Below are 72,089 nucleotides of genomic sequence, written 5' to 3'. Positions count from 1 at the left end.
TAGGAATGACCACAAAAATAATATTAGTCATGTGGCCTCCAGGATGATGAAATATTTCACTGGTAAGGAGGGAGGAGAAATAATATGGAGGAAAGAAAATCAGAGGAGAAGCTCCTTCTATCATCATAACCCAACACTACGAGGTCAGAGAAGAACCCATCATCTACACAATCTATCTATCTATCTGCTATTCAGATCATGTCTGTGGAATACGAGGATTTACAAACTCTTCAGGAGGACACAAAACAATCTAATGGAGCTGGAGTAACTAACCAGATACGTCAAGGTATGAAAATCTTATAACGAGAATTACACCCAGCACACAAGACAAGAGAAGTAGTACTGTGCAGAGTCCATACATACAGAATAAGAACAGATATCGAGAATTACACCCGACATACAGGACAAGAGAAGTAGTACTGTGCAGAGTCCTTACATACAGAATAAGAACAGATACTGAGAATTACACCCAACATACAGGACAAGAGAAGTAGTACTGTGCAGAGTCCTTACATACAGAATAAGAACAGATATCGAGAATTACACCTGACATACAGGACAGGAGAAGTGGTTGGTTACTTTGTGATTGATTAGTAGTTCTGGTTTGTCCTATGATTGGTTGTACAGATTTAGCATTGAACGGTCATCATTTTGTTCTGTTATCAGCAATCATGATGAAGAGATGGGTCCCGGAACCTTCCTCCACCCTCATCTGCTCCCTGTCAGCAGTCTGCACTGGACTCATCTTCATCATCATCATCCTCATCGTCACCATCACACGTGAGTTCCCACCATCTTCCCACCACATTGTCACAGTTCAGGAACATTACTGAGTGTTCAAAAAATATTACTATTGTAGATAAAATTATTATTTAAAGAACACAAATTGTTCCGTTTAAAATAGACACTTAAACTATGATTCCCATGCAAAGAATTGCAAGGATATATACACATTGAATCAAGAGTTTGTTTTATTTATATTTTAAGACCCCTTTCACACCGAGGGCGTTTTGCAGGCAGCGTTAAAAATAGCGCCTGCAATCCGCCCTCAAACAGCTGCAGAATTGTCTGCAGTGTGAAAGCCCTCTCCTGTCTATATCTCCAGTCTGATCACCACGTCCATTCCACTACAGCATCTGCGCTCCTATAAATCCCACTCCCGTCTTACCACCCTCACCCTCCTATTACTCCTAATGTCTGGGGACATCGCACCAAACCCCGGCCCTCCCACACCCAATTTCCAACACCAAGATCGGCCATCTACCTCCTCCAACAGTAGTCGCAACTTCAACCTTCTCATCCCAATTCCCCTGATTCCACAAGTCAGCCCCCCTCTTTCATGTGCCCTCTGGAATGCCCGCTCAGTCTTGAACAAACTAGTTTCTGTCAATGACCTTTTCCTCTCCAAATCCCTCGATCTATTTGCTATAACTGAAACCTGGCTCCAGGAATTTGATACTACCTCTCCAGCTGTACTGTCCCACAGTGGCCTTCTCTGGACTCACTCCACCAGACCCAGTGGACGAAAAGGAGGTGGTGTCGGACTTCTCCTCTCCCCACAATGCACCTTCCAGGTTCTGCCCACACCTCCCTCTCTTTCCACCTGCTCTTTCGAAATGCACTGCATTCGTCTTTTCTCTCCAGCTTGTCTGAGGGTCGCAGTCATTTATCGGCCTCCTGGACCAGTGTCACGCTTTCTGGATGACTTCTCTGCATGGCTACCCTATTTTCTCTCATCCGAAGTGCCTGCCATCATCCTAGGTGACTTTAACATTCCAATCAATGTTAATAATGCTACCACTTCTAAACTACTCAACTTAACCTCCTCTTTTAACCTAACACAATGGACACAAACCACCACTCACTCCAACGGCAACACTCTTGACCTTGTATTCTCCCATCGCTGCACTCCCTGCAATCTCTCCAACGCACCCTTTCCTCTCTCTGATCACAACCTTATCCGTTTCACACTCTCCTTGTCTCCTATATCCCATGCTGCCAACCCACAAACCACTACCCGCAGGAACCTTCGCAACTTCAAACCTTCCCTTCTTCACTCTGCTACTGATGGCCTTTATGACAAAATCGCACCCCTGTCCTGCCCAGACCTAACCACTTCCATCTACAACACCACGTTGTCATTCTCCCTAGACGTACTTGCTCCTCTTTCTACACGCAGAACCAGGCCCCATCTGCCACAACCCTGGCAAACAGACGACACCAGAAGTCTCAAGAGACGCAGCCGTGCTCTTGAGCGAGCATGGCGTAAATCTAAATCCCTGCAAGACTTTACCCTCTACAAATCTGTCCTTCTCAAATACAACTCCTGCCTCCACACTGCTAAACAAACCTATTACAACACTCTCATCAAAACCCTCTCATCCAAACCTCGTCAACTCTTTTCTACCCTTAATTCCTTACTTCACCCCCCACCGCCCCCTCCCACCAACTTGCTTACCGCTCAACATATTGCCAACCACTTCAATAGCAAAATCAACACAATTCGCAAGGAGATATCCAGCATTAAAATTCCTCCCCTACCCAACATATCAGGTCCAACACCACACTCAATACTCTCCTCCTTTTGCCCAGTTACCACAGAAGAAGTTGATAAACTCCTCTCCATGGCCCACCTCACTACATGTCCCCTGGACCCTGTCCCCTCTCAATTACTGCGACCACCTTCCCACTCTATCCTCAACTCCCTAACCCACATCTTCAACCTCTCCCTCTCGTCCGGCACCTTTCCTTCCCCGCTCAAACATGCACTGGTTACCCCCATACTCAAAAAACCCTCACTAGACCCCACCTGTTTGAATAACTTAAGACCTATCTCCCTTCTCCCGTTTGCCTCCAAGCTCATCGAACGCCTTGTTCATGACCAAATGAGTCGCTACCTCACGGACAACAACCTTCTCGACCCCCTACAGTCTGGCTTCCGCCTACAACATTCGACTGAAACTGCCCTACTAAAAATCACCAATGACCTAATAACTGCCAAAACCAATGGCCACTACTCCATACTCATACTTTTAGACCTCTCTGCTGCCTTTGACACAGTTGACCACCTGCTGCTCCTCAGCAAATTACACTCCCTTGGCCTCCGTGATTCTGCATTATCCTGGTTCTCCTCCTACCTATCTCAGCGCACTTTCAGCGTCACTTACAACTCCATCTCCTCCGCTCCCCTTCCTCTTTCTGTTGGGGTACCCCAAGGCTCTGTCCTTGGGCCTCTCCTTTTCTCACTCTATACCTCTTCCCTGGGCCAGTTGATCACCTCCCATGGCTTCCAATACCATCTCTATGCCGATGACACACAGATCTATCTCTCCACTCCCCAACTCACCCCCACTATCTCCTCACGGATCTCAAACTTGCTGAATGACATATCGGTATGGATGTCACACCACTTCCTCAAACTTAATCTTTCTAAAACTGAGCTTGTTATATTTCCTCCTTCACGGTCCCCCTCCTGTGACTTCACCATTAATATCAACAACACAACCATTGGTCCCTCCACACATGCCAGGGTCCTGGGTGTAATCCTTGACTCTGACCTCTCCTTCAGCCCCCATATCCAATCACTGGCTAAATCCTGCCGCCTTAACCTCCGCAACATCTCCAAAATTCGACCCTTCCTGACTAATGACACTACAAAACAACTTATTCACTCCTTGATTATTTCCCGCCTCGACTATTGCAACTCTCTGCTTAATGGCCTACCCTTAAGCAGGCTATCCCCCTTCAGTCTATTATGAATGCTGCTGCTAGACTAATACACCTCACTAATCGATCCGTGACTGCTGCTCCTCTCTGCCAATCCCTTCACTGGCTTCCCCTACCCCACCGTGTAAAATTCAAAATGCTAACCACAACATACAAGGCCATTCACAACATCGCCCCCATCTACATCACCAACCTCATCTGCAGATAACGCCCAAATCGCCCCCTCCGCTCCTCCCAGGACCTCCTGCTCTCTAGCTCCCTTGTTACCTCCTCCCATGCTCGCCTTCAGGACTTCTCCAGAGCCTCTCCCATCCTCTGGAATTCCCTGCCCCAGTATGTCCGATCAGCCCCTACCCTGTCCACCTTTAGGAGATCCTTGAAAACTCATTTATTCAGGGAAGCCTATCCCACACCCACATAACTGTCCCTGAGCCACCCCCATCAAATCATTCTTTGCAGCTATTACCTTTTGTACCACCACCCCCTCCCTTTAGAATGTAAGCTCTACGAGCCGGTCCCTCCTGTACCTTTTGTATTGAACTGTACTGTAATTGTGTTGTCCCCCTTATACATTGTAAAGCGCTGAGTAAACTGTTGGCGCTATATAAATCTCGTATAATAATAATAATAATAATAATAATAATAATCTTTATAAACAATGTTACTTTGTATCTCTCTTTCTCCTATCAGATCAATGTTTATAAACAATGTTACTTTGTACTGTATCCATCTCCAGTGTTACTTTATATATCTCTATCTCCAATCTGATCAATATTTATAAACAATGTTACTTTGTATCTCTCTATCTCCCGTCTGATCAATGTTTATAAACAATGTTACTTTGTATCTCTCTATCTCCCATCTGATCAATGTTTATAAACAATGTTACTTTGTATCTCTCTATCTCCCATCTGATCAATGTTTATAAACAATGTTACTTTGTATCTCTCTATCTCCCATCTGATCAATGTTTATAAACAATGTTACTTTGTATCTCTCTATCTCCCATCTGATCAATGTTTATAAACAATGTTACTTTGTATCTCTCTATCTCCTGTCTGATCAATGTTTATAAACAACGCTACTTTGTATGTCTCTATCTCCTGTCTGATCAATCTTTATAAACAATGTTACTTTGTATCTCTCCATCTTCCATCTGATCAATATTTATAAACAATGTTACTTTGTATCTCTCTATCTACTGTCTGATCAATGTTTATAAACAACGCTACTTTGTATCTCTATCTCCTGCCTGATCAATGTTTATAAACAATGTTACTTTGTATCTCTCTATCTCCCATCTGATCAATGTTTATAAACAATGTTACTTTGTATCTCTCTATCTCCCGTCTTATCAATGTTTATAAACAATGTTACTTTGTATCTCTCCATCTCCCATCTGATCAATATTTATAAACAATGTTACTTTGTATCTCTCTATCTACTGTCTGATCAATGTTTATAAACAATGTTACTTTGTATCTCTCTATCTCCCGTCTTATCAATGTTTATAAACAACGCTACTTTGTATCTCTATCTCCTGTCTGATCAATGTTTATAAACAATGTTACTTTGTATCTCTCTATCTCCTGTTTGATCAATCTTTATAAACAATGTTACTTTGTATCTCTCCCTCTCCCGTCTGATCAATGTTTATAAACAATGTTACTTTGTATCTCTCCATCTCCCATCTGATCAATATTTATAAACAATGTTACTTTGTTTCTCTCTATCTCCCGTCTGATCAATGTTTATAAACAATGTTACTTTGTTTCTCTCTATCTCCCGTCTGATCAATGTTTATAAACAACGCTACTTTGTATCTCTCTATCTCCTGCCTGATCAATGTTTATATACTGTAAATGGAGTTGGGCTGAACACCCCCCCCCCCCGTTAGGTTCTCACCTCAGAACTCCTGTAAAGAGAAAAAGTTTGGACCCGAACGGCGAACCCTTTTAAAGTCTCTGGTACCCGAACTTGAAAAATCAAATATCCTCATTTTGAAGGCTTATATGCAAGTAATTGGCCATAAAAAAGCGTATGGGGTTCGGGTACTGCCCTGGGAGACATGTATTAATGCAAACATTTTTTTCAAAAAAGATTGTTTTTTCAAGAGCAGTGATTTTAATGATGCTTACAACAAAACAAATGAAAAAATTCTTTAAATATAGTGCCGGGGGGGGGGGGTCCCCTTAGTCTGCCTGTAAAGTGGCGCATCTGTACTGTGTATAGAACCTGCTGCAGCAAAACTACATTTATAAAGAAAAAAATTAAATTTAAATTGCCGGCAATACAATACCATTTCTGGCAATAGAAAAATAAAATAAAAAACATCTTGGGGGTCCTCCCAATCCTTACCAGGCCAATGTTACTTTGTATCTCTCTATCTCCCGTCTGATCAATGTTTATAAACAATGTTACTTTGTATCTCTCTATCTCCTGTCTGATCAATGTTTATAAACAATGTTACTTTGTATCTCTTTATCTCCCGTCTGATCAATGTTTATAAACAATGTTACTTTGTATCTCTCTATCTCCTGTCTGATCAATGTTTATAAACAATGTTACTTTGTATCTCTCTATCTCCTGTCTGATCAATGTTTATAAACAATGTTACTTTGTATCTCTCTATCTCCTGTCTGATCAATGTTTATAAACAATGTTACTTTGTATCTCTTCTGTCTGATTAGGTCAGGTTCTCATAGCTGCAGCTTATACATTTGTAGTATTTGCACAGCATCTCCTGTTTATCATTTTTCAAAAGGGAATTGATAACAAATACAAGGGGAAAGTGGCAGCAGGACACAAGGGCAGGCCTAATACACTTTTTTGGATGCCTGTAGTATTTCCATTGTCTTAAGCTGGTTAAAACAATCCCTAGTGATCCTGCCACAAAGGTTCTTGTTCAAACATTTCCTGTTATAGGGTGACAATGCCCTGCTCTCTCTTTGTTTTTATGTGGCAGGTCAGGGGGTGGGTGAGACAGAGCAGAGCCTGGAGGTGAAGCTGAGGAACATGAGTATTGAGGTGCACTCCAGAGTGGACCAATTATATGTGGAAAGTAAGTGGGGACTTTGGGTTCTATGGGGGGGGGGGTTTACAGTGGGATAATGTGGGGGTACTAGTCTTTTCAACCTGTTATTGTTTCCCTTTTCCAGATTCAGGGATGGCGGAGAAACTGACTGACTTTGAAAGCTTCATGAAGGACTTCAGTAGTAGGTTTTGGGGGTTTGACGGTCGGCAGAGCATAAGCTGCATCCTGTTATCTATGTGGGTAGTGATAAGTTCCATGTAATCAATGGGCAGTTGAGCCAAAAAAAAAAGTTCTCTCTGTTGATGAGATCCTCAGGTCATGGAGGAGATGTGAAGACCAACAGGGCCTCATATACTGAACATGAGCATTCTCTGTGGCCTCTTTATCTTCTCCTGGGCACCAAATAAACCAGTTACAGATCTGCAATTTAAGTATTCCCTTTGTCATTTTTTTTGGAGGCTGAGTGATCCATTGTCTATACCAGACAATCTCATCCAGGGTTCAGTGGAACCCTATGGTTTCTCCAGGGGTGGATAAGTGTTCCTCCCACAATGTCATTTGGCATGTGTGAGTGATGGGGCAGGTCATGTTAGCAAGATTTTTGTCTTTCAGTGGATTGGTGGGCATCATACATTGTGCTTGAAGTACACCTTTATTGCTGGGTGACATGATTGATGAGGGGTGTACATCGTAGGACATTTTTTAATTTTTTTTTTGTAGGTCTAGTTAAACTTGTTTCCTTATTTTGTGAATGAGTAGGGGTACGGTATCCGGTGGTCCACCTATTGTTAAAGGGATCTTCTAGATTCCAATAAGCCCCCCACCCACCCCCCAGCCCCTACAAACACCGGGCCAGGGTTGTTGGGAAGAGGCCCTTCTCCCAGTAGCGGCCTGTCCATAAGGGCCGCAGGGGCGCGCCCCCCTAATCCATGCACCCGGCCCCCTAAACTGCATGCAGGGCACCGGACTCATGGGTTCCAATCTTTATTTTATTTTTTTCAGAAGCATGTGATTAGAGCCTGAGGCTCTATCTAATTGGCTTCAAAAAATGGTGAGGCACTGCGCCCCGAGCCCACCCAGTTGTGTGACGATAGCAAATGAATATTTGCTATTGTCTTCCTAAATCTTGGGAAGTGGGTCCTGAGACCCATTACCTGATTGGCTGAGAGGAGAAGTGATCCTATTGGACTGACCAACCAGGGGGCTGTCGGCGGGTGTATTGTTTGCTGCCCCACCCAAAAAATATACCACCAGCCACCACTGCCTTCTCCTATCCACATGGGGATGAGGTGCACTGCAAGGTACCTCCCAAGTTGAGGGTATGTGGACTAATATTGTTCAGGATTGGGGGGGGGGCACACACTTACTGTATCTACCCCCCATTCTGGCCCTGATAAAAGTGTGGCATGGATTGTGCTTTTTGTTCTTGTCTGTTGTATGAGGTTTCCACTTAGAATTCATATCAAACCCTGAAACTAGGATAACGGTCTGGTATAGATAAATAGAATTTCAGAATTTTTTATCTATGTGCAAATGTGTCAGTGTTGCTGTGATAGGTTCTATACATCGTACAGATGGGTCACTTCACAGGCTGGGTCTGGCCATCCCCAGGCATGTTATTTAGGGGAATTTTGCAATTGCAATACTTGACTCTTACGTATTGATAAAATTGCTGATCTCCGTTAAATGGAATTTAGTAAACACTTTTTGTTTTGGTCCATTATCCCCAGGGCAGTGCACCCCTCCATGCCATTTGCCAATAATCTTAGAAAATGACCAATACCGGTTTTAAGCTTTTGACTCCTATTGACTTCAATGGGGTTTCGGATTCACTATTGTTCGCCGAACCCTGCTTGAACTAGATACATTCAGCTCATCCCTACTCGCGATAACAGAAATGTGCATATAAGCAAAAAAAGAAGATCCTGCACTATGAACTCCAAGTGATCTTTGAGAGCAGCAACTCTGATGTGAGATATACACAGTCAATAATAAATGGTTACAAATAGAGCTGCACTGAAATACCAATAAAATGATAATATATGAATCAAGAAATAGTCCAAATAATGAAAAAAAAGTCCAGTGCAAATAGTGAAAAATAAGTCCAAGTTATGATGAGAGGAGTCCTTCCAATGATATTGACACCATCAAACACCCAAATTGAAATGTGAACTCCACCGTATAAAGTGTTCAATTACCAGCTTATATGGACCTCCTATAATGGGAGGTCAGAAACACTATACCCAACCAGGGCCTTTATCCATCCAGGAGGGGTATGAAGATGGCAACTCCCTCCATATGAGGATTCCCAAGGCAAAAGGGTCAGAAACTATCTCAGCTCAATCTTAACTGAAACCCTCCACAGAGCCCATACGACATGGATCCACCCTCAGGATATCACACCCCATTGGACTCCATGTCGTAAAGGCTCTGTGGAGGATTCCGGACAAGATTGAGCTGAGATCATTTCTGACCGTTTTGCCTTGGGAATCCACATATGGTGGGAGTTGCCATCTTCATACTCCTCCTGGATGGATAAAGGCCCTGGCTGGGTATAAGCCACAAGTGTTTCTGGCCTCCAGTTATAGGAGGTCCATATAAGCCGGTAAGCGAGCACTTTATATGGTGGAGGTCACACTTCAATTTGGGTGTTTGATGGTGTCAATATCATTGGAAGGACTCCTCTCATCATAACTTGGACTTCAACCCTTTTATTATTTTTCACTATTTGCACTGGTGATTTAGCAACTAATGATTGCTGCTTCAGGGCTGGTCAGGACTTTTGTTTCAATTATTTGGACTATTTCTTGATTCATATATTATAATTTGTATTGGTATTTCAGTGCAGCTCTATTAGTAACCAGAAATGTTCATATAACTAGCATAGAAGCCAATTGTGCACGTTCTGGAGATCACTGAGGTCAACGTTCAGTTAAAGTATATGTCTTGGTATGATTTAACCTGCTGGTCTCCTTAAAATCCAGGGAGCTCCTAACTATAGTAAGCACAGTGACTCTACTGCCCTGAACCCCCAAGCAAAGTTGTTGTCATCCCAGAGGGGAAGAATCTGTATATGGTTCAGCTCTCCTCTTTAATGGTTTTTGTGGGCAGCAGAAACATCTGAGAAGATGAACATGTGTACAGTTTAGAGGAATAAAGACTGATTTCCTGTCTCCTCAGAACAAGCCGTGGCAACCAAAGTGACGAATATCAAGTCGCTGGTGAACCTTTTTCTGTCTGACGAAATCACAGGTAACTGTGCCCTGTAAGAATAATGAGTTGTGTTGACATCTGGGCCTGCCTGGACATTTGTAGCATGTATTGTATTCATTAGGATCAATCTGATTGGAGGCTGGACATTTTCAGGTGTTAGAGATAACTGTATAGCAACAAAAGTATGGAATTATTCTTATTAAAGGCCAACATGTTTCATTCATTCATAACGTCTCAACTAACCCCCATCCCATTGTTTTGTGTTTTTCACCCAGGACCTAGGAAAAGGGTCTGTTTATGAGGGTGGTCTTTGCCCTCTCTGACCTAGCAATTCTCAGTCCCTTGGTGCCCAGGTCTACTTTGTAGAACTGAAACTAATTTCAGGTTTCGATTATCCTCAATCATACTGAGCGTTCATCTCCACATGAGCTTCTCTCTTTTCAGACATAAGATACAGGGATCCCAGCCGATGAACACTTTATTTCATTCCAGTGGTCATGGCCAATGCTTGCACCAAGATTCTTGGGTATCCGTCCTCGGGCCCTTCTTAGACGCTAAAATAAGCTCTAGGAAAGCCAACTCCTGGGGGAATGGAGATCACTGAGGTCAATGTTCAGTTGTATAACCCAGGGTTTCTCAACCACTATTCAATGGAACCCTAGGGTTTATCCAGAGTCAGTAACCACTGACACCAATTGTCTTTTTAGCTATCTGTAAGGGAGGATTCTTTCCAGTGACCACAAGTGTAAGGAGCATGGACGTACCTACAGGGGTCACAATCGCGACTTGGGCCCATGCTGCAAGGGGACCTGCACGGCCCCCTTGTAGGCCTGTACAAGAGGAGCCGCGGGGCGGCTGCCTATAGAGGAGATGATCTCTCCATTTTTCTCCTTCATCTGCTGATCACCCACAATAGGAAGAGGAGAAGTGGCATTCAGCGGATGTAGGAGGAAAATGGAGAGATCAAGTCCACTATATATAGCTGCCCCGCTCCTCCTATCCAGCTTCCTGCTGCCCCCCCATGTACTCTTCCTGGCCCCCTCATTGTCCCCCTGCAGCTCTGCCAGGTACTCCCCTCCCCTCTTCTGCCGGCTGCTGCGGGGGATCTGTCAGGATGGAGAGTGGGGAAGGGGCCGGTAAATGTGTCATATACCGGCCCCTTCCTTTTCTGAATGGAGAATCAGTGAGCTGTACCGATCACTGAATCTGTCCATTCATAACTGAAACATAGTAAACTGTGTTACTATGCTTCAGTTTGTGAATGAACGGGAAGCCTCTGTACAGAGCTATTCCTGTCCATTCATTCTGTGCAACTGAGGCTGCAGAGGAGATTGATCGCCGTGTCCTCAATCTACTTTCTCTGTCTCAAAAGTCTGTTTAGACCCCTGATATCTCACCAAAGCCCCCTAATGGGGCTACTAAACATTTTTTAAATATAATTTAAAAGATAATCTTGTAAAAAAAATAATAAAAAAATAAAATAAACTACTGACACCAGTGGCAGAACTACCAGGGTCACAAAGGTTGTACATGTGTTCCACCAAAGGGCTTGGAGGGAAGGGCCCGATGGGAGTCAGGGGGGCCCTTTATGGTTTCTTGCACTGGGGCCCTGTAGGCATAGTTACATCACTGGTAAGGAGCATTCTTCCCACTGACCATCACATTAATGTACCACAAGCTGTTCATTTTATAATATTTTTTTATCAGGGGTTCCCTGGAGACAAAAAGTTATTGCAAGGGTTCCTTCATGTTGAAAAGGTTGACAGAGGCTGGTATAACCGATCAGCACACAAACAAAACATTTGTGAACAGCATATAAAAGTGGGAATATATGGATATATGACCAAAATTGTAAACACCTGACCATCCCAAACCATAGGCATGAATGTGGAGTTGCCCCCACTTTGTGGTCATAACATACACCATTCATCAGGGAATGCTTTCTACAAGATATTGGAACATTTCATGAAAACTGGAGAATTAAATGTTCATCAATATAATGCAATCTACCTTGGAAGCCTGACTTCTACCAAAACTTTCCGATTTTTTGGGCGGAGTGAGGCAGGATTAGGTCCCCCGTACATTTTTTATTCCAGTGACCCCCTCGTGGGGAGAGCTATTCGAGGAAACAAGTTGTATTTTTTTTCAACAGGAAGGCAAACAGCAATAAGAGAAAAACAGGAAGGGGCAGAACCTGGTGGATTACATCAATATGTGTCCCTGTTGGAGACATCTCTCCCCACTTTGTCATCACCAATGATGACGAACAAATTGGTCATAAAAATCAGATGAATCTGAAAATGTTTTGATCCTCCTGATTATGAGATTATGGTGATATGAGCTTACAGAAAATCATACAATTCATAAATAACCATTTACAGATCAAACCCATCTACTGTGTGCAGATGTTGAGGGGAATGGAAACTTTTCTACTGAGTCCATTGTCCCAGGCTGAGAATCTAAACTTTTCCCAACTAGAGCTGGTTTTTTAATGTTGGAGATAAAGGTCCCTCACAAGAAGCCCAGAGACTGGGAGATACATCTGGTGTTCCTCTCTTATTTCTTCCCTGCTAATGAAGACACAGACATATTGATATTTGCATTGTTCCTATTGCAGGTTCTCTTTCAAGTGACAATCAGAGGATTTTGGCCGCAGTGGGGAAACTAACAGATGGACTCCGCAACAGCAATGGTACGTTTATTCTATTTCGGCAATCACTTATCCTCCTCCACACCTTCATTTTAACTAACTTTCTAAGGCACGATTTTTCACTATTATCATTTGATCCCTGGCTTCCTGTACAAAATGCAGGAGGTAACCCCACCCCCTAGTCTCCAACCTAATGAGACCTTTTCAGATTTTCTGTTAATTAAAAAAGGCTGCTGAGACAAATTAATATAAGTCTACCTCCTCCTTCTCTGTCACTTCTCTTTCTCCTCTTCTTTCTCTCTCTCCCTCCCTCCTTCCCCTTCTTTTCTTTCAACTTATATCTCCCCCCTTCCTCTCTCCTCCCTTCTGTCTCTATTTTTCTCCTCCACTCTTCCTCTCTCCTCTTCCTCTCTCCTTCTTTCTTTCTCTATTTTTCTCCTCCACTCTTTCTCTCTCCTCTTCCTCTCCCTTCCATTCTTTCTCTATTTTTCTCCTCCACGCTTTATTTTTCCCCGTACCTCTCTCCTCCCTTTCTTTCTCTATTTTTTTCCTCCACTCTTTCTCTCTCCTCTTCCTCTCTCCTCCCTTTTCTTTCCTTTCTCTATTTTTCTCCTCCACTCTTTCTCTTCTCCCTTCCTCTCTTCTCCGTTCTTTCTCTACTTTTCTCCTCCACTTGTTCTCTCTCCTCTATTCTTTCTCTACTTTTCTCCTCCACTTGTTCTCTCTCCTCTTCCTCTCTCCTCCCTCTATTTCTCTATTTTTCTCCCCCACTCTTTCTCTCTCCTCTTCCTCTCTCCTCCCTTTCTTTCTATACTTTTCTCCTCCACACTTTCTCTCTCCCCTTCCTCTCTCCTCTATTCTTTCTCTGCTTTTTTCCTCCACTCTTCCTCTCTCCTCCCTTTTCTTTCCTTTCTCTATTTTTCTCCTCCACTCTTTCTCTTCTCCCTTCCTCTCTTCTCCATTCTTTCTCTACTTTTCTCCTCCACTCGTTCTCTCTACTCTTCCTCTCTCCTCTATTCTTTCTCTACTTTTCGCCTTCACTCTTTCTCTCTCCTCTTCCTCTCCCTTCCATTCTTTCTCTATTAATCCTCCACGCTTTATTTTTCCCCGTACCTCTCTCTTCCCTTTCTTTCTCTATTTTTCTCCTCCACACTTTCTTACTCGTCTTCCTCTCTCCTCTATTCTTTCTCTACTTTTCGCCTTCACTCTTTCTCTCTCCTCTTCCTCTCCCTTCCATTCTTTCTCTATTTTTATCCTCCACGCTTTATTTTTCCCCGTACCTCTCTCCTCCCTTTCTCTATTTTTTTCCTCCATTCTTTCTCTCTCCTCTTCCTCTCTCCCCCCTTTTCTTTCCTTTCTCTATTTTATCCTCCACTCTTTCTCTTCTCCCTTCCTCTCTTCTCTGTTCTTTCTCTACTTTTCTCCTCCACTCATTCTCTCTCCTCTTCCCCTCTCCTCTATTATTTCTCTACTTTTCTCCTCCACTCTTTCTCTCTCCTCTTCCACTCTCCTCCCTTTCTTTCTATACTTTTCTCCTCCACTCTTTCTCTCTCCTCTTCCACTCTCCTCCCTTTCTTTCTATACTTTTCTCCTCCACTCTTTCTCTCTCCTCTTCCTCTCTCCTCCCTTTCTTTCTATACTTTTCTCCTCCACACTTTCTCTCTCCTCTTCCTCTCTCCTCCCTTTCTTTCTCTATTTTCTCCTCCACTCTTTCTCTCTCCTCTTTCTCTCTACTTCCTTTCTTTCTCTATTTTTCTCCTCCACACTTTCTTTCTCCTTTTCCTTTCTCCTCTATTCTTTCTCTACTTTTCTCCTTCACTCTTCCTCTCTCCTCCCTTTTTTTCTCCATTTTTCTCCTCCACTCTTTCTCTCTCCTCTTCCTCTCTCCTTCCTTTCTTTTGCTAATTTTCTCCTCCACTCTTTCTTTTTCCTCCTTCCAGGCACTGTTGATCCATTATGCGGTTCGGATTGGACACACTTTGGCCTAAACTGCTACTACCTGTCCCGGAACGCACGGCCATGGGATTATGCCAAGAAACACTGTGAGGATAAGAAGGGTCAACTTGTGGTCATCAAAGGTCTGGATGAGATGGTGAGGATAACAAGGTGTAAATAGGGCTGTCACACAGGGGCTGTTATTACTGACATCCCTCTGTAGATGTTGGCCACCGACACAATTGTTTGGCTACATTGTGAGTTTCTGACCCAAAACAAGTACACACATGATGAAACTGAGAAACATAGATGTCCAGATGACATTTGCCCTGGAATTATTAGGGTTGGTTTACTAAAGAGAAATAGACTGTTGACTTTGCAAGGGAAGTTGAACTTTGCAAGGGAATGTCCCCACCCCCCCCCCCCAGAACTTAGAGTATGAGGTCAAGCTCTGCTGACTATCATAAATCTAATCACGTCTTTGTTTTCATTTCCCCTGCCTGTGATTGGGTATTCTGGGCAAATTGAAACTTCACCACATTCAACAAGCTCTGGAGAATTTTCCCTTGCAAAGTGCAACTTCTCTTGCAAAATGAATGACCTGTTTGCGTTCAGTAAATCAAACCCAGTGATTCACAAACCCATATAAACCCAACAAAATTTCACATATTGCAGCTTACACCTTATAGATAATTATGGTGTGTCTTCATAAACCAGTCTATTGAGGAGAGTGCTCATGGCAGAGGGAGGTCCACAATCAGAAGCAGTCTGGTTGGTTGCTGCGGATTACCTCATTTGGCTCTCTGATCTTTTTACTGTTTCATTAGAGAAGCTAAATGTTAATGCTTGGAATAAGTGAAGCAGATTTGGGAACTATGATGTGTAACAAGGTGCTGATGGCCGGTGACCATTGAAGGACACATGAAAATAATTACATGCATGGTGCTAACAGAGTTACTGCACACCCCAGGCAGGATAACGCAATGTCCACTCTTCACAGAAAACCACAAATCTCATACATTGGCCTCTACCAGTTCTCTCACATGAGTCAATATAGAGAAGTTACAGCACATAGGTAGACAATCCTGACTCATCCTTCAGCAGGCCTGGGGCGACCTAACCCCAGTACCCCAAAAGTCCTTCCCAGAAGGTGACAGAGCAGTTCCCATCAGCAGGTGTTTCAGAGAGTCCTCAAACATCATATACCCCTTCTAGAATCACAGAGGGACTCCATAGAACTAGGTGAGCACCAAATGTCCTCATTGACACATAGAAACTTCCCGACACTATGAGCTGTGCCCCAGGCTGGATTTATACCATTTTACCCTTGAACTAGTATTTTGTACTGCATCCTCCAGACCCCAGCTAACCTACTCCAACATCACACTAACAAGACTAGACAACATAGCCAAAGAAGGAACACCAAAGGTGGGTCAGAAACACAAAGAGAGATATTCTGCCCACTATCCATCAATATACAACAAAACTTGGACAAACATGGAACCCCAAGGCTGAGGTAGAATGACTAAGAGAAACATCCTGTCCTCTCTCCGTAAATAGACAACAAGAATGAACAGCATAGTCACAATCTTAATTCCTCAGTCTGATGGTTCCTTTTGTGGCTATGTTGTGAATGGATGGAGAGTGGGAAGAATGCCAATGCCCACTCTCTGTAAATACACAAGACTGGACAGTGTAGACACAGGAGGAACTCTAGGCTGGGGCAGAAAAACTGAGACATACAATTTGCACAGTCTCCATCAATACACAACAAGACTAGACAACAAAATCACAGAAGGAACACCAAGGCTGTGGTAGAAAGACTGCGAGAGAGAAGACAACAAGATAAAACAACAAAACTCCAGAAGGAATGCCGAGCCTGGGGTAGAACGACTGAGACAGCCTTGGTGTTCCTTCTGTGGCCATGTTGCCTTGTTTTGTTGTGTATTGATGTGCAAAATGTATCTCTTAGTCTTTCTGCCCCGGCCTAGAGTTCCTCCTGTGACTAAACTGTCCAGTCTTGTGTATTTACAGAGAGTGGGCATTGGCATTCTTCCCACTCTCCATCCATTCACAACATAGCCAAAAAAGGAACCATCAGACTGAGGAATTAAGACTGGCACCATTTTGCCCACTCTCCATCGATACATAACAGGTCCAGAACACACTGAAGGAACACCAAAACTTGGGCATAAAGGCAAAGAGAGACATTCTGCCTACTCCCCATTAATACAGGACATGATTAAACAATATGGTCACAGATAGAACCCTAAAGCCTGGTACACACTATTCGTTTTTTTTTTTTCCTCCAACCCATGGAAAAAAAAACTGTCAGCTCCGGTCGGAGACACTGTACTAATCATATGAGGTTAATTCAGCGATCTTACCCACTGAGCTGTTGTGTTCTGACAAGGGGATCCCCCCCACAAGAACATGCCATTGGCTGAGAGTGCTGATCGGGAGTTGGTCAGATGGTGGTTTTCCAGCATGCACATCCAATAGAAGCTGGCTAAACAACCGGCTTCTGTCGGACAGACCGAAATTACACACGGGCAGAATGTCAGTCAGCTTTTTTTGAACAGGCCGTTGTCTCCCGACATTCGGCCCAAGTGTAAGCGGCTTAAGACTGGACCAGAAAGACTTGGAGAGAGACATTCTTCCCACTCTCCATCAATACACAACAAGACAAGACCACATAACCACAAAAGGAACCTCGAGACGGGGGAAGAAAGACTTGGAGCTCCATTTAGCTCACTCTCCATCAATCCATAACAGGTCTAGAAATCATAGCCAGAGAAGGAATACCAAAACTCGGGAATAAAGGCTAAGAGAGGCATTCTGCCCAATTCCCATCAATAAATGACAAGGTTAAACAGTGTAGCCAGAGATAGAACCCCAAGACTGGGGTAGAAAAACCGAGAGGGACAATCTTTCCACTCTCCATCAATATGAAACAAGACTAGACAACATGGCCACAGATGGAACAAGAAGATTAGGCAGAAAGACTTAAAAAAGACCTTCTGCCCACTCTCTATAAATGCCCCTAGAATGATGCCGGGAAGAGTAGAGCCAGCTGCACATCACCCCCACCTAATGGAAGTTAAATTGCAGATGTACAGACCCCGAATGGGTGATCCTTTATTTGGCGGCACACTACTTTCCACTAGCATAAGCCCACACAACTGTGTATAATAAAATAAATTATTTTATTATACACAGTTGTATGAGACTTTGTAATATATGTGGGGACTGTACTCCATCTCTGGCAGTCCTGTCCAAACACCATGGTCTATGTTGGCTTTGCAAAAATCTGTTCCTTCCTGTAACCCATGGGTAGGTACCAAGGGAAAGATGAAAGATGCCATCATGTCCCCTGATATAAACTCAAAGCCGAGAGCACTCTGAGATTGAAGAATTGCATATACGGGATTATATTCTATTCCCATGTAAAAGGACTATCCTTCTCTGAACTGGGCAGCTTGCTTTGCACCTTTATAAGGAATCCCTTGTGGATCTAAATTACTGATGGGCTTTTATACAGGAAAGGACTCAATGTAATCCTCAATTCTTGCTGGCTGGTGACTTTGCTCATACAGACACAATATCTGTCCTCCCTTTTGACCATTGACATTCTCTTTTAGCCCAAGGCTTCACCCAAGGAACCTGCTACATCCTTAACTTGGCATGGATTCCTTCAGAGAGAAGAACACCCATCCACACACATAAAAGGCATATGAAGAGCACCTGTCACCTCTTTATAAATGTGTCTCTACTCTTTTTAGATTCATTACAGTAAATAATATATCTGCTGTGTTTGACTGTGGCGGAGTGTGAGCTCCTCTGGTACAGAGACCGATGTGACTGGCTCAGTGTTCTCTGTACAGCACTGCGATATATGTCATAGCTATATAAATGTAAAATAATAATAGTGTATGACTGTGGGGGAGGGGACATTAGAGTGTAAGCTCCTCTGGTACAGACTGATGTGACTGTGAGGAAAGGGACATTAGAGTGTAAGCTCCTCTGTACAGAGACTGATGTGACTGTGAGGGAGGGGACATTAGAGTGTAAGCTCCTCTGTACAGAGACTGATGTGACTGTGAGGGAGGGGACATTAGAGTGTAAGCTCCTCTGGTACAGAGACTGATGTGACTGGCTCAGTGTTCTCTGTACAGCACTACGGTATATGTCAGAGCTATTTAAATGTATAATAATAATAGTGGGTGACTGTGGTCAGGACATTAGAGTGTAAGCTCCTCTGGTGATTATATAAAATAATATGTAGTGACTGTTTTTGTTTTTCTACAGAATTTTCTACGTAACATTTCACAGTCACAGAGTTTGTGGATCGGTCTTTCATATGAGAAAGAAATCTGGAATTGGGTGGACGGCACATCCTATGAGAGATCTCCAATGTATGAAACCGATCTTTTCCTTCTTACATTACCTGCAATAGAAAAAAAAATGTTTAAATATCCTTTTTATGTGCAAATGTTGGACCTCTTAGCTAAAATACTTTCAGGCTTTAGGAGCTGCCTGCTCCTGCATTGGCCATCTAGGCTTTGCCATCTGTTCTGGTTAATATCAGTGCTGGCCCGGTCACTAATGTTTTTTTTTTATTTTTTTACCCCTCAGGTTCTGGAAAGATGGTCAGCCTTCAATCAGGTTTAAGAGTGTTAGATACTGTGCTCATTTGGAAAATGGAGAGAATTGGCGCACTTCTTCTTGCACTTATAGTTACCGATACGTCTGTGAGAAGAAGACATTGTGACCTGCAATGATGACCATCAGACATCTCCTGATATGTCCATCTCCTCTTCTCTCCTTCGCCATACTACAGTGAGGGGGAATCTACTAACAGAAGAAAATGTATCCTGCTGGACATTCTGGGACTTGGAGTGCCTTGTAATGAGGGTTCCTCAAAATGTCTACAACCCATCTCCAGCCTTAAAGTCATGAATCAACTAAACCCCACTTAATTAAAAGTGAGGATGGGGAGACACTGTCAAAACTGCCACCCACTGCTCTTCAGTGACCGCCCATAGTCATAACATTAATCAAACCTTTGGAGACTTCCCAGCTTCTCATTTTATCAAGGGCCGCATCAGTATTATGGTTGCCTTCAAAAGGGCCGGTTGTATCTTTGAGACCAAGATCTAAATGTATCTACTCTTTATCACAATAAAAATTGCTCTGCATTCGATTATTACTGGTTTTAGTAATAACTTAAGACTTAAGCTGTGAAGGGCAGGTTGCTGACCAGCATGGATCCCACTCACACTCCTGTAGCAGATGATGCAAGTCTGAAAAGGAGGGTCGCACACCACTTGTATCTTCCAGAAGAAAATTTGTTGAAGACTGCTTAGACAGAACATGGTTGTGCCATGGTAAAGTTTCTTGTGGATGATACCTGCAGTGTGCGACCCTCATTTTTAACTGGCATTGAATTGTATTATTCTCATAATAATTATAATCAGATGCCCACCTCCCCTTAGATCAGATGTCAAAGGCTGCCCCACCATCAGAAGTCAAGAGTTCTTCACCCACCCTTACATAACAGTGCATCCTCATTGTTCTGCTGCTAGGAAGAAGCTGTGGGCGGAGCTGAGAAGCAGAAAGTGCAGGGTCTGGAGGAGGACCAGAGGAGGGCTAGAGTCAGCTGCCGGAGTTTGCTGAATGCTAAAACCAGGGGAGGCAGAGACGAAGGGGGTGCTGCAGCTGCACAGTGCGGCCCAGGATCTGTAGGAGTTCTGTCCTCCTCTCTGCTGTCGACTTCTGAGATGGGTTATGAGAAAAACACAGACAAGCCTCTCCTTGTCTGCAGGGAGAAGCACAGGATCTGGTGGAGGGGTTCTGTCCTCTCTCCTGTCAACTTTTGAGAAGGGTTAGGGGAAAAACACAGACAAGCCTCTCCTTGTCCGCATAGAGAAGCACAGGATCTGGTGGAGGAGTTCTGTCCTCTCTGCTGTCGACTTCTGAGATGGATTAGGGGGAAAACACAGACAAGCCTCTCCTTGTCTGCATGGAGGAGCACAGGATCTGGTGGAGGAGTTCTGTCCTCTCTGCTGTCGACTTCTGAGATGGATTAGGGGGAAAACACAGACAAGCCTTTCCTTGTCTGCATGGAGAAGCACATGATCTGGTGGAGGAGTTCTGTCCTCTCTGTTGCTGACTGCTGTGACAAGGTAGGGGCAGACACAAGGGGGGTGCCCCAGCTGCAGGAGAGGTATGAGGGCCTCATGAAATGGTCTATAAGGCCAGATTTGAGCCCTGAGCCTTGTGTTTGACACATGTGCCCTAAATCATGTGATATGTCTATAGCATGTAAGACTTATCATTTAAAAAAGCATTTAAAGAATACCTCCCCCTAACAATGATGAAGCAGATATATAAGGAACCACCACAAAATGTCTTCCAGAAAGTTGCGAGGGCCAGAGCACTACATGTTCAGTTGCTATGGTCAAGAATTTCGACCCATTCTCTTCCATTCCCATCACCTTTCTATCGGTCATGGAGGAGATCTCATAGTTTTGAAATGTAGATCATTGGAAGTCTAGGGCTCCTGGGATGCTCTGGAAGACATATATTGCCTTTAGGTACCAGCTATTCATATGTGGTGCTTGTTTTATCCTTTTACCCTGAGTAGTTACTTATTCCCTCAAACACCACAATAAGATCACACCCCAATTTTCACTGTTAAAGCTATGTGGCATCAATTCTAACAATGCACCTGTATCTAGGAGCCATGTGTTGAAGATGGGGACTTTTTTGTCTCTGGTTTGTAGCATTTCTGGACGGTTGACACTTGACACTTAGGATCCTCCCTTGCATAAACATTTTACATATTAAATAACAAGAGACATTCATTTCTGCTATCTTAGGACACCTAATCAACCTGACCGACCTATAGACTCCAAAATGTCTCATTGTAGGACAAGGAGATGAATTGTCTCCACGTTACACGCCAAAGCATTCCAAAAAATCCAGACAACAGCAATTTGTTCTAATAACATCTTTCTGCAAAATCAGTTTTGCAACCTCAGCCTGTTATTATATAAAGAAACCGACATTAGCATATAAGCTAGTCTTTTTCAACCTTTTCACCCTAGAGGAACCCTTAAAATAATTTTCAAGTGTTGGGGAACCCCTGTTTGAAACAAATCATTGGCAGTCAGTAAGGAAAAATGCCCCGTACATTGGTGGCCAGCGGCACTTACAGTGTTGGTCAGAAAGCCATTCTTACAGACAGCTAAAAAGATCATTGGTGTCATGCAGCTGGCTCTGCCAAGATGATTTGGCCCTGGGACCATCAAATGGGAAGTGAATCAGCCACAGGTCAAGGAACCTCTAACAACCTCTGGAGGAACCCTGGTTGAGAATGGCTGATATAAACACTTAAATAAGAGTTATCATTATATATTGTTTTTAAAGTTCTGTCTCCTATGGAAAAAAGTACATGACGTACCTTGTCCCCTATTGCTAGTTGCCTCCTAACCTTAGTGAGGTTAGACCTGCATCCACTCCTCTCCTACCATGGCCGATCCAACAACAGCTAGGAAGGAGATGACTGCTCCACAACAGCCACTTGTCTCAGCTCAGTTCACTTTCCAGAGACAAGCACAGGCAAGAGGAAAGTAGAGGTACGGAGCGTGTGTCGTCCTCTGCATTCCTTTTGAAGTTGCTCAGAGCAAAGGCAAGCAGCTGATATGAAGCAGCCGTCTTCTTCCTAGCTGTTGTTGGATGGGTCAAGGGAGCAGGAGAGGGGGTGCAGGTCAGATCTCGTAATTAGGGTTAGGAAGCAGCTTGCAACATGGGATAAAGTGCAAGTACATGTACTTTGTCCCATGGGAGACAGGAAAGCTAAGAAAATACAACAAAAATCTTAAATGTTTAGATGTTAATGTAAAGTTTTATATATATATATATACAGCAATCAGTGTAGCGCTGGACATAAGAGTGTAACTGGTGATTAGAAATTGGTGCACAATCTCTGATAATGCTAGGGTGTAATGCCGAATAAACAATGTAAATACACCAAAAATAATCATCTAAAGCTTATATCTATACAATACATAGTGATATTCCTTTTAAATATGGGACCATGCCAGAAATAGGTATGTGTGAAAAGAATAATAAAAGTGAAAAATAAAATAAAAAGTTCAAAAAAGTGTCCCAAATAACAATGTGTAAAATCCAAAAGAGATCCGGAGGAAGATATATTGCAGGATTCGGGAATATTCGATCCACCTCCCGTGCAGCCCACCACCAAATGGTAAAGATGAAGGCTTACCAGAAAGCCTGCGACCGCCCTTACTCAGGGGGGTCAGAACAAGCTTAGTTGTGGAAATGTCCAGGGATGATGGAGCCTCCGAGTCCTCTCTCACTACATCGGGCAGGCAGCCCACAGCAACGGGAACCCCGAAGAAGAAGTTCACAAGAATTCCCTCAATGTTTCTTCTCGGAAAAGGTCAGATATAAATGAGCCTCAGATCCCAAGAAAAAAATAGAATACGACTCCAGTAGTGTAGATTGAAAAATTGGGGGCAATTTATTATAACTAGAATGCAGTAAAAGCTTTTAAGACAAAATGACAGTAACAGGAAGGAAAAAACTCCTTTAGCGGTTTAAAAACAAATCGATGCGCATCAACGTTGTGACCCTACGGCCGTTTCGTCACAACTGACGTCATCAGGGGTACGTGATTGCGTACGCGCATGCGCATTAAATAGCTTAACAGCGCTGCCAAAGACGGCGCTATTGGTTGGTTCAGACCAGATTAAAGGCTATAATAGGCTAATCCAAAGCCTATGAGCCACAAGTAACGCCCAATGTATAAATTGATAAGCAAATAAAACGTTGGTAAACGTGCATATAATAGAGAGCCAACCACAACAGCGCCATCTAGTGAACATTTAGCAGAAAACGTTAAGCAAATGACAAAATAAGCTTTCTATGACAAAAAACATTTAACATCTAAAAATTCAATTAAAATTAATAATGAATCATCCCAAAAAACAATATTAATGTTATAACTAAATACATTTTAAAACATAAAAATCTAGTGTAGATTATGAAGTGTGTAATGATCAGTAGACTTATCATATTTATATAACATCCTCACTGACAGTGTAACTCTCCCACTGTATTCCTCATATGGGTATCTTCACTAGAAACCCAATTTAAATAAGATGGGCATAGGGGAAGACCATGAGTGCAATAATGGACACTAAATCCATAATCATGGGTAAAGGACCATAAATGTTCACAACAAAAGAAAAAGTTGTTGCACCCCTAAACAAGGAGGGGGAAGGGGGAGGGAGAAATTAAAAAAGCATAAAAATGAATGTATTGAAATAATCTAAAAGGAAAAAAAATAATCTAAAAGGAAAAAAACGAATATGGGAAACCTCCAAATAAAAATAACATGTCACAATCATAAAAGAAAACAGAATTAATAATGGACCCCAATTGATAATGGCCAAACAGATGTCCCAGAAGGGGACATCAACTGTTATTAATAAAACAGTTGATGTCCCATTCAATATTCAAACCACTGGGGGCATGAGAACCCAATCTATAAATCCAGTTGGTCTCGGCTCTAGAGATGGTTCTCTTACCGTTACTGCCACGCCAATGGGGAATATATTTCTCTATACCAATGAAAGTTGTGCCCGTTGGGTCTCGATTATGTACGAGATCATAATGTCTGGAGACACTGTGCTTATCGAAGCCCTGTTTTATATTGGTGATATGCTCACCCAGCCTCACATGCAATTTTCTAACAGTGCGTCCAACATATTCCAGCCCACAAGGGCACCTCAGGAGATAAACGACACATTTGGTAGTACAAGTAATCAGTGATTTAATAGGATATGTTAAACCCGTATTGACTGAAGTAAATTCAGTCAGTCTCCTGTCCTTTAATGTGTTGACCTTACACACTACACATTTTCTACATGGAGAGAAACCCTTGAGGTCACCAAAAAAGGTCAACCGCACAGGTGGGTCTGGGACATTGGGTGCCTTATATCGAGGTTATAGTGTTTAGCAGCAGGATTTTACTCAATCTTTGTCACTCACGATTCATTTATTTTTCACATCTTCACATTTATGCACGTAGCGCGGTTCCTTATTTATTTATAGTTTATATATATATATATATATATATATATATATATATTATAACAATAGTCATTAGGAAAACATGATCTTTTATCCTTTATAAGCACTAAGGACTATAACACTATACACCATATCAAATTGCTAATTAACACAACCTAGCCCCAAGGGTTTAACTTCTAACCCCTAACTTTAACCATAATCCTCAACCTAGCCTCTAACTCTTATGCCGCATACACACGAGCGGAATGTCCGACAGAAAAAGTCAGATTAGAGCTTTTCATCGCATATTCCGATCGTGTGTAGACCCCATGTGACTTTTTACGTCGAAAATTCTGACGGACCTAGAAAGAGAACATGTTCTAAATATTTCCGACTGAACCAATTCCTATCGGGAAAACCGCTCGTCTGTATGCTGTTCCGACGTACCAAAAACGATGCATGCTCTGAAGCAAGTACGAGACGGAAGCTATTGGCTACTGGCTATTGAACTTCCGTTCTTCTAGTTCCGTCCTACGTGTTGTACGTCACCGCGTTCTGGACAGTCGGAATTTGGTGTGACCGTGTGTAGGCAAGACAGCTTGAGCAGGATTCCGTCGGAAAAACCTTCGGAGTTTACTCTAAAGGGAAAACCGGTCGTGTGTACAGGGCATAAATCTCATCAAAGCCATCAACCTAGGAATCCCTGGATTAGCTGGTATAAAAATATGTAATAACTCTGGGATAGTTTACATTCTACTCCTTCCCTTCTCTCTTTTGACCATTTGTGCTGCCATAGTATTTCTATGTAGCCCTCTTCTCTGTTCTATGTTCTTGTTACTAATTCCTGACACATATCTACTTGTATGCTATGTAACCATTTACCCATTTTGCATTGTATATGCTTTTATATGCTATTCTCATCTGAATACTGCATGTTTCTTTAAGTTTTGTGAAAACGCTAAAATCTAATAAAAAACTTATTGGGAAAAAAAAAACCATCAACCTAATGCAGACTTCCTCATAAACTCATGGGCCATCACATCAATAGAACCTGTGACTAGGGATGGGCCGAATGGACCCCTGTTCGGTTTGGACCAAAACTTTCTGAACACCGCGAACGTTCGGACCCGAATAATGAACCCCATTAAAGTCAATGGGACGCGAACGTCAAATATCAAAAGTGCCCATTTTGAAGGCTTAAATGCAAGTAATTGGGAATACAATGGTTATAGGGGTCCGGGTCCTGCCCCGGGGGACATGAATCAATAAAAAAAAAAGTTTGTGAAAAATTTAATTTTTAAATAAGCAGTGAATTTTTAAAGTGAAAGCCTAAAAATGAAAAATTCCTTCCAATATAGTGCCAGGGGGATCCCCTTAGTCTAACTGTAAAGTGGCAGATCTGTACCATGTCTAGAATCTGATGCAGCAATAATTGAATTTATAAAGCCAAAAAAAAATGACATTTTCCTTGAAAGCTGCCTTTATTTTGCTCAGCAACAGCTGGGGAGCCAGTGTGTATGATGAGGCCACAATGTAGTGCACTGGAAACAAGATTAGAGATTTTTTGGATACATTCTGGTGTCACTTTGATTTTGAATAGAAGTAACGGGTGCGTTAAAATTGGTCTTTGGGTGTCGGTGGTGCCTTCCCACCGTAACCCTATAGAGGTACTCTTGATGAAAACAAGAATTTGCCTTGCTGTAAAAAATTGCAATGATATGCACCTGTCTGTGCTTGTGTGACAGAGGATGAGGAGGATGAGGAAGGTTTAGTAAGCCAGTCCACCACCACCTCTGCATGCTGTGGCTGGATAGTACGGGCAAACTCACTAAACAGAGGAAATGATGCCCTGCCTGAGGACTGACCACCACGTCCACCTTTGCCTGTGGACACATTTGTTGCTGACCCCCTTACAGTGCCAAAGGAATCTCTGCCTCTCCTTGTTGTTCTCCCAGACATTATTGGGAGGGAGGGGGCGGTGCTTATAAGCAAATGTAAAGGAGAAGTTAAAATCTGTACGTAGATACACTTTAATCAATGTAAAAAGGTGTTTGGTGCCCTTTAATTTGAGTACTCACACTACACAGACACACTCCACGGATACAATATAATATACTGCAATATAATGCGCCAAACGTACAGTGATGCACAGAACTATATGGCGTTAAACTGGCAGTAACGTGCACAGAAGTAAATGGTGTTAAACTGGCAGTAACGCACAAAACTATATGGCGTTAAACTTGTAGTAATGCACACAGAACTATATGGCGTTAAACTGGCAGTAACGTACGCAAAACGATATGGCGTTAAACTGGCAGTAATGCACGCAAAACGATATGGCGTTAAACTGGCAGTAACGCACGCAAAACTATATGGTGTTAAACAGACAGTAACGCGCGCAAAACTATATGGCATTAAACTGGCAGTAACGCACACAATACAATATGGCGTTAAACTGGCAGCAACGCACGCAAAACTATATGGCGTTAAGCTGGCAGTTACGCACGCAATACGATATGGCGTTAAACTGGAAGTAACGCAAGCAATACGATATGGCGTTAAACTGGCAGTAACGCAATCAAATAGACGGTGTTCAACTGTCACTACACTGACGCTATCTGAACTGTCCCTACTCTAGCTATATACTAATGTCAAGATTACTGACATGGTCTCACTATACTACAGTGAAACTATCTGAGCTGTCCCTACTCTATCTGCACATTATGAAAAGCTGAACGATGGTCCTCCTCACTACACTCACACTATTCATCAAAGTTGCTTTATTTTTGGGCAGCAGAGTATAACTGGCCCTTTAAAAAAAAAAAAAAAAGAGTAGACCAAAATGGGCTGTGTGCTCCTCAGGGGCGGGCAATCTTATCTTAGACTTACCCGTCCATTGTGACTTGGTGGCGGGCAATGTTTCTACCGTGTTTCCCCAAAAATAAGCCCGGGTCTTATTTTCATTTTGGCAACAAAAGACACAGTAGAGCTTATTTTCGGGGTAGGTCTTGCCATGTAATATGCTGTCTTCTCTACCCTTCTCTCTCCCTGCCTGACAGGCAGGGGCGTTGCTAGGTCTGAAAAAGATCTGGGGCTGGAGCCCATAGCAGCGGTCACCAACCTTTTTGCAGGCCCGGGGGGGGGGGGGGGGGGGCACACGGGTGGTAAGCAATTTTTCGTGAGCAAAGGCTGGTGTTGGCACTTCAATCATCATGACATGGTTGATATGGTGTCAGGGTGATTGAAGCGCATTGTTTCTATTGTTACTTTGTAATATATAATGAAGTGGTTCAACTCAACATAATGCAGAATCAGTGGGAGCCCTGAGTGTGTCACTTGCCACATCTCCTGCCACCAGATGCAGCTTGTCACTTGCCACTGTCGCCTGTCACAGATGCATCTTGTTACTTGCCACTGTCTCCCAGCACCAGATGTGGATTGTCACTTGCCACCGTTACCTGCCACCAGATGCGGATTGCCACTTGCCACTGTCGCCTGGCACCAGATGTGGATTGTCACTCGCCACCGTCGCCTGCCACCTGATGTGGATTGTCACTTGCCATGTCACTTGCCACCATTTGTGGATTGTCACCTGCCACATCGCCTGCCACCAGATGCGGATTGTCGCCTGCCACCAGATGTGGATGATCGCTTGCCACGTCACCTGCCACTATTTGCGGATTGTCACTTGCCATGTCAGCCAGTGCCACCAACTGTGCATTGTCGCTGCATTGGTGGCAGGTGGACAGCACTGGTCCATTTAGCACAGAGGCAGGTTTCAGTTGTCGGTTCTGAGTGAGGGCAGAAATGCGGTGATGTGGGGCGGGGCGGGCGGAGAGAGATGATGTCATCTCTGCTTGTCCGCCCGCTCGCTTCTCTCATCCCCCTGCCCAGCTCTCTCATGCAGTCCGTCCACCCAGCTGCAGAGAGGCCACGGCCTGCTCATTAGGCAGGGACCCCTGCGGTAAGAGACCCGGGGCTATGGGTCCCAGATTCGGGGCTATAGCCCCAATAGCCACCCCCTAGCAACGCCACTGCTGACAGGAATCCTCAGTGTGAACTGAGTTAAAATGCTTGTAAAATCCTATGATCCACTCTATTACAGTATTATATCATGTACAATGTGTATGTTTCAGTAATATAATTGTGCCAAATGCCTTTGTTATAGCGCCTCTCTGCGCTACTGTGACCCGCTGAAGCTCTCTTCTAGCATTTATATTACAGAAACACAAACATTTTACATCATATACTACTATAATAGAGTGGATTATAGGCTTTTTACAAGAATTTTAAACTAGGGCTTATTTTCTGGGTAGGGCTTATATTGCAGCACTCCTGGAAAATAATGCTATGGGCGTCTCTTCCCCTTGTATCATTGTGTTTTGGAGTCCCGTGTACCGGGATGAGCATTGTAAAAAAATGTATACAGACAGAGACTCTCTATGTACTTACCATCATCTCCATGGCAGAGTCTGGTTGGCCATGGAGGAAGCCACACACATAGGCTGACTGGAGTGGTGAGATTTAATATGAGATGCACATTGTTGCATAGATATTAAATAAAATGAACTTCTGTAAATCTCAATCCTTTGTAGAGACTGATGTTACTGATGGCACAATGAAACAAGAGCTTGCATTTACAATGGTTTAAAGCTGAAATGTAATCTGATTTAAAGCCCAACTCTGGGCACAGGAAAACAATTACCCTTACTTAACTACTTGTTAAGTCTAAAGGTGGAAGGATAAGGAGTAATACCCTCCTCCTGTAGGCTCCCCCCAAGCTATGTGACTACTCTCATGAAGCCCACTGGTGACCCCTCTAGTGATATACAGATCTATATAGAGATGACAGGACCTCCTTCCTCCTGCTGGTGATCCCTCTAGTGATATAAAGATCTATATAGAGGAATCAGGACCTCCTTCCTCCTGCAGGTGATCCCTCTAGTGATATTCATATCTATACAGAGGAATCGGGACCTCTTTCCTCCCACTGGTGATCCCTCTAGTAATACACAGATCTATATAGAGATGACAGGACCTCCTTCCTCCTGCTGGTGACCCCTCTAGTGATATAAAGTTCTATATAGAGGAATCGGGACCTCCTTCCTCCTGCTGGTGACCCCTCTAGTGATATAGAGATCTATATAGAGGAATCAGGACCTCCTTCCTCCTGCTAGTGATCCCTCTAGTGATATAAAGATCTATATAGAGGGATCAGGACCTCCTTCCTCCTGCTGGTGATCCCTCTAGTGATATAAAGATCTATATAGAGGAATCAGGACCTCCTTCCTCCTGCTGGTGACCCCTCTAGTGATATAAAGTTCTATATAGAGGAATCAGGACCTCCTTCCTCCTGCTGGTGACCCCTCTAGTGATATAAATATCTATATAGAGGAATCAGGACCACCTTCCTCCTGTTGATAAATATTAAGATTCCGCGCTTAGGATAGAAGGTTGCAGCCTCTCCTGATGGGTTCCCAAAGGGAGCTTACATAAATAATCAAGGAAAAGAAAGAGAAAGGGGTGTTGGCGCTACCATAAAAAACCCTAGTGATTAAGATGAAATAATGTATATAAAACTAAACTGCTGCCCTTACCATAAAAGATTATAAAATCACTAAAACGTGTTCACAACTAAGTGAAGTGAAACTGGACGTGTAGAAAATATGAATAAATGTATGTAAAAAGGGGAAATTAATCTGAAGAAGATGGATTTCTTCAGAATAGAAAAAAGGATTGTGCCGCCTACTGTTGTGGAAGGACCTGGGAAGCCCTGATCGGAGGATTACTTGAAGTCTCACTATACAGGTGTAAAGGGATATGGAGGTATAGAAAACTCAGCACGGCCTACCAAGGTGAAGATCCAACTGGAGCTGCCCACTCTTTTTGCCTACTACCCCTGCAGGGGCAACTACTTTCGGTGAGTGGGGACCCATTGGGGGAGCACTACAGTCACCAGATTTGTGTTGCACCGAAGTCACCTGGTTCTTGGACATTTGGGATCATATTTTTGTCCTTCTTTTTTCAATTTATTGATAGATTGACATTTTTGCACATTTTTATGGTCATTCATGGCCAGTGTTTTTTGGACTTTTTATTGGACACTCACCATTATTAATTATTAACTTTGGATTGCCTGCACATTTTTTAGGGTGTGTTTATATATTTAGTTTTCTGCACATACTATACTGTGGAGTATTTGCATATTTAATCACTCATTATTTATAGTTTATTGAAAATGTTTATAATGGTCTTTGGGTTGGCTGGTTGAGGGGGACACGCATCTCATTAACCTCTGATTTATGTTGTTTATTAGTCTTAATTAGACACACTGTAATACACTTTTTTGCCTATTAGGGTATACATACATTAAATTTCCCTTTTTATATATATTTATTTATATTTTTTACACCTTCCTCCTGTTGGTGACCCCTCTAGTTACATAAGGATCTATATAGGAGAATCAAGACCTCCTTCCTCCTGTTGGTGATCCCTCTAGTGATATAAAGATCTATATAGAGGAATCAGGACCTCCTTCCTCCTGCTGGTGACCCCTCTGGTGATATAAAGATCTATAAAGAGCAATCAGGATCTCCTTCCACCCGCAGGTGACCCCTCTAGAGATATAAATATCTATATAGAGGAATCAGGACCTCCTTCCTCCTGCAGGTGACCCCTCTAGTGATATAAAGATCTATATAGAGGAATCAGGACCTCCTTCCTCCTGCAGGTGACCCCTCTAGAGATATAAAGATCTATATAGAGGAATCAGGACCTCCTTCCTCCTGCAGGTGACCCCTCTAGAGATATAAAGATCTATATAGAGGAATCAGGACCTCCTTCCTTTCGCTGGTGATCCCTCCAGCAATATAAAGATCTATATAGAGGAATTGGGACCTCCTTCCTCCTGCTAGTGATATAAAGATCTATATAGAGGAAGAAGGACCTCCTTTTTCCTGCTGGTGACCCCTCTAGTGATAACTAAAGGTCTATATAGAGGAATTGTGACCTCCTTCCTCTCACTGGTGACCTCTCTGGTGATATAAAGATCTATATATATAGAGGAATCAGGATCTCCTTCCACCCGCTGGTGACCCGATTTATATAGAGGATTCAGGACCTCCTTCCTCTCGCTGGTGATCCCTCCATTGATATAAAGATCTATATAGAGGAATTTGGACCTCCTTCCTCTCGCTGGTGACCCCTCTGGTGATAGTAAGATCTTTATAGAGGAATCAGGACCCCCTTCCTCCCACTGGCGATCCCTCCAGCGATATAAAGATCTATATAGGGGAATTGGGGCCTCCTTCCTCCTGCTGGTGACCACTCTAGTGATATAAAAAATATCTAAATTGAGGAAAGATAAGACAGAATGAGTCCAGCGATGAGCAATAATAAATGGTGAAAGGTTTGAAGGATTAAACAGATGAGGAAAGAATACAGGAATTTAATATGTACAGTTTGGAGGAAAGGAGGGGAATTGATGAACATGACTGTAACCTTTCAATATATGGAGGGTATAAATTAGGTTTCCAGGCAGGAATTTCTCTACGAATCTAAGATCAAAGAACATGGGGACAGGACTTTAAAGTAGCAGGAGGAAATTTCACAATTAACCTAATAAATATTATTCAGCTAGAGTTAGGTCTTTTTCTGCCATCACACTACTGTGTTTCTGCTGTATTTCTATTACACAACAATCGTATTATCTGGCACCAATAGAGTGTTTTCACACTTTCTACCTCAGAAAATGATTAATCTCAGTTCCTGTTTAATCTTATCCAGAATTTTAAAAAAGACATAGGCGTGTTATCAGATATAATTTCTCAGAAGTTCATTTCTTTTCTAGTTTTCTCTATAATCCTCCTCACAGCTGACACCGATGACCTTGATTATAAAGATGTATCTACATACATGGGTTTAATTAAAAACAAAATGCTTTGTGGTTTGTTCTTCTGAAGGCTAAAAAATATGAAAAAATATGAAAAAAATAAGTATAAGTATAATTAAAAAAGCTTTTCTTTTTTTTTGCTGGATCTGTGGGTCCTCGGGAGACCCGGACATTGCATGCGGGTCTGTGTGGCATCTTTGTTTTTATATATGTGGGCTTTTTTGTGCCCTTACCACGCTAATATGCTATTTTTTATGTAGTAAATAAAAATCTTTATATATTTGTATAAAAAATTCATATGTATTCTTGTAGAAGATTTTTGAGTATAGCCTCAAATATCAAGGCCTAAACCTAGGCATAAAAAAAAGTACCATCATCCAAAAAATGATATAGGAGAAAAAGGGAAGGGGTAAGAGCGTGAGGTACTTATACGCAGAAAGATAATTCTTAGATAAAAATTAATTCATTTATTACATATAAAAAAGAGACATAAATAAAATCACATTAAAACGGTTTCAAAAAACAATATACAAATACTCAAAGGTTTCCCCAAGAGATATCTGTTGATGGAGTTTTTCTCATAGATTAACCAGTCCTCTACTAGTTTCACGGTACTTAGACCGCTTCGTCAGGGGGAGTAATCTATAAAACAAATAATCAAATAAAACACAAAAAACACATAATCAAAAGATTACAGAGGCATAGTATATACACAGATAGAGCTCAGCGGTAACATTAAGAGGTTGCTTACCCAACAGGTCAATCGCCAGGTACAGGGCTCAGCTTCTCAAAAGGCTCCCCTCCACGGCAGACAAGAGGGATTATGCGGAATTAAATCTAAAAAGGGGTAAGAGTAGATATATACAAAGCAGTGGGTCAAATGATACCCATAAAGGGGATGTATGGTGCACCGGGGGGAGGGGGGGGGGCGGGGAAAGAAGGGGGAGGGGGGAAGAGGGGAAAAAGGGCTGGGAGTTGGGACAGAAGGGAGGGAAAAGAGAGGGGGCGGGGGAATGGTGGAAGGGAGGGAAGGAGGAGAAGTGGAAAAAAAGAAAGAAAGGGAAAAGGGAGGGGAGAAATGAGGAGGAGGGGGGAAAGAGGAGAGAGGGGAGAAGGGGGAAAGGTGGGGGAAAGGGGGAACGAAGTGTGGGTGAGGGAAACAGGTAGTGAGGAAAAGGAAGTTCAAATATACCTAATGGTTAAAAAGGGGCATAATCCACCTGCTTAGAGATCTTGAAAGATCTATTCAAAAATGATGTACAAACCTCCAGGGGAGAAAAAAATAGCATGGCAGGCAGAGGGAGGGAATACAGGCGATGAGACCATATAAAGGGTATCACAGATGGTGGTGACTGGACTATGTAGTAATCTTAGACCACCAGTAGATAATTGCAAGCTGAGAGTTCATTGGACATAAAACGAGTGCCTGGTGAGGGGTCCCTCTGTCTGTGGCCAAGCTGGAGCCTATGATAGTCAGACGAGTCTGTAAAAGTAAAACGAATGGAGCATTAACACAAGAGAGGGGCAGGGAGTAAGCCTGGGCTTGGCCTCAAAGGTCCTGGTCCCACCTTTCTACTGTCTGCCGTTCACGACCCCCCTGGAGAGAGACATCCGCGGTGCTCACTGGTGGGCCAAGGCCCACTAAATGAGCTCCCCAACCCAGAAGCCGTACACACACCGCCTGACGGCGGCATGTGACGTTGCCGGGTCTGGCTCCCCACACCGCGCAGGTGCGAGAAACCGCGCTACTGCGTAAGCGCGCGGCCGTCTGTGCCAATTGAGCTGGAAGGCCTAAAACTCAGACAGCGCAAGAGAAGGGAGGTTCCCACAGGGGAACTCGTCCCCACCAGGGGAGTCACATGCCTGCCACTGGGGAGAAAAAAACAAACAGCCAGGAAGAGACTGGCTAGACATGCAGGGAAAACAGCAGCTCAAACTGATTATATCAGAGATACAAAGAAGTAATACAAGACAAAACATTTATTACAAGAAATAATGAGGGGCTTGATAGTCCCAATTCTATAATAAAGCTTTATTAACAAATAAAAAATAAATTGGAAACTTGACTATTGCTGACCTAGTTCAAGGGCAGATATGGACAGCCAGGTGACCTGAGATGTCATAGGCCAGTGGAGAATTGCTGCAATGATTGACAAGGGCACGCAAAGGGAACCCATGGGATAAAAGTGGCGAGGATGGGTAGGGAAGGGGATGGAAATGTGAGGGGGGTGGAAAGTACCTACAAAAAAGGGGTTTGTACCAGTTGTAAATATATTTTTTTATTTATTTATTTTTTTTATATATCTTTATTTAACTAGACAATTTTACAGTTTTTATACCACATATACAAAATCATATTTTATCTGAGGCATACAAACATCACTCTTTAGTTTCATATTCAAATCCTTAATTTTTTCATGAATTCCTGACAACCCTCCAATCCTATGACCATATATATTGGTTTGTAAATACCGCAGATTTTGATTAAAATATTTTATCATTCATATTTATTCTATTGTCCTATCATACCCCCCCCCCCCGCACACACACTCATCCACCCAATCATACGGGAAAAAAAAAACACCTATAGTCCATTCCCATCACTTTAAAGTTCCTTCGCCATTGTCGATGAGGCCCTGTACTCTCCCCAGGCTTGCCAAGAAGTTATAATCTGTATTTTTTAGACCTGTTTCCACTACCATCCTCTCTTTCAGTGAACGCATTTCACCCATTTCACATTCCCACTCCTCTATAGAAGGCTCTATTCCACTTTTCCATTTCCTAGCTATCATAGGCGTGCGCACAGGGTGTGCCGGGTGTGCCCAGGCACACCCTGATCACCCCATGCACATTAGTGTTATCGCTCTCTGTGTAGCAGCAGAAACATGGTAAAGATCTCCCTCTTACCGGCTCTGCCATAAGAGAAGTGTTTATGCTCTTCTCTTTCACTGTGCCGGCAGGGAGATCAATGTGCCGGGGTCATATATATATATATATATATGTAGACACCCGCACAATGCATGTGTGTTTGAGCTTAAGGGTGCACACCCCTAATGCAATAGGCTGCGCACACCTATGCTAGCTATGATTGTGTGTGCTGCTGTAAGAAAATGCTTAAGGATACCTTTTTTTATGTTTTTCACTGATCCTGGAATCATTGATAGTACTGTTATAAATATATTGGGCTGTAAATTAATTCCTGTTACTGCCATATATACTTTAAATATTTTTTTTCCAAAAAGTCTGGACCCCCGGACAGTAGAACCATATGTGTGACGTTGTACCCTTTTGCTCCCCGACATCTCCAGCATACCTCCTCATTGTCTGGATTTATCTTATGCAGATCCACTGGGCATCTATACCATCTTGCTAATATCTTAAAGTTTCTCTCTTGGTGTCTACATGAGATCGATAGCTTACGTATTAATATTATTGCTTTTTCACCATCTTGTTTTAGGGATAGTTATCCCCAACTCTTCTTCCCATCTTTTTATATATATTACCTCTTGATCCTTATTTTTTGAAATTATGTACTTGTATATCTTAGATAGGGTATGTATTGGTTTTTGCTCCTGCAGGAGCAATTTTTCAAATTCCGTGACTGGTCTGTCCAAGATCGCCTCTTTCGTCAGAGAGAGGATGTACTCCTGGTGCTGCCGATATTGCATCCATTTTGTTCTACACTCCAGACCCAGAGCCTAATGGAAGCATTCTATTTCCCTCCATTGTTTCTACTATTCTAGTATCATCATTTCTCTGCCATTTAAGGAAAGTCCCTGTTTGCAGTGCTGGTGGAAATTCTGGATTATTAAAAAGAGGAGGTCATCGGACCCCTATAAGTGGACCCTAGTCCTCTTTTCAAAATTCCATCCCACACTTTCAGTGTTGAAGCGACCAGGAAGGGCAGATCGCCCTCAGGCGGAAAATTTTATAGCCTGCTCTCAAACTTTGTGTGTCAGAAAATCCGATGGAAAATGTGTGATGGAGCCCACACACGGTCGGAATTTCCGACAACAAGGTCCTATCACACATTTTCCATCGGAAAGTCCTATCATGTGTACGGGGCATTAGTCTGTTAGCAATAAATTTTATAGTCACCAGTCATCTCTATGACCGTCGGAGGCCCGGGCGCGATGTTATGACGTCACGCCCGGGATCCCAGAAATTACCGAAGCCGCGATCACGGCTGTCAGCATGAGATCCGGGAATTTTTTTTCCCCCGATCTCATGCTTTCCAGCCTGGAGGAGAGATGTGGAGGTCTTATTGACCCCGCATCTCACCATAAAGAGCACCTGTCACATAGATTCCTATTACAAGGGATGTTTACATTCCTTGTAATAGGAATAAAAGTGATCAAAAAAAAAATGTAAAAACAAGTGTAAAAATAAAAAAAATTAAGTAAAATAAAAAAAAAATAATAAAAAAAATTTAAAAGGCCCCTGTCCCCGGTAGCTTGCGATCAGAAGCGAACGCACATGTAAGCCCCGCCCACATATGTAAACGCCGCTCAAACCATACATGTGAGGTATCGCCGCGTGCGGTATAGCGTGTGCAACAATTCTAGCACTAGACCTCCTCTGTAACGCTAAACTGCTAACCTGTAAAAAATTTTAAAGCGTCGCCTATGGAGATTTTTAAGTTATGAAGTTTGGCGCCATTCCATGATTGTGCGCAATTTTAAAGCGTGACATGTTAGGTATCTATTTACTCGGTGTAACATCATATTTCACATTATACAAAAAAATTGGGCTAACTTTACTGTTTTGTTGTTTTTTAATTCATGAAACCGTTTATTTTCCAAAAAAAAGGCGTTTGAAAAATTATTGCGCAAATACTGTGCGAGATAAAACGTTGTAATGAGCGCCATTTTATTCCCTAGGGTGTCTGCTAAAAAAAACGTATATAATGTTTGGGGGTTCTGAGTAGTTTTCTAGCAAAAAAATGATGATTTTTTACATGTAGGAGAGAAGTACCAGAATAGGCCGGGTATTGAGGTGGTTAAAATAGATGAAGTATTAACTCGCTGGCGCAATGCTCTGGCTAGCAATTTGCCAGGTTTATTACCGCGCTGGTAATACAGCGCACGATTTTTTATCTCTAACCCGTAATGTTTGCTCATTCAGCAAAGCTCGCAGCTCTGATCTTTCTTCTGTTAGTTCCACTGATTTTCCCGGTACTGGCCTTTTCTTGTGTTGTTGCATTTCTAACTCAGTTATTTCCCTTTAAAGCTCAGTTATTCGATTCCCTTTTACTTTTTTTTTAGTCTAGATCCGTGTTTTATAAATAGATCCCTTACTATGCATTTCAGTGTTTCCCGCTGATTAGATAGGGAAGTCGTATCCCTTACATGGTCCCTTGTGAAATTCAGTATTGCTGCTCTAATCTCTGCTACACAGGCCTCATCAAATAATAAGTTATCATCTAATTTCCAAAAGCCCCAATCCCATTAGATACTGGAATCACCAAAAAATATAGGCATATGATCTGACCATACCGCACTGCCAATATCTGGAGAGGAGGTTACCGCAGTTCCTAGCCGGTTAATCAAGAAATAATCAAGTCTATGATAGGTGCCATGGACTTTAGAGTGGAATGTATAGTCCCGTTCCGATGGATGAAGGGCCCTCCATATATCCACCAATTGATATTTGTCCAACACAGTGGTACTCAACTCCGGTCCTCAGGACCCACTAACAGGCCAGAATTTAAGTACCGTATATACTCGAGTATAAGCCAAGTTTTTTAGCACATTTTTTTGTGCTGAATGTGCCCCCCTCGACTTATACTCGAGTCAAGCACTTTTCTGCAGCAAAAAATTTCATTTTCTGAACCGATTTCGGGGCCCCGTATCTCAGGTCCACTTGGTGCTAGGAACCCCAAGTTTGGTGTGCAAACCCAGTGGAACTGGTACCACAACATATCCAAAGCTGGAGTTCCTAGCACCAAGTGGCCCCGAGATACGGGGCCCCAAATTAGGTTTGGAAAATGTCATTCTCTGCTGCAGAAAAGTGCTTGACATTTTCTTAAGCGATTTTTGGGGCCCTGTATCTCGGGGCCACTTGGTGCTAGAAATCCCAGCTTTTGATTTTTATGGTGCTAGTTCCACTGGGTTTGCACACCAAATTTGGGGTTCCTAGCACTAGGTGGCCCCGAGATACGGGGCCCCAAATTCGGTCAACTGTGTCCATCTGCAGCAATGTCATTTTGGGACCCTTTGGGTTCAGAGACCCCAAATTTTGGCTGCAGCTAGGGGGCATCTAGGAACCCTTAACTACCGAGTTTGAAGTTCAGGGGACCTATGGCTGCAAATGGGCACAGTGATGCTGCAAATGGGCATTGTTGACCCTCTTTTCCACTTAAAGTAGCTGTGCATTTCTCACCCTCGTCTTATACTCGGGTCAATAAGTTTTTCCCATTTTTTTGTGGTGAATTAGGGCCTGGACTTATACTCGGAACGACTTATACTCGAGTATATACGGTATTACCTTGGGGGAGATGCAGACTAGAATACATTGGAGATGCTGTAATGTCCATATCCCGGTCTAGAACAAAATTAAGGTCTCCTCCTATTATTACTACTCCTTCTGCTTTTTTTCATAAGGTCTGTTAATAAGTGAATGTTCCTATTTTAATCTGTTCATAATTAGGTAAATATAAATTAATAAAAGTGTATTTTTTACCATATATGGAAAGTTTTACTAGTAGTGGTCTTCCATCTTTATTCCTCCAACTTTCCAATACCTGGTGAGGTATTGATTTATGTATTGCTATGGAGACACCCAGGCCCGGATTTACTCCCTTTGCCGCCCCAAGGCCGGGTCCTTCAATGCCCCCCCCCCACACACACACACACACACACACACACACACCACGTCCTTTATCGATGACTTCTACAATAGATCAATTAAAAACATATCTCCACATACGAGAACACTGAAAATAACTGGCTTTAATTGTACAGACTAAAAATACTTCAGGGTAAGCGCGCGAGGGGTAAGGATTTTTTGCAGGCAAATTTTCAAGGCAATGGCTGGTGTTAGTGCTTCAATCATTCCCGGCACCATGGTTGTTATGGTGTCAGGATGATTGAAACACATTATTTCTATCATTACATTGTAATATAAACTGAAATAGTTCAACTCACCATAATGCAGAATCATTGGGAGCCCTGAGCGTGTCACTTGCCACCATCTTTAGATGGGGATGTCACTTGCCACCATGCCTGCCACCAGATGGGGATGTCACTTGCCACCATGCCTGCCACCAGATGGGGATGTCACTTGCCACCAGATTGGGATGTCACTTGCCACCAGATTGGGATGTCACTTGCCACCAGATGGGGATGTCACTTGCCACCAGATGGGGATGTCCCTTGCCATGCTGCCTGCCACCAGAAGGAGGAGGGCGGAACAGCGGTGCGGGCAATGAGAGATGTCATCTTTCTCCCCCGCCGCCGCACCGCTGACATTACTTGCTACTCTCAATTTTTTCAAAAATGGCGCCGGGCAGTGCAATCACGCTACTGCGCAGGCGCCGCCCGGCCGAGCGCTTACGAGCTTTCCCGAGCCCGGCCTGGTGCCCATAATAGACTGTAATCGGCAGCACGAAAGGGGGGACGGCCGCGAAGTCGCTGCAGGAGCGGCGCCGCCCCTACACCACTGCCGCCCCGAGGCCTGGCCTCGGTGGCCTTGTGGCTAATCCGGCCCTGGAGACACCCCTAGATTTTGAGTACATAAAGGAGTCATGGTACCAGGTTGTATAATATCTATTTTGTATGTTAGGTGTATGGTCTACCCGAAAATACGTCTCCTTGGAAGAGGGCGATATCAACCCTTTGTTTATGAAGAGAGTACAGGATCTGCGATCTTTTTATTGCAGAGTTTAAACCTCTAACAATTTAGGAACAAATTTTTATTGTACCCATTAAAAAAAAAAAAAAAAGAAAATCCACCCCCCTATAAAAACACTCACAAACCCTCAATCACATCGCAGTCAACCTCTCTACACTACCTTATCCGCTCACTACCTACTTGACTCCCTAGAGTCAAACCTTACATAGTAAGTTCCCTAATTTGGGAAAAAAAAAAAAAGGGAAATTTTCCCCAGAAAAGACGTGCCCTGCCCAGGCATAGTAATTCATTAAACAAACCTATATACCCAAATGTATGAAAAGAGAGAAAAAAAAAACACCCACCCCCTTCCCCTACTACATTTATACTAGTAAGTTCCCTAAATCCAAATAGTAAAAAAACAGCAATACCTATCAATTTTCCAACCACTAACCAGTATCTTTGTATAAACATCTCCATAGGGCCTTAAAAAATCAATTCTATGAGTAAGAAATCAGAATGACACTTCAGAAAAAAAAAAAACCCTCAGTAGGGATGAGCTTCGAGTTCGAGTCGAACTCATGTTCGACTCGAACATTGGCTGCTCGCAAGTTCGCCGAACAGCAAACAATTTGGGGTGTTCGCGGCAAATTCGAAAGCTGCGGAACACCCTTTTTAACCACTTGACCACTGGGCACTTAAACCCCCTTCCTAACCAGACCAATTTTCAGCTTTTGGTGCTCTCACATTTTGAATGACAATTACTCAGTCATGCAAAACTATATCTATATGAAATTTTTGTCCTTTTTTTCACACAAATAGAGCTTTCTTGGTGGTATTTAATCACCGCTGGGTTCTTTATTTTTTGCGCCATAAAAGAAAAAAGACCGAAAAATCTGTAAAAAAATACATTTTTCTTCATTTCTGTTATAATATTTTGCAAATTAGTAATTTTTCTTCATATATTTTGGCCAAAATTTATACCGCTACATATCTTTGGTAAAAATAACCCAAATCGGTGGATATTATTTGGTCTTTTTGAAAGTTATAGAGTCCAAAAGCTATGGTGCGAATATCTGAAAATTGATCACACCTGAAGTACTGACGGCTTATCTAATTCTTGAGACCCTAACATTCCAGAAAAGTACAAATACCCCCCAAATTACCCCTTTTTGGAAAGAAGACATTCCAAGGTATTTAGAAAGATGCATGATGAGTTTTTTGAAGTTGTCATTTTTTCCCACAATTCTTTGCAAAATCAAGATTTTTTTTTTACTTTTTTTTTTCCCACAAAATTGTCATATTAGCAGGGTATTTCTCACACACAGCATATGCATACCACAAATTACACCCCAAAACACATTCTGCTATTACTCCCGAGTACGGTGATACCACATGTGTGAGACTTTTACACAGCGTGGCCACATTTTGAGGCCCAACATGCAGGGAGCACCTTCAGGCGTTCTGGAGCTCCCAGGCCAATTCTGACATTTCTCTCCTACATGTAAAAATCATCATTTATTAGCTAGAAAATTACATAGAACCCCAAAACATTATATATGTTTTATTAGCAAAGACCCTAGAGAATACAATGGCGGTCGTTGCAACTTTTTATCTCGCACGGTATTTGCGCAGCAATTTTTTTAACGCTTTTTTTTGGAAAAAAAACTGTTTTGTGCTTTACAAAAACCAAAACAGTAAAGTTAGCCCAATGTTTTTGCATAATGTGAAAGATGAAGTTACGCCGAGTAAATAGATACCCAACATGTCACCCTTCAAAATTGCACGCGCTTGTGGAATGGCGCCAAACTTTGCTACTCAAAAATCCCCATAGGCGACGCTTTAAAATTTTTTAGTGGTTACATGTTTTGAGTTACAGAGGAGGTCTAGGGCCAAAATGATTGCTCTCGCTCTACCGATCGCAGCGATACCTCACATGTGTGGTTTGAACACCGTTTTCATATGTGGGTGGGACTTACGTATGCGTTCGCTTCTGCATGCGAGCACACAGGGACAGGGGCGCTTTAAATTTTTTTTTTTTTTTTTTATTGTTCATTTTACTTTATTTATTTTAGTTTGATGCTTTTTTCCAAAAAAAAAAAAAAAATTTTTGACCACTTTTATTCCTATTACAAGGAATGTAAACATCCTTGTAATAGGAATATGGCATGACAGGTCCTCTTTACAGTGAGATATGGGGTCAATAAGACCCCACATCTCACCTCTAGGCTGGGAAGCCTGAAATAATAAAAAAAAAACAAAAACGATCCTGGCTTCGAACGTAGCGGTGAGTTGGTAGAAGCGCGAGAGGGGGGGACATCCCCTCTCGCCTCCCGTAAGAACGATCAAGCAGTAGAACAGCTGCTATGATCATTTCTATGGTGTAGGGAATCGCTGGCTGAAAAAGCTGATATCTGAATGATGCCTGTAGCTGCAACCATCATTCAGATATCCCCGCACAAAGTCAAGGATGTTGTATGACGGCCGGGAAGTGGTTAAAACGCATTTTTTTTTTTTTAACACAAAGTTGTCCATTTATACAATATTTCTACCACATAACATGTACATACCAAAAATTACACCCCAAAATAGATTCTCCTACTCCTCCTGAGTACGGCGATACCACATGTGTGAGACTTCCACAGCCTGGCCACATACAGAGGCCGAGTACAGCCGAGCATGGCTCAGCATGGCAGGGTATGGCTGGGTATGGCTGGGTATTGCAGAGTATGGCGGGGTATTGCGGAGTATGGCGGGGTATGGCGGGGTATTGCGGCGTATGGCGGGGTATGGCGGGGCATGGTGGAGTATGGTGGGATATTGCGGGGTATGGCGGGGTATGGCGGAGTATGGCGGGGTATGGCGGGGTATGGCGGGGTATGGCGGAGTATGGCAGGGTATTGCGGAGTATGGCGGGGTATGGCGGGGTATGGCGGGGTATGGCGGAGTATGGCGGGGTATGGAGGAGTATGGCGGGGTATTGCGGGGTATTGCGGAGTATGGCGGGGTAATGCGGGGTAATGCGGAGTATAGCGGGGTAATGCGGGGTATGGCGGAGTATGGCGGGGTATGGCGGAGTATGGCGGGGTAATGCGGGGTAATGCGGAGTATAGCGGGGTAATGCGGGGTATGGCGGAGTATGGCGGGGTATGGCGGAGTATGGCGGGGTGTGGCGGAGTATGGCGGGGTATGGCGGAGTAATGCGAGGCTTTGCAGAGTACTGTGGGGGTATTCCAGGGTACTGCGAGGCTTTGCAGAGTATTGTGGGGGTATTCCAGGGTACTGCGAGGCTTTCCAGAGTATTGTGGGGGTATTCCAGGGTACTGCGAGGCTTTCCAGAGTATTGTGGGGGTATTTCAGGGTAATGTGGGGCTTTGCAGAGTATTGCACAACATTGCAGAGTAGTGCAGGCATTGCAGATTAGTGCAGGGCAATAGGGATGGCTGAGCATGGATGGGTGGATGGCTGGATGTCTCTGTGCAGCACTGTGGGCACTACAGATGCAGCCCACAGCGCTGCTACCATCCATCCATCCCCCTCCCCGCTCACAGTGTACCGATCGGTACACAGGAGGGGAGGAGAGGAACCGGCGTCATCAGATGACGCCGGTCTGTTTACATGTGATCGCGCCGTCATGTGACGGTGCGATCACATGGTAAACGGCCGCGATCAGCGGCCATTTACCGGGATCCGTGATGCGCCGGCGGTCACGGATGTGCTCGGGTGCGCGCCCCAGGGGGCGCGCAAGAGGGGAATTCCGGGAGGACGTCATATGACGTCCTCCCAGAGTTAAGCAACCGCCCTGCAGCCGTCATTCGGCTATGGGCCGGTTGCTAAGTGGTTAAAGTCTATGGGAGAAATCAAAAGTGCTCATTTTAAAGGCTTATATGCAAGTTATTGTCATAAAAAGTGTTTGGGGACCTGGGTCCTGCCCCAGGGGACATGGATCAATGCAAAAAAAAGTTTTAAAAACGGCCGTTTTTTCAGGAGCAGTGATTTTAATAATGCTTAAAGTCAAACAATAAAACTGTAATATCCCTTTAAATTTCATACCTGGGGGGTGTCTATAGTATGCCTGTAAAGGGGCGCATGTTTCCTGTGTTTAGAACAGTCTGACAGCAAAATGATATTTCAAAGGAAAAAAAGTCATTTAAAACTACTCTATTAATGAATTGCCGGTCCGACAATACACATAAAAGTTCATTGATAAAAACGGCATGGGAATTCCCCACAGGGGAACCCCGAACCAAAATTTAAAAAAAAACTGGCGTGGGGGTCCCCCTAAATTCCATACCAGGCCCTTCAGGTCTGGTATTGATATTAAGGGGAACCCCGCGCCAAAATGTTTTAAAAAATTGACGTAGGGTCCCCCTCAAAATTCATACCAGACCCTTCAGGTCTGGTATGGATTTTAAGGGGAACCCCGCGCCAAAATGTTTTAAAAAATTGGCGTGGGGTCCCCCCAAAAATCCATACCAGGTTTTTCACCTTAATTCATAGAATTTATTAAACTGAAAATCCCTGAGGGTTTACAAACCCTTTAAAATGAAACAATAAAAATGAAAAATTCCATTAAATATAGTGCCTGGGGGGGTCCCCTTAGCATACCTGTAAAGTGGCGCATCTGTACCAGAACCTGCTGCAGAAAAACTGACATTTATAAGGAAAAAATGAGTCTATGTGATTTAAATCAACAAGCAAAAAAAAGATTTATGGACTTTAAGGGGAACCTCATGCCAAAATTAGAAAAAAAAATTGGTGTGGGGGTCCCATCCCTAAATCCATGCCAGGCCCTTAACCCGAGAGTGCCGAGAGGAAAAGGGGAAGGATACGAGCGAGCAGCCCCCCTTCCTGAACCATACTGGGTCACATGTCCTCAATATGGGGGTCCCGAGTCCTCAAGTCCTCTCCCTAGAAGATTTTCCAGGCATCCTAGTGACAGTGCTCGAGTCCTCTCCATAGAAGGGTTTCAGGAATCCTAGTGACAAACTTCAGGGATCCAGGTAACAGTCATCACTGTCATCACACTCTATTTAATGTTCTTATTTCAAAGTTGGATGTGAATGAGAACCCCACATATTGGAGAACAAGGATGGCTTTCTATTTCTAATGATAAAAGATAGATCTTTTCCTAAAAGTGATACTGTCCCTGTATATTGTAACATGTCAGAGATTTATTCATGTAGACTTGTAAACTTTCTAAGAGTAATACAAAGTAAGGACCATCTGGATTTTCCAGGAGAAAGCAGGATGTGCAGCACTAGTTCTGAGCTCAGATTCAATTCATAGCAGCACAAAGATCTGACCCCACCTGGTGGCCACTTCCATCTACTGAAGTCCAATGCAGAACAGAAGCTTTTCAGTTCATATTGTGAAAGTCACCACGAGACAGATATTTGTTTACTAATACTTCCGTATGGTAGGAGGTCAGACAGTTCACACTATTTTACCATAATATCCCCACCGCGTAGAGCTGCCTTAAGTCATGAGACAGAAAAAGAACCCAAAATTCCATATTACTGCTGTGACTTCAGGAATGACCACAACAGTACAATGATAAGACAGTGATTGTCCCCCTAGATGATGAAATATTAGCTGGAAAGGGTGTCAGCTGAGCAGAGGAGGATGAACATGATAGGCCCTTTCATACGAAGAACCCGGATAAAATATCTAGAGGAAAAAATTAGCAACTTACAGTATTCCACTTACAACTCCAGAGACTGGAGAGACATCACTAGAAGGTAAGAGGGACGAGAAAGATTCTATACTATACCAAACTTAACTATACTATCCCTTACTATACCATACAATACAATACTAAACTATGCTATACTATACAGTACCATACTATACTTTACCATCACCTCTGGGATCTCCACCAACACGTCATACCATATCATACTACACCAACCCCCTGAGATCTCCACCAGAACTTTATATCATGTCATAACACACCATCACCTATGAGATCTCCACCAACAGTTCATATCATATCATATCATACTACACCATCACCTCCAAGATCTCCACCAACCCTTCAAATTATATCATACTACAGCACCACCTCCGAGATCTCTTCCAAACCTTCATATCATATCATACTACACCATCCCCTCCGTGATCTCCACCAACCCTTCATATCATACTGCACCATCCTCTCTAAAATCTCCACCAATCCTTCATATCATTTCATACTACACCATCCCCTCTGAAATCTCCACCAACATTTCATATCATATCATACTATACCATCTTCTCCGAGATCTCCACCGACCCTTCATATCATATCATACTACGCCATCACCTCCAAGATCTCCACCAACACTTTAAATCATATCATACTACATCATTATCTCTGAGATCTACACCAACCCTTCATATCATATCATACTACACCATCCCCACCAAGATCTCCACCAACCCTTCATATCATATCATACTACACCATCCCCACCGAGATCTCCACCAACCCTTCATATCATATCATACTACACCATCCCCACCGAGATCTCCACCAACCCTTCATATCATATCATACTACGCCATCACCTCTGAGATCTCCACCAACACTTCATATCATAATACACCATCCCCTCGGGGATCTCCAAGAGAACTTCATATCATACTACACCATGCCCTCTAAATTCACCACCAGAAATTCATATTATACTACACCATCCCCACCGAGATCTCCACCAACCCTTCATATCATATCATACTACGCCATCACCTCTGAGATCTCCACCAACACTTCATATCATAATACCTCGGGGATCTCCAAGAGAACTTCATATCATACTACACCATGCCCTCTAAACTCACCACCAGAAATTCATATTATACTACACCATCCCCTCTGAGATCTCCACCAGAACTTCATATCATACTACACCATCCTCTCTGAAATCTCCAACAACCCTTCATATCATATCATAATATACCATCACCTCCGAGATCTCAGCCTCCTCCAGATATATATATATATATATATATATATATATATATATATATATATATATATATGTACATTCATTCTCCATACCACCATTTTCCATACTTTCATACTCCATACATTCATTTTCTATATTTCCGTTTTCTATACCACCATTCTCCATACCTTCATCCTCCATGGATCCATTCTCCATACCTTTGTTTTCCAAAACTTTGTTCTCCATACATCCATTCTCCATACCCCCATATACTTTGAAATGAAGCTCTCAGAATACTAAAGTTGTGCATTCATTTTTCTACACTTTTTTTAATTAGCTTTATTGTTATTACATAGAGGACCAATAGTCCTTTTAGACCCTTGATGTCTCCTGGCACTCCACAGAAACTATAGTAGATCAGATGGCACTTTATTGGCTTCTTCCTGGACCATGAGGCCATCTCAGAGACCAAAAGTGACAAAGTCCTTGTAGCTTCTGGCTTCTTACTATCTAGGGGACATCAGTGAGCAAATGTTTACTGATTTCCTAGAACCTGGGAAGCATGGGGGGTTGAGTTTGCGTAGAGGGGGTGTGCCCATACCGTGGGACCGTGGAAGTGACACAGCTTGTTATGTTTCCATGCATACCCAGCTGCTATTGTGTGTAAAATACCCCACTGTTGCTCACACAGCTAGGGCTGATGGCTTATCCACAGACCAAGTGCACAGACTCAGTGTTCAGGTCAGTTGGTCTAAGATTCTGATAGGGACTTTAATGTAGGGGAAACTCTAATAGGGAAACTCTAATAGGGGCTCTAATGTAGGGGGGAACTCTAACAGGGACTCTGATGTAAGATGGAACTCTGATAGGGACTCTAATATAAGAGGGGACTCTGAAAGGGACCCTGATGTAAGGATGAACTCTGATTGGCACTCTAATGTAAGGGGGAACGCTGATAGGGACCCTGATGTACGGGGGACTTCTGATAGGCACTCTAATGTAAGGGGGAACGCTGATAGGGACCCTGATGTACGGGGGACTTCTGATAGGCACTCTAATGTAAGGGGGAATGCTGATAGGGACCCTGATGTAAGGGAGAACTATGATGTGGATGCTGACATAAGGGGAAACTCTGACAGAGATCCTGATATAAGGGGAGACTCTGATAGAGACCCTGATATAAGGGGAGACTCTGATAGGGACCATGATATTAGGGGGAATCCTGGTGGGGACCCTGATGTAAGGGGGGACTTTGATAGGGACCCTGATGTACGGGGGACTTCTGATAGGGACTCTAATGTAAGGGGGAATGCTGATAGGGACCCTGATGTGAAGGGGGAACATCTAATGTGATGGGGAACATCTGATGTGATGGGGGAACATGTGATGGAGGTACATCTGCTGTGATGGGGAGTCATCTGATATGATAGGGGACATCTGATATGATGGGGGACATCTGATGTGATAGGGAGTCTTCTGATGTGATGGGGGACCTCTGATGTGATGGGGGAACATCTGATGTGATGGGGGACATCTGCTGTGATTGGGAGTCTTCTGATGTGATGGGGGACCTCTGCTGTAATGGGGGACCTCTGCTGTAATGGGGGACATCTGCTGTGATGGGAAGTCTTCTGATGTGATGGGGGACCTCTGATGTGATGGGGGACCTCTGATGTGATAGGGGAACATCTGATGTGATGGGGGACTTCTGATGTGATAGGGAGTCTTCTGATGTTATGGGGAGTCTTCTGTTGTGATGGGAGACCTCTGATGTGATGGGGAAACATCTGATGTGATAGGGGAGCATCTGATGTGATGGGGTACATCTGATGTGATGGGGGACCTCTGATGTGATGGGGGAACATCTGATGTGATAGGGGACATCTACTGTGATGGGGAACCTCTGATGTGATGGGGGACATCTTATGTGATAGGGAGTCTTCTGATGTGATGGGGGAACATCTGGCTCTGACTTTGATGTGACAAGGAACCTCTGATGTGATGGGGGCTTCTGTTGTCAAGGGGGAACCTCTGATGTAATGGGGACCTCTGATGTGATGGGGAACATCTGATGTGATGGGGGAACATCTGATGTGATGGGGGTCTCTGATGTGATTGGGGACATCTGATGTGACGGGGGACATCTGCTGTGATGGGGAGTCTTCTGATGGGATGGGGTCTCTGATGTGATTGGTGACATCTGATGTGATGGGGAGTCTTCTGATGTGATGGAGGATCATCCAATGTGATGGGGGTACTTCACAAGCCCCCGCCCAAGGTGACTCCCGTCACATAAATATTATGAATAAAAATATAATTTAAAGCGGACTTCCACACAAAAATGGAACTTCCGCTTTTCGGAACCCTCCCCCCCTCCGGTGTCACATTTGGCACCTTTCAGAGGGGAGAGGGGTGCAGATACCTGTCTAATACAGGTATTTGCACCCACTTCCGGCATAGACTCCCATGGGAGTCTACGCCTCTTCCCGTCCCCACCGCGCTGTCTCCTGGGAACACACAGCTCCCAGGAGAGAGCGAGGACCACTTGGGACGCGCAGCGCGACTCGCGCATGCGCAGTAGGGAACCGGGAAGTGAAGCCGCAATGCTTCACTTCCTGACTCCCTCACCTAGGATGGCGGCGGCAGCTGCCGAGAACCGAGCGGGTTCTCGGCGTCGCCTGCCGACATTGCTGGACCCTGGGACAGGTAAGTGGCCATGTATTAAAAGGCAGCAGCTGCAGTATTTGTAGCTGCTAGCTTTTAATATATTTTTTTTTTTGGCGGTGTGGGTGGACCCCCGCTTTAATTTTATGATTTGTTCAGTTTAAAATGACGTTTCTGTTCCACAAGCATAACAAAGGTATTTAAAAATTAAAAAGAGACATTTGAAAATGTGCCATTTCTTGGTATGCAACACTAATGAAGCAGTAAATACAATGTAACCATTCATCATTACATTGTTTTACTCAGTGACAATGGCAGAGTATCTGCCAGTGTCACTTCACATAGATGACCAGTAATCCCCGCCCATCAACATGCTGAGCACCGCCCACCTGTCCAATCATTCCTCACTGTTTGTCCATCCCACAGGTCATGTCAGTGGAATACCGGAACTTCCAGAACCTTCCAGAAGACACAAAACCGACCAACAGTCCTCCAGGAACCTGGCCTCTCCAAGGTACCAATCATCAGTATATGCAAGACCGATACCAAGAATTACACCCGGCATACAGGACAAGAGAAGTGGTACTGTGCAGAGTCCATACATACAGAATAAGAACAGATACCGAGAATACTGTTGAAGTTGTACTGTGCTGTGTCTCTGTATCATTCCGCAGTTAGTGTCAGTCTTGGTATCAGTCCTGAGTTGGTGTAAGTCTCGGTATCAGTCCTCAATTGGTGTAAGTCTCTGTATCGGTCCTGAGTTGTTGTAAGTCTTGGTATCGGTCCTCAGTTTGTGTAAGTCTCGGTATCAGTCCACGGTGTAAATATCGGTATCAGTCCTCAGTTGGTGTAAGTCTCGGTATCGATCCTCAGTTGGTGTAAGTCTCTGTATCAGTCCTCGGTGTAAGTCTCAATATCAGTCCTCGGTGTAAGTCCCAGTATCAGTCCTCAGTTGGTGTAGGACTTGGTATCAGTCCTCAGTTGGTGTAAGTCTCTGTATCGGTCCTGAGTTGGTGTAAGTCTCGGTATCAGTCCATGGTGTAAATATTGGTATCAGTCCTCAGTTGGTATAAGTCTCGGTATCATTCCTCAGTTGGTGTAAGTCTTGGTATCGATCCTCAGTTGATGTGCGTCTCGGTATCAGTCCTCAGTTTGTGTAAGTCTCAATATCAGTCCTCAGTTGGTGTAAGTCTTGGTATCAGTCCTCGGTGTAAGTCTCAGTATCAGTCCTCAGGTGGTGTAAGTCTCAATATCAGTCCTCAGTTGGCGTAAGTCTCGGTATCAGTCCTCAGTTGGTGTAAGTCTCAGTATCAGTCCTCAGTTGGTGTAAGTCTCGGTATCAGTCCTCAGTTGGTGTAAGTCTCGGTATCAGTCCTCAGTTGGTGTAAGTCTCAGTATCGATCCTCAGTTGGTGTAAGTCTCGATATCAGTCCTCAGTTGGTGTAAGTCTCGGTATCGGTCCTCAGTTTGTGTTATGCCCCGTACACACGGTCGGACATTGATCGGACATTCCGACAACAAAATCCTAGGATTTTTTCCGATGGATGTTGGCTCAAACTTGTCTTGCATACACACGGTCACACAAAGTTGTCAGAAAATCCGATCGTTCTGAACGCGGTGACGTAAAACACGTACGTCGGGACTATAAACGGGGCAGTGGCCAATAGCTTTCATCTCTTTATTTATTCTGAGCATGCATGGCACTTTGTCCGTCGGATTTGTGTACACACGATCGGAATGTCTGACAACGGATTTTGTTGTCGGAAAATTTTATATCCTGCTCTCCAACTTTGTGTGTCAGAAAATCAGATGGTAAATGTCCGATGGAGCCCACACACGGTCGGAATTTCCGACAACAAGGTCCTATCACACATTTTCCGTCGGAAAATCCGACCGTGTGTACGGGGCATTAGTCTCGGTATCGGTCCTTGGTTGGTGTAAGTCTCAGTATCGGTCCTCAGTTGGTGTAAGTCTCGGTATCAGTCCTCAGTTGGTATAAGTCTCGGTATCATTCCTCAGTTGGTGTAAGTCTTGGTATCGATCCTCAGTTGATGTGCGTCTCGGTATCAGTCCTCAGTTTGTGTAAGTCTCAATATCAGTCCTCAGTTGGTGTAAGTCTTGGTATCAGTCCTCGGTGTAAGTCTCAGTATCAGTCCTCAGGTGGTGTAAGTCTCAATATCAGTCCTCAGTTGGCGTAAGTCTCGGTATCAGTCCTCAGTTGGTGTAAGTCTCAGTATCAGTCCTCAGTTGGTGTAAGTCTCGGTATCAGTCCTCAGTTGGTGTAAGTCTCGGTATCAGTCCTCAGTTGGTGTAAGTCTCAGTATCGATCCTCAGTTGGTGTAAGTCTCGATATCAGTCCTCAGTTGGTGTAAGTCTCGGTATCGGTCCTCAGTTTGTGTTATGCCCCGTACACACGGTCGGACTTTGTTCGGACATTCCGACAACAAAATCCTAGGATTTTTTCCGATGGATGTTGGCTCAAACTTGTCTTGCATACACACGGTCACACAAAGTTGTCAGAAAATCCGATCGTTCTGAACGCGGTGACGTAAAACACGTACGTCGGGATTATAAACGGGGCAGTGGCCAATAGCTTTCATCTCTTTATTTATTCTGAGCATGCATGGCACTTTGTCCGTCGGATTTGTGTACACACGATCGGAATGTCTGACAACGGATTTTGTTGTCGGAAAATTTTATATCCTGCTCTCCAACTTTGTGTGTCAGAAAATCAGATGGTAAATGTCCGATGGAGCCTACACACGGTCGGAATTTCCGACAACAAGGTCCTATCACACATTTTCCGTCGGAAAATCCGACCGTGTGTACGGGGCATTAGTCTCGGTATCGGTCCTTGGTTGGTGTAAGTCTCAGTATCGGTCCTCAGTTGGTGTAAGTCTCGGTATCAGTCCTCAGTTGGTGTAAGTCTCAGTATCGGTCCTCAGTTGGTGTAAGTCTTGGTATTGGTCCTCAGTTGGTGTAAGTCTCAGTATCGGTCCTCAGTTGGTGTAAGTCTTGGTATTGGTCCTCAGTTGGTGTAAGGCTCAGTATCAGTCCTCAGTTTGTGTAAGTCTCGGTATCTGTCCTCGGTTGGTGTAAGGCTCAGTATCAGTCCTCAGTTTGTGTAAGTCTCGGTATCGGTCCTCAGTTGGTGTAAGTCTCAGTATCGGTCCTCAGTTGGTGTAAGTCTTGGTATTGGTCCTCAGTTGGTGTAAGTCTCAGTATCGGTCCTCAGTTGGTGTAAGTCTTGGTATTGGTCCTCAGTTGGTGTAAGGCTCAGTATCAGTCCTCAGTTTGTGTAAGTCTCGGTATCTGTCCTCGGTTGGTGTAAGGCTCAGTATCGATCCTCAGTTGGTGTAAGTCTCGGTATCAGTCCTCAGTTGGTGTAAGTCTCGGTATCAGTCCTCAGTTGGTGTAAGTCTCAGTATAGGTCCTCAGTTGGTGTAAGTCTCGGTATCAGTCCTCAGTTGGTGTAAGTCTCGGTATCGGTCCTCAGTTGGTGTAAGTCTCGGTATCGGTCCTCAGTTGGTGTAAGTCTCGGTATCGGTCCTCAGTTGGTGTAAGTCTCGGTATCGGTTCTCAGTTGGTGTAAGTCTCGGTATCAGTCCTCAGTTGGTGTACGTCTCGGTATCGGTCCTCAGTTGGTGTAAGTCTCGGTATCAGTCCTCAGTTGGTGTAAGTCTCGGTATCAGTCCTCAGTTGGTGTAAGTCTCGGTATCAGTCCTCAGTTGGTGTAAGTCTCGGTATCAGTCCTCAGTTGGTGTAAGTCTCAGTATAGGTCCTCAGTTGGTGTAAGTCTCGGTATTGGTCCTCAGTTTGTGTAAGTCTCGGTATCGGTCCTCAGTTGGTGTAAGTCTCGGTATCGGTCCTCAGTTGGTGTAAGTCTTGGTATTGGTCCTCAGTTGGTGTAAGTCTCGGTATCAGTCCTCAGTTGGTGTAAGTCTCGGTATCAGTCCTCAGTTGGTGTAAGTCTCAGTATCGGTCCTCAGTTGGTGTAAGTCTTGGTATTGGTCCTCAGTTGGTGTAAGTCTCGGTATCGGTCCTCAGTTGGTGTAAGTCTCGGTATCAGTCCTCAGTTGGTGTAAGTCTCGGTATCGGTCCTCGGTTGGTGTAAGTCTCGGTATCGGTTCTCAGTTGGTGTAAGTCTCGGTATCAATCCTCAGTTGGTGTAAGTCTCAGTATAGGTCCTCAGTTGGTGTAAGTCTCGGTATTGATCCTCAGTTGGTGTAAGTCTCGGTATCAGTCCTCAGTTGGTGTAAGTCTCGGTATCGGTCCTCAGTTGGTGTAAGTCTTGGTATCAGTCCTCAGTTTGTGTAAGTCTCAGTATCGGTCCTCAGTTGGTGTAAGTCTCAGTATTGGTCCTCAGTTGGTGTAGGTCTTGGTATCAGTCCTCAGTTGGTATAAGTCTCGGTATCGGTCCTCAGTTGGTGTAAGTCTTGGTATCAGTCCTCAGTTGGTGTAAGTCTCGGTATCAGTCCTCAGTTGGTGTAAGTCTCGGTATCGGTCCTCAGCTGGTGTAAGTCTCGGTATCGGTCCTCAGTTGGTGTAAGTCTCGGTATCGGTCCTCAGTTGGTGTAAGTCTTGGTATCGGTCCTCAGTTGGTGTAAGTCTCGGTATCGGTCCTCAGTTGGTGTAAGTCTTGGTATCAGTCCTCAGTTGGTGTAAGTCTCAGTATCGGTCCTCAGTTGATATAAGTCTTGGTATTGGTCCTCAGTTGGTGTAAGTCTCAGTATTGGTCCTCAGTTGGTGTAAGTCTCGGTATCGGTCCTCAGTTGGCGAATTGTTCTGCAGGTTCCTCGATGATATATTCAGTTTTGTAAATTTCTGACCCTCTCTCGTTTTCTCTGATATCAGGAATCCTGATGGACAGACAGACTGCTCGGCCCTCCTCCGCTCTGATCTGCTTCCTCTCATCTCTCTGCACTGCGCTCCTCTTCATCATCATCATCCTCTTCACCATCTTCACACGTGAGTTCGCCTCACACACCTCACATTAGAGTCCCACCAATGACCTCTGCAATCAGCATCCTGGCTGAACGGCTTCCAGAGGGTGTGCTGTGTTCACCAGGGAATGATCATCCATAGCAGACAGAGATGTGATAACAAAGGAACAGTAAAGCACAGTCATATTTCTGTACTCTGTACTATTAGTGAGGAGATATTACTGATGATTCTGCTCCTCAGGGGTGTGGCAGGGCTCCTCAGTAGGCAGGTCTCCCTTATAGACAGACCCCAATTCTAATGTGACTGGTCAGATGAAGAAGTTACAGCACTAGTTAAGTATTTTAGTTGTTTTCTATTAGCTCAGCCATGTTCACCTTAATTTTTTTCTTTTATGTTTTTAGATTTTTATTTCTATATTTTTCTTTTTTTTTATGTTTATTTATATAAAGTCACATCAGGGGTGACCCCGCTTCTCTCCAAAATGTAGACGTGTCGCCTGTCCCAAATTATGGATTTTGTTAGAAACTGGTGAAGGTGCCGATCAACACACTGTCATTGTTACCATTGCACCACTCTATGACATCACACTGGTCACATGACATCACACTGGTAACATGACATTACTCTATGACATCACACAGACAACATTACATCACAATGGGAATATGACATTACACTGGTCACATGACATCACACAGATTACATGACATCACACTGATAACATGACATCACACTGATAATATGATGTGACACTGATAACGTGACATCACACTGATAACATGACGTCACACCAATAACATGATATCACACTAATAATATGACATAATACTAGCCATGTGACATCACACTAATACCATAATATCACACTGCCCACAAGACATCACTGTGATAACATTACATCACACTGGCCACAATACATCACTCTGATAACATGATATCACATTGGTCACATGACATCACTATAATAATATGACATCACACAATCAGCATCACATTGGTAACATAGCATCTGTCAGGTCACCTGAGGCCAGGTGACAGATGCACTCCAAGTCCATCCCACAGTCAGGAGTGCACCGCTAAGGTAGTGGACCCTAGAACTGACTGCTGCAGATTGAACTCTGGGAAGTTCAAGAAGCAGGTCTACTGGAGCACCAACACAGATCCCACTGGGAGCTAGAGCATAGATTCCCAAGGGCGCACAGTCTAAGAGCCAGCAGGTGTTCAACTGAGCCTCTAGTGGTGAGGTTGGACTGCGCTGCAGTCTGGCTCCAGATCGCGGCCCCCAGGGTCTCACATCTCACACTCACGGTAGACTACAGGAGAAGAGGAAGGAAGCAGCAGGCTGGAACAACAAGGATAGTAAAGGGATAAACCAAGGTCAGGGTCACAAGCAGACAGGGATAGTTGAGAACAGGCCAAGATCGGTACTGGAATCAGATGTAGGAGACACAGCAAGTTGCACACGAAAGCTAGAGGCTGAGGTGGAGCTATGCTGAGGGAGGATTATATAAGCCGTCAGGTGAGGGTGGCTGGCCTCTAAAGATGAACACAAGAAGGAGAGGTAAGCTGACAGACAAAGATTACTGCATAACCATGAGAGTATCCTACTAGAACCATCATCATAGTAACATGACATCACACTGGTCATATGACATCACACTTGTAAAATGATTTAACTCTAATTTAGCGTTACCCTCTCATGTTTAGTAATTGGATGTGGATTAGGTCACTAGGGCGGAGGAACCACCTTTCCCAGATCTACAATGTCTCTGAGAAGTCCCCCACTGGGTGACCTTAGGGGGCTCCATTTTGGAGTCAGTTGTAGGGCACCCCATACACATCACGCCTTGTTTCGGCCACTGGATTAATTTCTGGTTCCTTGTCTCTCTGGCAGGTCAAGGGGTGAATCAGATGGAGCAGAACATGGAGGTGAAACTGAGGAATCTGAGTCTGGGGGTCCAATCCAGAGTGGAGGGACTGAGCCAACTTGGTGAGATGGACCTCTCGGGCGGGAAGGGTAAGACCGGGGTTATTCCATTTACTCACCATATGAATGTTCTCCTCCACCAGGATCCCAGATGATGGATAGAATGAAAGTCATGCAAAACTTTTTGAATGGCATCAAAGGTGAGTTGTTGGGGGGTCATAGAGACTGGAGGACATTTATACATTTCCTGAATATATTGTATCCCATGATCTGAAATGAATGAATGTGGAATGAAGAGGGGTCCTAGAGACTGGAGGAATGAATATAAAATGATGTCATTATTTTTGTTCTTATATATCAATTCTTTTTTTTTTTTTATCTCTGTAGAATCCAAAGTGATGAATAACGTGGAGGAGATTGAGTCCCTGGTGATACGAATTGTATCAGATGAGGTGGCAGGTAATTGTTGAACACATATGGGGGTGCGGGAGATGGTACATGGGATATTCAGAAAAATGGCCCAGCTCATTCACGCAAGGAAAGAGGGTGGTATTTGGGGGCCCCTTATTTTTGCGGAAGCTTCTAGATTCTCGTTAAGCCCCCCCTGCTCACAGACCCCCCCCCAAAGCTACCGAGACAAGGTTTCAGGGAAAAGGCCCTTGTCTTCATCAAAATGGCACCCCCATATGTTAAAGGCATGTGGTCTTGTATGGTTCAGGGTGGGGGGGGGGGTCAGCCCCCTTTCCTGGCCTTCGAGGCTGAAAGATCAGATTAATTGTCTGGTACGGATTTTTAGGAGGACCCCAGGTCATTTTTATTTTTTGTTGCATGGGATACCCTCTTAAAAATTATATCAGTCTTAAAGGGTGTGGTATTCATTTTGAGGGGGGGGGGGGGGACCAAACTCTCACAATGTAAGCTCTAAGGAGCAGGGCCCTCTGATTCCTACTGTATTAAAGTGTATTGTATTTGTACTGTCTACACTCAAGTTGTAAAGTGCTACGTAAACTGTTGGCGCTATATAAATCCTATATAATAATAATAATGCTTTATAAATTGTGTAAAAAAAAAGTAAGAAAAATCACATAGTCTCCTTCAAAGTTTCCCCCAAAATACAAGACCCCATGCATTATAGTTATCCTTTGTTGGGGTCTGTGTACTTTTCCTAAGTAGCCAGCAGGCAAATATCATTTCCTGATAATTTTTTTCTTTTTTAATTGTATTTTTTTCAAATTTTCCTTCTTTTTCTTATTTCTATTTTCTTTTCTCCTTTTTTTTACATTTTTCTTTTTTCCCTTTGCTGCTGCAGCACTTTCTGTACATCACAGAGATTAGGACACCTCCCCAAGCATGTTATTTAAAGGAATTGGACATTTTTAATGTTTCACTTTAAACAATTAAAAAAAAAAAAAAATCACTGCTCCTGGCCGAACTGAATTTTTAAAACATTTTTTTTTTTTGCATTGGTACATGTTCCACAGGGCACACCCCCATGTTCTTTTTTTGACACCCCCTTGCATATTAACCCATAAAACAGGCATTTTTTATTTGATAGATCCAGCTCCCATTGATTTCAAAGAGGTTAAAATTCAGCGAATCTCTGCCAAACCAAACCCAGAGCCGTTTGGCTCATCAATAGCTAGGTAACTCCACCGACTGCCACAGGTAATGCTTAGTACGGTAACATTTTTAGGACATTCCCTTTCCTTAGCCTGAAAAAAGAATGAACAGAGAACCATTTTAAACCAGCCAGTGATTTATGGCTGGTGGTTACATTTAATTGATGTAGAAGCCATCCTAAACCTAAATCTATTCTATAGTAATGGTTACCTACAGTATATGCTGGTTGGAGAAAGATTTAATTGGAATTGAGTGAGTGTATTACTATTTCCCTTCAACCTTTAAAGAAGGTCACCTTCTTTACTATCTAAGAACAGGATGGGAAACCACCTTCATCCAACCAAAGATAGACGTTACCTGTCCATTAACAGGATGGGAAACACCCCACCACCTTCATCCAAGCAAAGGCAGATGCTAACTGTCCAAGAACAGAATGTAATACACCCCACCACATTCATCCAGTCAAAGGCAGATGTTAACTGTCCAAGAACAGGATGGGAAACACCCCATCACCTTCATCCAATCAAAGGCAGATGGTGACTGTCCAAGAACAAGATGGGAAACACCCCGCCCTTTTCATCCAATCAAAGCCAGATGTTACCTGTCCATGATCAGGATGGAAAACACCCCACCACCTTCATCCAATCAAAGGCAAATGTCACCTGTCCAAGAGCATGATGGAAAGCACCCCACCACCTTCATCCAACCAAAGGCAGATGTTGACTATCCAAGAACAGGATGGGAAACACACAACCACCTTTATCCAATCAAAGGCAGATGTTGATTGTCCACAAAAAGGATGGAAAACACCCCACCACCTTCACCCAACCAAAAGCTGATGTTACCTGTTCAAGAACATGATAAAAAGCACCCCACCACCTTCATCCAACTAAAGGCAGATGTTGACTATCCAAGAACAGGATGGGAAACACACTACCACCTTTATCCAATCAAAGGCAGATGTTGATTTTCAACAAAAAGGATGGAAAACACCCCACCACCTTCACCCAACCAAAGGCTGGTGTTACCTGTTCAAGAACATGATGGAAAACACCCCACCACCTTCATCCAACCAAAGGCAGATGTTGACTATCCAAGAGCAGGATGGGAAACACACAACCACCTTTATCCAATCAAAGGCAGATGTTGATTGTCCACAAAAAGGATGGAAAACACCCCACCACCTTCATCCAATCAAAGGCAAATGTTACCTGTCCAAGAGCAGGACGGAAAGCACCCCACCACCTTCATCCAACCAAAGGCAGATGTTGACTATCCAAGAACAGGATGGGAAACACGCTACCACCTTTATCCAATCAAAGGCAGATATTGATTGTCCACAAAAAGGATGGAAAACACCCCACCACCTTTATCCAACCAAAGACAGATGTTGAAAATCTGCTATCAGCTATGAGGCCAAGCTGATGAGAGGGCTTTCCCTTACACCTCTTGTCCTGTTTCTCCTAAGGGTGATGACAGAATATAGCTGAGCAGCAGACTGGAGAACTGGCCAATGCAAAGACACAATAGCAGGTGTAGAACAGTGGGCAGCAAGCAGGCTGGTAAGCAGGCAGATGCAGGATACTCTGACAGATACAAAGGCACTTAAGCAGGTGCAGAACAGCAGGTGACAGGAAAGCTGGCAAGCAGCCGGGAAGCAGGATCTTCGGTGCTCAGGCAGGCAAAAGTCAGTATCAGCCGGGTAGCAGCGGCGCAGAATCGTGAACCAAAACAGAGTAAGAGCCAGGCTGAGGTCGGTATTGGGTGAGCAGAGAAAGTACCAAAATAGCAGCCAGAAGACAGAGTCAGATCACTAGCCAGAGTCAGCAACGCGTTATCAGGAACAAGCAGAGTCCACAACAGGCCAGGAAAATACAGAAGCAAGTGAAGGATCAAGTCACCGATGTTAAAAGCTGATGACTACTCAACAACCCTCTAGTCTCTGGAGCCACTTTAAATAGGCAAGTGGGCACCAAGTATTCCTGTTTGTTCACGAGTTAGGGCATGTCTAGTAGTCACTCGAGAATAATAATGCACATATGCATATCTTAGCGCATACAATTTCCCTGATACTATCCAAGAACAGGATGGGAAACACACTACCACCTTTATCCAGTCAAAAGCAAATGTTGATTGTCCACAGAAAGGATGGAAAACACCTAACCACCTTCATCCAACCAAAGGCAGATGTTACCTGTCCATGAACAGGATGGGAAACATGCCATCTCCTTCAACCAACCAAAGGCAGGGGTTACCTGTCCATGATCAGGATGGCAAGCATCCACCACCTTTATTGAATCAAAGGTAGGTTTTGATTGTCCGCATGATGGAAAGCACCCCACATCAAACCAAAAACACCCCACCACCTTCATACAATCAAAGGCAGATTTTGACTGTACAAAGTCCAAAAACAGGATGGAAAATACCCCACCACCTTCATCCAACCAAAGGCAGATGTTACCTGTCCATGAACAGGATGGGAAACACTCCACCACCTTCATCCAATCAAAGGCAGATGTTGCCTGCCCATGAACAGGATGGGGAACACCCCATTACCTTCATACAATCAAGGACAGATGTTTACTGTTTAGGAACAGGAAGAGAAACCCCCCACCACCTCCATCCAACCAAAGGCAGATGTTTACTGTTTAGGAACAGGAAGAGAAACCCCCCACCACCTACATCCAACCAAAGGCAGATGTTGATTCCCCAATGAAACACCCACCACCTTGATCCAACCAAGGGCAGGCATTGATCTTTCAAGTGATCATTCAAAAATAAGATGTGGAAAACCCTACCAACTTCAGCTAACAAAGGCAGATGTTTACCGTCTATAAACAGGATGGGAAACAACGCACCATTTTCATCCAACTAAAGGCAGATGTTGGGGGAGAGGGGATCACCGCTCCAGGTGGGTGTGTTGAAAATGGCACTCTCCTCGAGGTAAAAGCAGCAGATGCAGGCTAAGCATAAAGGCAGATATTGATGGAGAACAGGGTGGAGTGCCCACCACCTCCATCCAACTAAAAGCACCATAATGAGACCCCTTCTATAGTTGTCAACATAATGAGACCTTTCAGAGCTTTAAGCATAATGAGCTCCGTTCCACAGTCTGCAACATAATGAGACGGCTTCTATAGTCTTCAACATTGTCCAAGAACAGAATGGGAAACACCCCACCACCTTTATCCAGCCAAAGGAAGATGTTGATTGTCCAAGAACAGGATGTAAATCACCTCACCACCTTCATCCAACCAATGGCAAATGTTGATTCCCCAAAGAAACACCCACCACCTTTATAAAACCATAGGCAGATGATTATTGTCAAAAAACATGATGGAAAACACCTCAACATTTATATCCAACCAAAGGCAGATGTTTACTGTCTAAGAAAAGGATACAATACACTTTATTAAATTCATCCAATCAAAGACAAATGCTGATGGTGTTTTAATGACATAGGAACAATTATGGGAAATATTTGGATTTTTTCAGAGGTGGGAGGCTACAAAATTGCAAATTAAAATAATCACAGTACCTTGTTTTACTGTCTTTAAACCTTTTGTTTTCTTTGTATAGATTGTAATCACATATGTACATGGGACAATCATGTTTTCTCACTTAATAGAAAGGAAATCTGTGCTCTGGTTAGTAGTGCTGTACAGTGATTGCACTTTGCTGCTCCTTTCACTTAGTACAGGTGGTCTGGGGTCATCTCTGGCCTCAGATTCTGTTTCACCCTTTCTACCTCTCATGAAATAAATCTCTCCCATTCTCCACAACTACAGAAATTGCAGATAATGACCCTTGCTTATATTACAGGTTCTCTTTCCAATGATAATCAGAGGATATTGGCAGCTTTGGGACAACTGGCAGACCAGATCTTTAAACCAAACATTAGTAAGTTTATCCGATTCCTTAAGTTCTCTGCCCTGCAATCGTTGTTCTCCTTGGATGGAGCATTTATTAATGAAGGGTGGAGGTACAGCAAAGTGTGAGGAGGCTTATAGAGCTTCATATAAGGCCTTCATTCTAAGAACATCTCTTCTTTGTCTAAATTCCCCCTTTTAGCACAAATCCCCCCTCCTAGCACCGACCCCCCCCCCAAATGCCCCCTTCTAGCACAAATCCCCCACCAAATCCCCCCTCCTAGCAAACCCCCCCCAATTCTTCCTCTTAGCATAAACCCCCCACTTCCAAATTCCCAGTTCTAGCATGAACTATGCTTAAACCTCTCCAATCCCCTCTCCTAGCACAACCCCCTCAAAATCCCCCTCTATACCAAAATCCTCCTCCTTGTACAACTCCCTAAAATCCTCCTCCTAGCACAACCCCACCCCCCCATGTCTCCTCCTAGCACAACCCCCCCCCCTGTTCCCAAATCCCCACTCCTAGCACAAGCCCTGCTCCAAATGCCCCCTTCCCTCTCCCAGCACAATGCCCTCAACACCCCCCCCCTCCAAGCACAACCCCCCCTCCCAAATTCTTCTTCCTAGTACAAACCTCCAAATCCCCACTTCTAGCACAAACCCCACTTCAACCCCCCCTCTCCACCCCCCCCAATCCCCTGTTCTAGCACAACCCCCCCAAAGTCCCCCTCCTAGCATAAATGCCATACCAAATTCCCCCCCTTAGCACAACCCCCCAAAATCCTCCATCTAGCCCAACCCCCCCCCATCTCTCCCCCTAGCATAAACCCTCCTGTTCTCAAATCTACACTTCTAGCACAAAACCCTGCTCCACCCCCCCCCCCAGCACAATCCCCTCAAATCCTCCTTCTTAGTACAACCCAGCCACCCCAAATCCCCCCTCCTAGCACTAATGTGGGCTGTGCTCTCTCCCCCACTACCCCCCCCCCAACTGCTCTCCCCCCTGGAGTTAACATGGATTGCCCCCATCCACAATTTCAGCTACCTGTACAGGATCAGTGTGGGGAGGAGATAGGGGCTGTAATCCAATCCTGCACATTGTGATGAGAGCGCTACTCTGTGTTAACTCCCGTGCATTGCAACTCTGTAAGACGTTAGGGAAAGAGCACAGCCCACCCGTCTCACTCCTCCTCCCAGCGTTTATCTGTACTATTGCTGGCAAAACAGAAAGCTGTAGTGCCGCTCAACATGTCCTCAACAACCGATGATGTCATGGGTTGGTAGGACATGGGTAGGCGGCCCTGTACAGCTTTCTGTTTTTCTGGCAACAATACAGATAGATGCTGGGAGGAGGCGAGAGACGGGTGGGCTGTGCTCTTTCCCTAACGTCTTACAGAGTTGCAGTGCACGGGAGTTAACACAGAGTAGGGTTCAGACCGAGATATGGCCACGGCTCCCCTGAGAACTCTTTACGGAACCCCAGGGTGCTGTGGAAACCTGGTTTAAAAACCCTGTTCTAGAGTCTCCAATGTTACAAGTAGGGATGAGCACGATGTTCGAGTCGAACATTGGTGTCCTCCCGTTCGGCTAATAGCACCGCGGAACACCCCATAATGCACCGCAAGATCGCAGTGCATTGGCGTCTGATGATTGGCCAAAGCATGCACCTGGCCTGCATGCTTTGGCCAATGACAGCGCGCTCTGCTGAAAGAGCCATAATTGGCCAAAGGCAGGGTGCCTTTGGCCAGCCATGGCTCAGGGGGCTAAGTCCACGCCCCACACTATGTAAGGCTGCTTACATAGCGCCGTATATAGTGTAATGAATGAGAGTAGCAAAATTACATTTAAAACTGATTGCGGCTGTATTGTATTGTCGGATCCTGGCAATAGAGAAAAAAATCATTGAAAAAAATGTCATGGGTTCCCCCCCCGTCCATACCAGGCCCTTCAAGTCTGGTACGGATATTAACCACTTCCGGACTGCCGCACGCCGATATACGTCCTAACTTTGAAGGGGGATAGCGTTGTTATGGCAGCAGCTAGCTGCCATAACCCCGGTATCCTCTTTTCGGCCGGCCTATTACCTATAATACTGGTCTCTGCTGCGTATTCGCCACAAGATCACTTTTATCGGCGGTGGGAGAGGCCCCCCCGCCGCGCTCCGGTGCAATCTGCAGCTTACCAGAGCCGTCGGCAGTGGCGGAGGTGATGGGATCCTCTCACGTCAGTGGCATGGAGACGAGTGAGGGGAAGATGGCCCCCACCCATCTCCATACCATTGCAGGGCGGAAGCGACGTCAAAACGTCACTTCCGCCCATAGCTCTTAAAGGGCCATTTTAAAAAAAAAAATTAAATGACAATTTTTTATTTAGTTTTTTTATTGCTTTTTAGTGTAAATATGAGATGTGAGGTCTTTTTGACCCCCCAGATCTCATATTTAAGAGGACCTGTCATGCTTTTTTCTATTACAAGAGATGTTTACATTCCTTGTAATAGGAATAAAAGTGACACATTTTTTTTAAAAGAACAGTGTAAAAATAAAAAATAAAAAGGTAAAATAAATAAGAATAAAAAAAAAAATTAAACGTGCTCCGTCCCGCCGAGCTAGCGCGCAGAAGCGAATGCATACATGAGTAGCACCCGCATATGAAAACGGTGTTCAAACCACACATGTGAGGTATCACCACGATCGGTAGAGTGAGAGAAATAATTCTAGCCTTATACCCCCTCTGTAACTCAAAACATGCAACCTGTAGAATTTTTTAATGGAGATTTTTAAGGGTAAAAGTTTGTCGCCATTCCACAAGCGGGCGTGACATGTTGGGTATCAATTTACTCGGCGTAACATCATCTTTCACAATATAAAAAAAAATTGGGCTAACTTTACTGTTGTCTTATTTTTTTATTTTAAAAAGTGTACTTTTTCCAAAAAAAGTGCGCTTGTAAGACCACTGTGCAAATACGGTGTGACAGAAAGTATTGCAACGACCGCCATTTTATTCTCTAGGGTGTTAGAAAAAAAATGTATAATGTCTGGGGGTTCTAAGTAATTTTCTAGCAAAAAAAACTGTTTTTAACTTGTAAACAACAAATCCCAAAAAGAGGCTCGGTCCTTCAGTGGTTAAGGGGAACCCTGCGCCAAGATTAAAAAGAAATGGCGTGGGGGTCCCCCCCAAAATCCATACCAGAGCCTTATCTGAGCATGTAACATGGCAGGCCGCAGGAAAAGGGGGGGGGACAAGAGAGCGCCCCCCCCCCTCCTGAACTGCACCAGGCCATATGCCCTTAACAAGGGCATCATCCCCACAACCCTTGCCCGGTGGTTGTGGGGGTCTGTGGGCAGGGGGCTTATCGGAATCTGGAAGCCCCCTTTAACATGTCCATGTCAATCCGTCTTCAATCACAGCGCCGACGTTCCAGAGAAAAGAAAACAAAAACGCGCCTCGATGGGAGGCGTCCCCGCTGGCTGCTGTCTTTTTGCGGTGACAGCTGTTATATAGCCAAGAGCAGGGTTACTCGGTAACGTAAATGTGTGACCCCCGCCCCCCTCTGACGTCACATAACAGCTGTTAAAGTGAAAAAACAGTAGTCGCCGGTAGGCCTCCCATTGAGGCGGAGTTTTTCCGTTTTCTTCAATTTTTCGGGTTCATCGGCGCTGTGATTGAAGATGGATGGACATTGCGGGACACTTTTTTAATTTTATTTTTTAATAAAGGAATTGTCCAAAACTGTCTCCTGTCATTTTTATTTTTTTTACACTTTTTTGGTGAATGAGTAGGAGTACAATGTACCCGATACCCATTCATATAGGGGGGGTGGGATCTGGGGGGCCCCTTGTTAAAGGGGGCTTCCAGATACTGATAAGCCCCCACCCGCAGACCCCCACAACCAGCGGGCAAGGGTTGTGGGGATGAGGCCCTTCTCCCCATCAACATGGGGACAAGATGCTTTGGGAGGGACCCCAAAGCACCCTCCCCATGTTAAGGGCATGTGGCCTGGTCCGATTCAGGAGGGGGGACGCTTTCTCATCCCCCCTTTTCTGGTGGCCTGCCAGGTTCTGGTACAGATTTTGGGGGGGACCCTCACGCCATTTTTTTAAAAAATTTCGCACGGGGTTCCCCTTAATATTCATACCAGATCCAAAGGGCTTGTTATGGACTGGGGGGGACCCACACTAATTTTTCATTGATTTTTATCTATATTGCCAGGATCCGACAATACATTACAGCTGCAAGCAATTTGAATTGAATTTTTTTCCTTTAGAAATGTCATTATTGCTGCGGTACTGTTCTAAACATGATAAAGATGCTATACTTATATATACAGGCAGACTAAGGGGACCCCCCATGCACGATATTTAAAGGAATATTTCATTTTTATTGTTTCACTTTAAGCATTAAAATCACTGCTCCCGAAAAAAATGACGTTTTTAAAACTTTTTTTACATTGATACATGTCCCCTGGGGCAGGACCCAGGTCCCCAAATGCTTTTTATGACAATAACTTGCATATAAGCCTTTAAAATGAGCACTTTTGGTTTTTCATGTTCGTGTCCCATAGACTTTAATGGTGTTCGTGTATTCGCACAAAATTTTTGCCTGTTCGCATGTTCTGGTGCGAACAGCTTTCCTGTCCCTGCTGAAGAAAAGTATCCCCACAACATGATGCTGCCACCACCATGTTTCACGGTGGAGATGGTGTGTTCAGGGTGATGTGCAGATGTGTTATGTCTCCAACATAATGAAACGCCTTCTATAGTCTCCAACATAATGAGACCCCTTCTATAGTCTCCAACATAATGAAACCCCTTCTATAGTCTGCAACATAATGAGACTCCTTCTATAGTCTCCAACATAATGAGACTCCTTCTATAGTCTCCAACATAATAAGACCTCCTCTATAGTCTCCAACATAATGAGACCTCCTCTATAGTCTCCAACATAATGAGACCCCTTCTATAGTCTCCAACATAATGAGACCTCCTCTGTAGTCTCCATCATAATAAGACCTCCTCTATAGTGTCCATCATAATAAGACCTCCTCTAAAGTCTACATCATAATAAGACCTCCTCTATAGTCTCCAACATAATGAGACCTCCTCTATAGTCTCCAACATAATGAGACCTCCTCTATAGTCTCCAACATAATGAGACTCCTCCTATAGTCTCCAACATAATAAGACCTCCTCTATAATCTCCAACATAATAAGATATCCTTTATAGTCTCCAGCATAATAGAATCTCCTCTATAGTCTCCAACATACTGAGACCTTATCTATAGTCTCCAACATAATGAGACTCCTTCTATAGTCTCCAACATAATGAAACCCCTTCTATAGCCTCCAACATAATGAGACTCCTTCTATAGTCTCCAACATAATGAGACTCCTTCTATAGTCTCCAACATAATGAGACCTCCTCTGTAGTCTCCATCATAATAAGACCTCCTCTATAGTGTCCATTATAATAAGACCTCCTCTAAAGACTCCTTCATAATGAGACCTTCTCTATAGTCTCCAACATAATGAGACCTCCTCTATGGTCTCCAACATAATGAGACTCCTTCTATAGTCTCCAACATAATGAGACTCCTCCTATAGTCTCCAACATAATAAGACCTCCTCTATAATCTCCAACATAATAAGACCTCCTCTATAGTCTCCAACATAATAAGACCTCCTCTATAGTCTCCAACATAATAAGACCTCCTCTATAATCTCCAACATAATAAGACCTCCTCTATAGTCTCCAACATAATGAAACCTCCTCTATAGTCTCCAACATAATAAGACCTCCTCTATAGTCTCCAACATAATAAGACCTCCTCTATAGTCTCCAACATAATGAAACCTCCTCTATAGTCTCCAACATAATAAGACCTCCTCTATAGTCTCCAACATAATAAGACCTCCTCTATAGTCTCCAACATAATAAGACCTCCTCTATAGTCTCCAACATAATGAGACCTCCTCTATAGTCTCCAACATAATGAGACCCCTTCTATAGTCTCCAACATAATGAGACCCCTTCTATAGTGTCCAATATAATAAGACTCCTTTTATAGTCTCCAACATAATAAGACTCCTTCTATAGTCTCCAACATAATAAGACCCCTTCTATAGTCTCCAACATAATGAGACCCCTTCTATTGTCTCCAAAATAATGAGATCCCTTCTATAGTCTCCAGTATAGTAGAAATCCTTCTACAGTCCCATACAGATGTCTCCATTGATTATCGCTTAGTGTAATTTTATCAACTTCACCTATCTTGATTACTGTGACCAGAAGAAACCTATAAATGTCTCAGCATGCTCTTCTTCCTCTCTCCCCTCCTTCTCAGGCTCTGCTGACCCATTGTGTGATTGGGGTTGGGCACACCATGGCTCCAGCTGCTACTTGTTGATCAAACGCGCCCAGCCATGGTCATCTGCTAAGAAGGACTGCGAGGACAGGAAGGGTCACCTGGTGGTCATCAACGATGAAGAGGAAATGGTGAGAATAGAGAGGTGATGGTGGGGCCTCTTTAAGAGGTATAATGGGTTAAAGGTCACTCAACTGGACCCAATACTTATATACAAAAATAAGTGACACCAATAAGAGGGTTCATGGTACAGAGACTGATGTGACTGGCTCAGTGATCTCTGTACAGCACTGTGGTATATGTCAGAGCTATATAAATGTATAATATTAATAGTGTGTGACTGTAGGGGGGGGATTTTAGAATGTAAGCTCCTCTGGTTGTCAATACCCATACAGGTAATATTGGGAAATGGCCACCATCAGAATGTGATAAAAGTTCCATTTGTCTTTCTGAAGGGTTTTCTGAGGACATTCTCGCAGTTCAGTTGGCGGTTGTGGATCGGTCTGAAGGAGGAGGACTCTGCCTGGAAATGGGTGGACGGGACTTCTTATGACAAAACTTCCAAGTAAGAGACGTAATCCCCAAATATTAAAGTTCGTCACCTTGCTGTACAAAAATTGATTGTCCCATCAAAGTGAAATGTCTCCTTTTCTGAGCAGATTGGAGAACATGCCTACCGATCTCTGCTTGTTACAGCCGCCAGACTATGCACACTGAAATGTCCTTTACAGCAGTACTCATACTGGGAGGGGAAGAGGCAATCAGACTATACTACAATGTACATGTGCTGACAGGAGAGAGTCGAGAGAGAAATTTAATGTGCTTATCAGGCTGCTGCTCCTTCACTGTCCAATCACAGGCAAGGAGTGGGGAGGTGACCAAGCTGTATTGCTTATCTGTAGTGAATAACTTGGGGCAGCACAGTAGTGTAGTGGTTAGCACTTTCATCCTAGCAGCAAAAAGGGTTGCTGGTTCAAATCCCGACCACGACACCATCTGCCTGGGGTTTGCATGTTCTCCCTGTGCCTGCGTGGGTTTCCTCCGGGTACTCCAGTTTCCTCCCACACTCCAAAGACATGCTGGTAGGTTAATCTCCAGAGCCTCTCCCATCCTCTGGAATTCCCTGTCCCAGTATGTCCGATCAGCCCCTACCCTGTCCACCTTTAGGAGATCCTTGAAAACTCATTTATTCAGGGAAGCCTATCCCACACCCACATAACTGTCCCTGAGCCACCCCCATCAAATCATTCTTTGCAGCTATTACCTTTTGTACCACCACCCCCTCCCTTTAGAATGTAAGCTCTATGAGCAGGGCCCTCCTGTACCTTTTGTATTGAACTGTACTGTAATTGTGTTGTCCCCCTTATACATTGTAAAGCGCTGAGTAAACTATTGGCGCTATATAAATCTCGTATATAAATCTCGTATAATAATAATTGGATCCTGTCTAAAATTGGCCCTAGTATATGTATGAATGTGTGTTAGGGACCTTAGATTGTAAGCAACTTGAGAGTGGGGACTGATGTGAATGTACAATTTATATGTAAAGCGCTGCGCAAATTGACGGCGCTATATGAGTACCTGAAATAATAATAATAAAAAAGGCCGATGAGGATTCTGGATGGACAGAAGTAAAGACTCCTCCAGAGGTGGATTTCCTCCATCCTTGCTTCTGGTCAGTGACAGCCTCAGTCTGATCTGTAATGTCTCTTCTTTCCTGCAGGTTCTGGAGGAACATTGAGATCGATTATTGGTACAGCATATGGATGCGTAAAAAACATGGAACCTGGGAGGAGTGTGGGCTGCTGGCGGAAGGAAATCAATTTGGACATTCCCATTGTTCCAACGACTTCCCATACATCTGTGAGAAGAAAGTGTCCTGACCTGCACTGATGAACCCTAGAGAACACCCAATATCTCCATCTGCTCATCACTCCGCCTCCTGCACCACAGTGCCCTGACCTGCACTGATGACTCCTAGAAAACACCAAATATCTCTCCATCCACTCATCACTCCGCCTCCTGCACCACAGTGTCCTGACCTGCACTGATGAACCCTAGAAAATGCCCAATATCCCCATCCACTCATCACTCTGCCTCCTGCACTGAAGAACCCTAGAGAACGCCCAATATCTCTAATCACTTCTAGGCAGGTGCCTCTTATACGTTTCCATTTTCTTATGTTTTGCTAATGTTGCTGTATTATGGTGATTAAGTCAGCAATATCAATTATGCAGTTAGTTGATATGCCACAGTACCTACAATATTTAAAAATATATATTATTACATATAAATACATTGACCAAATTAGTTATTCCCTGGATTCATGCTCTGTGCAGATATTATGAAGCACAATAAAACTGTGTGAAATTGGACTACGGAAAAAGGGAAATACATTTATTTTACAATGAAGTCATTAACAACCACGTATAGCAGCAGGATTGAACCAATGACATACACACACAACATTTATATTCCACAAATAAAACCACACCTTATACTGTATGCCTAGTGATAGGATGAATTGCATCATTTACTGTCCACTTTGTAGGTATCACAGCCAAGGTACAAAGCATCAATAATCAAACTAAGCCAGTAGACAACTAGGTCCACGTTTATGAGACCTTCCCCTTTTGCTTCCTCTGCAGCTGAATGAAGATGTGAAGTCTATCTACAGGCTGTGATAATACAACTTGGATTAGACTCTTTGTTCCAGTGTGGAACGCAAGATGGAGCCGGGCTGGACGTGATGTCACCACGGAGGCCGTGTTGAGGTCTGATGGAGAAGTGGAAGCTTTAAAACACGTTACTGCCCCTTTATTTCAGCATGGCTTCCATAGTGATGTCAAGTCTGGGCTCTGGCGCCATCTTGAATTCCACGCTAGTTAATGTGGCGATCGGCCACTTCCTACTGTCTTCCACTAACACAGCTCCCCTGCCCGGTGCCGCTATTCCACCAGGACCATCCAGGAGAGCCTGAGGACTGACCAGAATTATTGTATACACGCTTATTTAATCTACTAAGATGTGAGTTTCTCTTTGTCTTGTTTTTAATAAACTGGAGAATCGTTGATGCCGCACGTAGTCTGAGGCCCCTCTGTGTTTACCTTTCATACCTACAGAGATGCCTGCTTCACCCCAATGCCGCATACACACGATCGGACTTTCCGACAACAAAACCGTGCAATTTTGTTCTAAGGTTGTTGGCTCCAATTTGTCTTGCATACACACGGTCACACAAATGTTGGCCAACAATTACGAACGTAGTGACGTACGTGTTATCTCCATTACAAACGCTAGTTTTAAAAGACTGAGCACTTCCGGCTCGTCCTTGATTCCGAGCATGCGTGTTTGTACTTTGGACTTTTGTCTGACGGACTTGTGTACACACGCTC

At 43.8% G+C, this 72,089-nt stretch overlaps 2 protein-coding genes across 3 annotated transcripts; both read left to right on the top strand.

Annotated features, from left to right (window-relative positions):
• Positions 1-59: 59 nt before the first annotated feature.
• LOC141133824 (C-type lectin domain family 10 member A-like) lies at positions 60-19,761 on the top strand. Its single transcript, XM_073623385.1, has 9 exons — positions 60-286; positions 667-780; positions 6,692-6,787; positions 6,885-6,941; positions 9,941-10,012; positions 12,591-12,665; positions 14,564-14,715; positions 18,867-18,973; positions 19,194-19,761. The coding sequence occupies exons 1-9, from the start codon at positions 199-201 to the stop codon at positions 19,327-19,329; spliced, it is 897 nt and encodes a 298-aa protein (XP_073479486.1). The 5' UTR covers positions 60-198; the 3' UTR covers positions 19,330-19,761.
• A 26,027-nt stretch (positions 19,762-45,788) lies between these two features.
• LOC141133823 (asialoglycoprotein receptor 1-like) lies at positions 45,789-71,778 on the top strand. Of its 2 annotated transcripts, XR_012243123.1 has the most exons (11): positions 45,789-46,121; positions 50,400-50,487; positions 54,828-54,941; positions 56,812-56,907; positions 56,988-57,044; positions 57,232-57,303; positions 62,287-62,364; positions 68,674-68,825; positions 69,150-69,259; positions 70,418-70,656; positions 70,737-71,778. XR_012243123.1 is itself a non-coding variant. In XM_073623383.1 (10 exons), the coding sequence occupies exons 2-10, from the start codon at positions 50,403-50,405 to the stop codon at positions 70,575-70,577; spliced, it is 924 nt and encodes a 307-aa protein (XP_073479484.1). In that variant the 5' UTR covers positions 45,789-46,121; positions 50,400-50,402; the 3' UTR covers positions 70,578-71,778. The 2 variants fall into 2 exon arrangements, 1 of the variants encoding a protein (XP_073479484.1); XM_073623383.1 differs by having other exon boundaries at positions 70,418-71,778.
• The last annotated feature ends 311 nt before the right edge of the window (positions 71,779-72,089 follow it).

This window comes from Aquarana catesbeiana, linkage group LG03 (assembly GCF_042186555.1).
Source record: "Aquarana catesbeiana isolate 2022-GZ linkage group LG03, ASM4218655v1, whole genome shotgun sequence".
NCBI classification, from domain to species: Eukaryota; Metazoa; Chordata; class Amphibia; order Anura; family Ranidae; genus Aquarana; species Aquarana catesbeiana.
The sequence above is the reverse complement of the archived record's forward strand: the minus strand, read 5'-3'. Positions and strand labels throughout refer to the sequence as shown.

Bases quoted from the DNA above. Each gene is read 5' to 3' on its own strand.
- LOC141133824 (XM_073623385.1), top strand. From the start codon at position 199: ATGTCTGTGGAATACGAGGATTTACAAACTCTTCAGGAGGACACAAAA. The intron at 12,666-14,563 runs GTACGTTTATTC...TCCTCCTTCCAG, and splicing joins TGGACTCCGCAACAGCAATG to GCACTGTTGATCCATTATGC. The intron at 14,716-18,866 runs GTGAGGATAACA...GTTTTTCTACAG, and splicing joins TCAAAGGTCTGGATGAGATG to AATTTTCTACGTAACATTTC.
- LOC141133823 (XM_073623383.1), top strand. From the start codon at position 50,403: ATGTCAGTGGAATACCGGAACTTCCAGAACCTTCCAGAAGACACAAAA. The intron at 57,304-62,286 runs GTAATTGTTGAA...CTTATATTACAG, and splicing joins TGTATCAGATGAGGTGGCAG to GTTCTCTTTCCAATGATAAT. The intron at 69,260-70,417 runs GTAAGAGACGTA...TCTTTCCTGCAG, and splicing joins TCTTATGACAAAACTTCCAA to GTTCTGGAGGAACATTGAGA.